The 72,089-nt window shown below is 43.5% G+C and overlaps 1 protein-coding gene across 1 annotated transcript; it reads right to left on the reverse strand.

Annotated features, from left to right (window-relative positions):
- Window positions 1-29,342: 29,342 nt before the first annotated feature.
- Window positions 29,343-58,708, reverse strand: LOC147642261 (E3 ubiquitin-protein ligase APD2-like). The gene is made up of 10 exons (XM_086804506.1): window positions 58,121-58,708; window positions 53,209-53,321; window positions 51,301-51,417; window positions 51,050-51,146; window positions 41,344-41,415; window positions 41,115-41,194; window positions 40,865-41,011; window positions 40,546-40,609; window positions 40,207-40,453; window positions 29,343-29,972 (listed from the first exon to the last, which is right to left on the reverse strand). The coding sequence occupies exons 1-10, from the start codon at window positions 58,329-58,331 to the stop codon at window positions 29,894-29,896; spliced, it is 1,227 nt and encodes a 408-aa protein (XP_086660632.1). The 5' UTR covers window positions 58,332-58,708; the 3' UTR covers window positions 29,343-29,893.
- Window positions 58,709-72,089: the final 13,381 nt, after the last annotated feature.

Below are 72,089 nucleotides of genomic sequence, written 5' to 3' on the forward strand. Positions count from 1 at the left end.
CTAAACATGCCACTAGGTATCTCAATCCCAAACTATATTGAGTGGCAAACCATGTATTTTGAATACATGCTCCATAAATTTCTTGGCAATGTGAGAGGCTCCATATATAGTCTTGGAAACAATGAAATGGGTTGATTTGGTGAGTCTATCCACCACCACAAAGACTCGATCCCATCCATGCTTCGTCTTTGGTAGACCCGTGATGAAGTCTATAGAAATGTGAATCCATTTCCCATCCGGAATAGGCAAAGGATGGAGTAAACCACTTGGCAATTGGTGACTATCCTTATTCCTTTGGCATGACACACATTCCAAAACAAACTTCTTTACATCTCTCCACATGCCTTTCCAATAAAAGCTTTTGCTCACTTTGTCAAATGTCTTGAGTACACCAAGATGACCCAAAAGCGGCAAAGAATGCATCTCGTGAAGCACCTTGGGAATGTAAGATGAGGTAGGAACCAAATACACCTTATTCTTGTGCCATAAGAGACCATTCCGAAGCTTATAATGAGGAAATTCTTCACCCTCTCCTTGCTGTAATTTTTTGTAAATATGGGCAGCATTCTCGTGGGCTACGAAGGTACTCTTCTAGGATCCCCAACATTGGACTCCACATGTTTGAATGTAGGTGCATGTTGCCTTTCATTCATTTGAGAAGAACCCGCTTGAAATGAAGTAGGATTTGTCTCCCTTATCATAGAAGGTCTTCAAGCATCCGCCATGAACCCAAAAGAAACATTCTTGGTTGAATGCTCGTGTGTCAACTTAGGAGAAGCCTCTTGCATCATTGGTTGTTTGCCTTCCCTTCGGCCTTCAAAAGCTATCTCAAAATGTTGCTTGTCTTCATGTTGACCACCACCATGACCATAATTGACTCATTAGTTGAATGACATTATCTTCCAAAGCTTCCATCCTTGTAGCCATAGTGTCAAGTTTGTCATTGACCTCCACCTTTGTAGCCATAGAATCCATCTTTGCATTGATTTCCATTAGCATTTGTAGGAGGGCGTCATTGGAGATGGAATGTGAGGATTGCTTCCTCCCCTTCTACTTCCTCGGAGGACAATGCATTGCGCCTCGGTCGTCCCTTGGGTTTCGGTGCCATAAAATCCCTGTTTTTGGAAAAATGGCAATAGATTGGGGTAGGGTTGTTGGATTGAAGAGATCTATAGTTGATAGAGAGCTAATGAGATACTCTAAACCTCTATGCAAAGATCCAAAAGAATTGAAGTGTGCTACTACTCTCTGTTTTAGGGTTCTCAGGGATATGGGCTGAAATAGTATTTTGGTTATATCTTGAAATAAAAATATCGGAATTCAAAACTTTCTTGCTCAAATCAAATCCCTTGATGAGTTCTACAAGCCTATGTGATTAGATCTATGAGACCATAAACTCCCTGTGACTGAATTATGGTTTATCAATCCTAATAAAACCCTAATTTTTACCCTAAAGGAATATCGGATTTCGAAGGTTAAGGGCTTGTTGGGTAGGTCTAAGGAAGTACTAAGGGCTTGTGTAATCACCTTTAATTTAGTCCTAAAGGATTTTGACTGAATTAGGGTTTTGACAATTCTGTAGAATCTTGCCCCCAAGTTTCTTAGTGATCAATGGCTTCCCGCTTGCCCCAATTCACTTGTTCTAGCATCCAACACTCCATTGAAATCCAAAAGCTCATAGTATGTGCTCACCAATGCCCATAACTCCAACCATGCATAGGATTTTGGAAAAATATCGGCATGGTCTCCTTTGTATTAGGAGCCAAATCTCAATCTCCTAAGCATCAAATTTCAGCATCAACACTCATTGGCCAGCATCTTGCATAAACTGCATAACACCTTGCCCCAATGTTTGCCTCAACCAATATAGGCATCAAATCCATGCATAACCCAAGTGGATCACTGCAATACATGTACCAATGTCTTTGATGAAGCACATCGAAGCTTGCTAATCTCCTAGAGCCAAGCTCTTCCCACCCTCGTACACCTAGTCCGATTCTAGGCACAAGTTGGGGCCATGTCTTTCCCACCAAGTACCTAATCCTCCACCGTACCGCTTTCCCACGGCACTCACGGCACGGTGGATTCAAGCCATGCTCCCCTCGGGCCTCTTCTCCAATGCCCGAGGTACCTCACAACATACTAGATGCTAGGAATGGAAAGTTGTGAGAACAATTGTGATGCGGTAGTGTGCTTTGCTTCAATGTAAAAGCAAGGAAGATTACTTACAATCACATGGCATGACTCATGCCCTTTTTAAAACTCATTCATTACAACCAAAGAGCATGGACTCATGCTTTTCAATCAAATCCCAAGAATCTTCCCTCCATCCAACAAAACAGCCTACATACATGAGTTTGGAGATGTGAGCTTGCAAACATGAACCTGCACAAGTGAGTCAATACACATGAACCTAGAGATGTAAGTCTAGGAAAAAAAAGTTTTCAAAAAAAATAAAAATCTAAAACTTAAAAAAAAACCTTATTTTTGTAGCTTGATCAAAACATACGTGTGAAATTAGTTTTATACCTGCTTCAGGAGCACTAGAGACCTTTGTTGCAAACTCGGTCTAAACTAATTGTTGAAAATGATAATATTATCAAATGTAGCACATCAAACCATACTTCCTCAAACCCACCCAGCCTTTGATCCCAATAAATGACGAGCACTTAATAATCACTCCCCTGTTAGGAAGGTAAAACTCATTCAGATCCACCTTTAAGCAAGGAGCATTGGGACAAAATGGGCCAAGTAAACATAGATATGAGTGGAGGGAACAGTGAAACATTGAAAATAGGTTCTGCCCCATGATCCCTTGAGCCCCAGATTCACCAATTGGCTATGTAAACAACACCATAAACTTCATGAAAAAGGTATTAAATTACTCTATTTTTGGGAAAAGTTCCTAGTTAAGGAGCGAAAATAGGACCAAGAACCTTAAGTTTCGATCCTCAAGAAGTGGTCATCAAACCATGTTAGATGCCATACTATTTTAAACATTTGGGGTTGATCCTAGGCTGCGTTTATCCTAAGCTCAGGGATCAATAGTAGTAGTAGTAAAACAACCACAGTTATGACAATCAAGACATCTCTTTTGTTGTACCATTAAGGACAAGTGTTCCTCAAAAACATACAACAATAAGCACATGTAGTGTAAGAGAACTCCACTCAAGGAGCTCATTATAGAAGCTTCGGATTAAGGTTAAGTTCTTCTTTGTTCAAACGAGTAATATGGAACACGAGGAAGGGTAAAGAGGCAATGTGGTTTGGGACTACCTCTTACCAAAGAGATCTATAATCACATATAGCGTGTCCTCAACCCATGTTTTGAGCCCACCATAGGTTGAAGGCAAGGAGCCTGTAGCCTTAAAGCGAGGCCCATGTAGGATAAATGCCATCACATTGCGTGCCCTTAGTAGCCCATAGGCAAGGAGCCTACATCCTTAAAGCAAGGCCCATGTAGGACAAGTGCCATCGCATTGCGTGCCCTTAGTAGCCCATAGGCAAGGAGCCTACATCCTTAAAGCAAGGCCCATGTAGGACAAGTGCCATCGCATAGTGTGCCCTCAGCAGCCCATAGGCAAGGAGCTTGCAGCCTTAAAGTGAGGCCCATGTAAGACAAAAGTGCCATTACATAGCATGCCCTCAGCAACCCATAGGCAAGGAGTCTACAGCCTAAAAGCTAGGCCAATATAGGATAAGTGCCATTGATGGAAACGCATAGCCCAAATTCTAAACCCTAAAAAATAAAGGGTTTGGTACAACCACGTCCTAGTGAATATACATAAGACATGATGCTTAGGATGGCATTTGAATGGGAAGGGGGGTCGCCACAAACATAGCACCACCTAGAGGCTCAAGAATTGGACAAAACAAAGGCACCAATCCACATCTCAAGGATGATAATCAAATTCCTTATAATCAGCTTTCCAAACCCATTCGGTACTAGTTACCTTTTTGTTTGGTGATCAATCAAGTAGCTCCCAGGTGTTGCCATCTAGGCCATGTTGACAATGAGATTAGGTTCTCTTCTATTCTCCTTGATCTACGTGGTCCATTCGCTAAATATTCTAGCATCTTAGGTACTAGGTTGTGTTCATCAAAGAGCTATCATGCCCACTTTGGAAGTGGATTTCTGTGTGGTGTGCAACATTAGGCTAGTGTGGTGGATGAGAGTCTTCATCCATCCTATAAAAACTCCTCCTCCTTAAGAAAAAATATGGCTGGTGGGTTGGACTCATGGTGGATTATTTCTCGAGCTCAATTAATGATAGAGTGGATGGACTTGTCTCTCTTCTGCTGAGTGTGGCTACTCCACAGACACCACCTCTCAACCTGTGAATATCTTGAACCCAAAAGATGGATAAATTATCTACATCGAGTAGAATTTGCTTATAATGCATCTCATTTTATTAAAGTTTAGGGATGGGTCCATTTAAGGCACTTTACGGACAAGATTGCATAATGCCATTGAATTGGTCCAAAGTGTCAAAGAAAATGTTAGTAAAGAAATGGATTATTAAATGCAAACTATAAAGAAGGATATCAAATCTTCTCAAGATAGAAAAAAGTAGTATAGCGATCTGAAGCGAACTACTAGAGAATTTGAAGATGATAATATGGTCTTTCTTCGTGTGCAACCCAAGAGAAGTTTGCTCTACTTGAGAAAGTGCAAGAAGCTATCACCCACATATTATGGACCGTTATGCGATAATAAGAAAAGTTGAAGATCATGAGCTTTTACTCCTCCATACTTAAAGATACAGAATGTCTTTCATGTGAGTTTATTGAAGAAGTATGTTCCAAATCTGAGTCACGTATTGAATGATGTGCATGTCTTTCATGTGAGTTTATTGAAGAAGTATGTTCCAAATCTGAGTCATGTATTGAATGATGTGCATGTTGCTTTTCTCACTCAAGATCAAGTGAAACTAGAACCTGAAGCAATTTTGTGCATCAAAGAAAAAACCCCTTAGGAATAGGATCTTTAAGGAATATCTAATGGATGCTAATTGTTGGGAGAAAGAGAAAGAGCTAAGGAGAGATTATCCCCAATTTATAACATGAGGACATCTTGAACTTTTAAGTGGGAGAATGTAAGTACTCCTTTCCCTATCTTGGTGTAGCTGAGAAAGAGAAAGCGTTAAGGATAGATTATCCCCACAATTTTTTTTTAATATAGCCATTTTTTGGATCGTCAATCGGAAATCCCAATCGTGATCCCAAGTTTCAGATGGTCATCATTTTTGGATCATCAATCTCAACTTCAAATCACCAGATCTATGATCACCAATCCCGAATTCTGAGTTGTGTGTCCCACTAGAGCCTACCTTTGATCATTAGAGGGAGGAGTTCTATATACTTAAGAAGACTCCGACACACACCAATCCCAAGTTTTATAGATCGTTGCCGTTCTAGATTGTTACCTTTTTTGGATCTCCAATCTCATTTTCAGGTCATTGATCCCAAGTTTTAGATCGTTACCTTTCTAGATCGTTACCTTTTCTGGATCTCCAATCTCATTTTGAGATCATTGATCCCAAGTTTTAGATCATTACCTTTTCTGGATCTCTGATCTCATTTTTCAGATGGCTCTCAACAACCTCAAGTGCACCTCCATGAGATTAGCTTTGGGCTACGATCTACCCAGCTTATCAACATTTGCGACGATCTGCAATCAAAGTTTCAAAGGTATTTATTGACCTAAACAGACTCAATTTGCATCAAAAATTCAGATCGCCCCTCAAGGTAATTACCTACCAAGCCTGGCATTTAAGAATTTATGATTGTTAATTGCACACCTTACATCATTTGTTTGTATAATTTACCCAAGATAGCAGAGTTGCATGCAAGCAAGCTTGATAGCCATGTAGGTAGACATGGCTACAGCATGGGTCCCATGTAGGACCAGAAAAATCAAAAGTTTTAGTCTCCACAGAGCCAAATTTTTTCTTATATTCCATACTAGGTAATGGGCCCACAAGGTGGGTTACTTCCTCAAGGAATTAGAGTATGTGGGGAGATGTATGCTAAAATTTTAAGTGAGGTCCTTGCCTGCCTTCCCTTGGATCCATTAGAACTTTGCATGCACTAGTTACCTCCACTTGGGTCCCAAAATTCCGTTACCAAGCCCAAGGAGGTAATCACATAGCAACAAAACTCTCATGGCACAAATTCAAGGCTTAAATACAATTCATTTCATTCATGGCATAAGAACCCACATGGCACAAAATTCAAGACTTAAATAGCATTGATTTCATTTAATCTCATCATACAAGAGAATATATCAAGTAGGAAAATTTTAAACAACGATGCAAGTGTGCTATATTTTGTACAGCATGCTTAGGCAAGGTTCTTCGAAGAGCTTAGGCATCTTATAACTTGTAAAAAGGAAAGCACCATACTCATTTGGTCCACCTATCCATAGGCCAATACATCAACCATCGTACTCCTCTTTTCTCCTTTTTACTAGCTTGGACTATGACGAGCCAAGGAGCATCATCACCAAGGGTGGTTTGCTTGAGGGCCTCTCACCAACAAGCCTAAACACCCCAAGGTTGCTAATACTGACCTCACCCAAGCCAAACTGAAGGACTCCAATCAAGGCTAGTCAGGCCCTAGACTTGCCATTCTCCATAGTGATGAGTGAGAACTCTCTTGCTACCCTTGCCCACTTTATCTAATGGCTTTGAATCTAATCTTTCTTTAAAGTGAGAATTCTAGCACTTTAGGAATCAACTTGATCCTTTTTACATTCTTTCCATGATAAGTAAATCCTCATAGTAGTTTGCATGCTCTTTTAAATTTCCCTTAACACACCCACAACAATTTACTTTCCAAAGAGTACAATAATTCTTTCAAAAGAGTAATTATGGCACTTAAACAACATTCTTAATTACTATCACTTGTAAATCATCTATAAATAGAAACAACAAGACCTACATTAAGAAAAGACAATCCTTTTTACTCATGGACTTCAATTCTCTTTATCCATAAAGAAATGAAATCTCCCTTTAATCTCCTACGCTCTTTACAAAACCCCTATTTCTTTCATAGTACAAGATAGGGAACCGTATGTTATGCCCAATTTATACACAATTAATTCATCCTCTCTCATTCCCAATTTACAATTACAAATAACCTTTCTCTACTTAAAGAGAGACAAAACCCTAACCCTAATTAATCATACAAATCTCCACACATAGCATTGTAAAACAATAATCATAACAGAAATTCATCTACTCTATTTAAGAGATTAAGGAAGGTAGATTATCTCTAATTTTCTTCAAAATCATAAAAGAGATGCTTAAGCTAATTGAAAATTAAGAGAATATAAAGAGAGGGAAGAACTGCTATGAGTGAAATTCTCATAAACAACCTAACTCTAGTAGGGAATTGATTAAAGTATAGCCTATAATTACACAATTTTACTTCTCTAATTACTCTAATCATTAAGCCTAATTTCTAATCTCAATTAATAGAATTTCCATAACTTAATTTGTGAGAAAGAGCTCTCTAATTATTGAATTAAGAGAAAAAGAGAGAAAGAAGAGCAAAAAACTTCAAGAAAGAGCCTCTTGAGGCACTATACAACATTCGAAAACATACTAGCATCACAATTAATCCCTAAAAGATTAATTGCTAAAAATTCAAAGAAAAATGAGAAATTTACTTACAAAAAACTTGGTTTGACTTTGGGAGAGTGGGAAGTAGCCTTCTAGCTTTAGAAACTACTCCAATATCACCCAAAGAGTGGAGGGAGTAGTGGTAGGAGGCACTAGGCAACAAGAGGGAGGGTTAATTATGACAAAAAGCAACTCACAAATCCCTGGGAAGTAAGCACATTTTTAGCTTAGAGGTAGGGAGAAGAAGTGTATAGACAGCCAAAATACTGCAGCAATATGGTGGGTATGGTCACACAAGAAAAGGGAATGATGGTGAGGGGTAAGGTGAGAAGCATCCAGTCCTTTCCAAAAGGAGGTATGGTGGACACATGACTGGGGAATGGGCAAGTAAGCCCCTTATTAATAAGGTTCAAGTAACTACAGTTACAATAATCTACACACACCAAAGTGTCCGAATGGTCACTTACATTGGACCAAAATTTCATCTTTTATAAAAATCACTAATAATTTTCTAAAATAATTTGATATTGATGTCTTGCTAATGTACCATGCCCATCTTGAAATGAAGATCTATTAACATAACTCCCAATAATGACCAACTTAAGATTATTTTTAAAAATCCTCTACAATTTCGAGAGATTGAAACTTCTCTCACTTTTCAACCTTCTTTGGAGTCTTTATCAACATACTAAACCAATTGATTGGTTGGGGGCCTCTCCAATGACTAAATAATCAAGCAAAACAAGAGGTACAATGTGATTTTATGGTCTTTTTCTTACTCTTCTAAATGTTTTTCACTTCTCAACCTCTCTCAAGCTTGAGAAGTATTCAATTGAATGGCTCTTTAATGCAATTGAAGCTCTCTAATGAATTTTAGTAATTAAACACATAAAGTTTACATTTATGCTTAATTTAAAATGTTTTTTTAAGCAGATCTCTCTCTCCCCCAAAGAATAGTCATTCCTATGACCTATTCTATATTCAAATGATGCTTCTCATGAAAGCAATTCTCAAATCAAAAAGTAAATTCTATGCTTGTCAAATTAGAGGCCAAAGAAGTGGCTTTTTAATGCTTTTATGCTATTTAAATTATGAAAAACTTAGGAATCAAGTCCATAATTGGATATTGATCCAAGTGATAGTTATTCCATCATATTGTATTACTAAAACTTTATGCTTTCAAAATTATTAAAAATTATCAGTAATAGCAGGCGGAGCTATGGCAAAATTTCTGAAAAACTAACACATAAATCAATTTCATGCATAATATGAAAAGAGGACTTCCTACCATATTCTAGGATTAATCATCCTAGGTTAATTGAATAATTCTCATCATAACCATGGAAAATTTGATTTTAATGTTTATGCATAAATAGTTAATTAGAAAAAAGAAAAATTTCTAGTAATTCATTTTTATGATAAAAGAGAAATTCCCATGATAATAGAAATCCATGTATTCCAATTAGGAAAGAGGAAAATTTGGAATACTAAAATAATGGATATTTTATTTAAAAATTAAAGAATAATTTTAGTTAAATTTATTTTTATGCATAGATAAATTTAAATGATAAAAGAGGAATTCCTATGACATTTGGAATTCAATCATTTAGATGAAAAAAGAGAAATTCCTAGCATATTGGAATTAATGGATATTTTATTTAAATTCAAAGATGAATTTTAGATAAATTTATTTTATCTATGAGAAATATTTAAATGATAAAAGAGAAATTCCTATGACATTTGGAATTCAATCATTTAGATGCGAAAAGAGAAATTTCTAGCATATTGAAATTAATGGATATTTTATTTAAATTCAAAGATAAATTTTACATAAATTTATTTTATCTATGAGAAATATTTAAATGATAAAAGAGAAATTTCTATGACATTTGAAATTCAATCATTTAGATGGGAAAAGAGAAATTCCTAGCATATTGGAATTAATGGATATTTTATTTAAATTCAAAGATAAATTTTAGATAAATTTATTTTATCTATGAGAAATATTTAAATGATAAAAGAGGAATTCCTATGACATTTGAAATTCAATCATTTAGATAGGAAAAGAGAAATTCCTAGCATATTGAATTAATGGATATTTTATGAATTTATTTTATGAGAAATATTTGATGATAAAAGAGGAATTTCCATGACATTTAAATGCAAATAATTAAATGCAAAAAGAGGAATTTCCATGGTATTTGAGATCCAAGAAATTAAACGGGAAGAAGAGGAATTTTTAGTATAATTCAATTTATGATTATTCATCGAAAGTGAAAATATGGGTAGAATTGATTTTTGTAAATCCCATATTTAAAAGAGGAATATTGAATGTAATTCAATTGAGGAATTGAGAAGGAATATGGAAATAGTCGTCGAGAAAATGAACCTTTATCTAGGCCAAGCAATTGGTAAAAATTTAGAAAAAGTTCCATAATCGGTATCAAAGTAGTAAAAACTACTAAATGGGAATAGAATGTGGAACGGATGTGATAAGATGTAAATGGGATGTGATAAGATGTAAATGGGATGTGATAGGATGTAAATAGGATGTGATAAGATGTAATGTAATGAAAATGGATGTGGATGTGAATGATGAGATGAGAATGTAATGAAAATGGATGTGGATGTGAATGATGAGATGAGAATGAGATGAGAGGATAGTGCAAGGGTGAGATGGGAAGTACATGGATGTGGATGTGGATGTGTATATGAAACCACAACAATAGCATGTGAGGGTAAGCAAGATCAATAGCTCAATCCACAATCTCATATGCATGCCCACACTCCATGTGACTCTTCATAGCATTGAGATGGCTATAAGTGGCTCAATGGCATCCAATACCCTTTGCAATGCTCAAAGATATGAGAATATATGTCATATCAATGCAAAATTGGTGCCAATAGCTCATTCATGGGTTCCATAACTCTTCCAATACATAGAATCACATCCATTACATTCATGTGCATGCATAATACCATTCATTTGATGAAGATTTCCCTTCTCTAATGACCAATGGCATCCCAATGGAGAATGGTAAGCCATAGATTCATCATAAGGGCATGAATGCTTGCCTTGATCATCAAACTCTTCAAAAAGGCATCCCACATATGGCAAATGAGAGCAAATAGTTTGCTATATACTCCCATTTTTGGGGGTATGTAGACAATACCAATGAGCTAATTAAGCATGTAGGAAACCCTAATTTCTATAATTTAGGGATTTCCACACATGGAATCCCCAAACTTGCCCTTGATTACAATGGAAGCTTTGATTCATGGAAAATGTTGAATAGCCACTTACCAAAGAGTGTTTAGAACCACCATTGATTGATCTTGATGAAGGAAATTGCTTGAATGCCTCTATTCTTGAAGACTTTATTCTCTATTTTTGGAAGTTCACCATAGCCATGAAATCACCAAGAAACCCTTGCAAATGGACTCCAACTTCATCTCTGCCCTTTGTGCCAAGCTTAGAATACTATGGCTATGCTTCTTGCACTTGGTAATCATCAAATGGAGCTGTGAGGATGTTCGCAAACGTGCTACTATCGAGCGCAGCCTAACGGCCAAAAAGAATGTGAAGACACACAAAATAGGCTTCCATAGATGGCATTAGGGTTCCCATTGATGATTAAATGGTGTTACGGAGAGTGAATGGCCAAGAAATCCACTGGTTCTAGGGTTTGAGTGAAGGAGAAGAAGAGGGAAGAAAGGAACTAGAAAATTTCAGAAAATCTCCTCAAAATTGATACTCTACCTCTTCCTCATGAGTTGCACAACAAAAAACCTAAGGATTTGAGCTCAAACGAGGTATGTATAGAGATTAATGGCCCCATGGAAGCTCCAAGAAACAGGGTAATTAGTGAAAAATGTGAGGATTAAGGAAAAGTTAATCAAGATTAGTTAATTTTCCCCTAATTTTGGTCCTGCAATTCAAATTTTTGGTGCGGGCATCCCAAAATTTGGTCCTAGAGCCCAATTTTTGGCCAAAATTGATCAAAATGGGACCTCTAGCACCTAAATCTCTCCTAATCCCTCAAGATAAATAGATTAGAGCATGATTAGGAAGCATTAACCAAGGAAGGACCAAGCAATTCAAGAAAATTTCCAAGAACATCAAGAAAATCAATAAATACCAATCTCATGCACCAAAAACCTTGAAAATGGATCAAAATCAAGGCTATGATATCAAATGGAATGGATCTAGAGTTAAAGATGAAATCAAACACAGAGATCAAAGAGATCTTGGGCCAACAGAAGCAAGGTAAGAATCCCATGATGGTTGTAGTCTATTTCACTATTTTCTAGAATGAGAGATTTCTTGAAAGAGAAGAGATAATTCATGAGAGAGAGAGAGAGAGAGAGAGAGAGAGAGAGAGAGAGAGAGAGAGAGAGCCCCAAACCTGACCTCTCCATTGGCATACTCTCTAGACAACTCCCCCTCACAAATAAGCCTCACAAATAAAATAGACAAAGAGATGTCCCCATTGGCATACCCTCTAGACAACTCCCCCTCATAGATAAACCTCGCAAATAAACTAGACAAAGAGACCAAACCATCAAAAACTCGCAACAAATAAGGTAGTTGACACACATGAGATACTCGACGCGATGCAATCATAACCCCCATGAAGAGTTGGCAATCACAGGATCAACCATGGAGCTATGGAGGATGAAATCTCTCCATGGTTGTGGAGTGAGAAGAAGAGAGAGAGAAGAGAAAGCTTAAGCACACAGGAGAGAGCAAGTTGGGCACAACACAAGGTGAGTGTATGAATGATATGATGTGGTGAACCACCGATTGCAATACCCTTTTATAGGCATAAAACCCTATCTTTTGACTCCAACTAAGAGATTCTTCCCACCTAGAGTGTTCACACCAAGTTGGCTATGGTCCTAATGACCAAATGCACATATCCTCAATGTCACATGGTATTTTGGCGTATTTCTAACACCCTCCCTCAACAAAAGATCCATGGCTAATATGATGTCAATGCTAGCTCTAATTACTATTTACACTACTATTGAAAGATCCCTGCACCCTCCGCGTAACGAATTCGGGGTGCTAGCAGTGGAAGTAGCACTTCTTGCGCGGGGCAGGGTCCCTCACTCAGGGCCTCGCCCACGGATATCCGGACAAGAGACTAATCCCTCGGTTCTTTCAAAATCGAGCCCGAAAAAAATTCCCCCGCCTGGAAAGCATGGGCGATTTCTCCAGGATATTTCTACTCTAACGTAGTCAAGGTCATCACTGACCAAACTGATCCGACCAAACCTGTAAGTCACTTGGTCAGATCAAGGAAGAAACTTGCACTTGGATCATAGAGACCAACGCTTTTTTCCTCATTGAGAGGCACAACCGTTGATTCTTTTCCATAGAACAATTACTATCCGGGATTTACTTCATCTATCGTACCATAACAGAATTGAGTCTCATTTTAGGGATCCATCAGTCCAGCCTAACCCCATCCAGTCTCGTGGGTTAGCCAACCGCCCAACCACTATAGTGATGGGATCCATTTAAGAATTTGGCTAGGTTTTGTCTCGGGTACCAGGGAAAAGAGTTTCCAGGCCTCCTAGCCAGAACTTCATGCAAACTTCAAGCTAGTCATACCACTTACACACCCAATATGAAATTGCATGTTTCACAGATTCAGCTGACTTTAAAACAATCTTTTAATGAAATCATAGAATCACTGATCATAATCCTCCAAAATATCCGGTTGAATTCTCATTTCCAATCATTCCTTCATCGGTGTACCTATGGCATCATTGGCAACTAGAACGCTCACCACCTGTCCACTTAGGGACCTTTTCGATAGTTCCTAGCTCATAGTACCCAGCAGTATATTCATTTATAAAAAATCAAGATGGGATCTCCGTTTGAAGATCAGCAAGATCAACCAACAGATCCATATAAACAGATCAACCAACAGATCCATATAAACAGATCAACCAACAGATCAGCAAGATCAACCAACAGATCCATATAAAAGAGCCATGGACTCATCCGTTGAGGACCAGCAAGCTCAATCAACCAGATCCATGCCCGAATTTAGAAAACAACTCTTACTCCTTGTTCCAATATCTTCCTCGACGCACGTATGGGTATCTTCGGCGACCCAGAGCCCGAGCACCGTATGGTCAGCACCCTTGAGGATCCTTTGTAGGTCACCTAGTGCTTCACTCATAGGCCATTTCCTTGGTCCCTTATCCACTGTACCGGAAGGTCACCATTTAAATCAAACCGAGGCTGGTCAAGACGACCTCGGTCGACCTTGCTATGTGAGACGTCCTCCGTTAACTCTCCGTCAACATTGTAACTTTATCAATTAGGTCTCCACAACCTTATTCACAAGACGGCCAAAATGCTTCCCCAACATTATTGACATAAAATGGTCATTTAAAAACCTGTCATAAATACAGTTTCTGTAACGAACTCTCGTCTTTCCACATTGTTCCACATCAATCCACTTTACTTAATCCACATCCAATTCATATGTATTCCCATTCTCATCTAATCACATCATTTTCCATCTCATCACATCTTTCCTCATTTATCCTCATCACATCTCATCCACTCGCATCTACCCATATCCACAGCTCATCACATCACATTCATTCACATCTCATCCATTCATATCTACCCCGATCCACATCACATCCATTTCACCTCATATCTCATTCATTTATATCTATCCCGATTCACATCCCATCACATCTCATCCATTCACATCACATCTCATTCATTGACATCTATCCCGTTTCACATCACATTCATTCACATCACATATCATCCATTCACATCTATCCCAATTTACATCTCATCTCATCACATCCATTTCACATCACATCCTATGTATTCACATCCCGATTCACATCACATCACATCACATCTCATCCATTCATATCCCATATTATTCGTTCACATCTCGATTCACATGACATGACATCTCATTCATTCACATCACATCACATCTATTCACGTCTATCACATTCATTTACATCACATCCATTTACATCCATCACATCACATTCATTCATATCCATCACATTCGTTCTCATCACTATCCCATCACATCCATTTACATCCATTTACATCCATCACATCACATTCATTCATATCCATCACATTCGTTCCCATCACTATCCCATCACATGCATTCTATCCACATTACATCACATCACATCTATCCACATCATATCTCATTCACCCCATCCACATTACATCACATCCACATCATGTCTCATTCATAAACATCTTATCTCATTCATCCACATCCATCCAATCATTCACATGTACGACTACCCTTCATATCTATCACTTCACATCCACATATATTCATGTCACATCACATCTCTTTACATCACATCACATTCTTTCATATACACATCCACTTTCCTTTACATCACATCACATTCTTTCACATACACATCCATATCCATTCTTTCACATACACATCTGCATCCATTCTTTCACATACACATGCACATCCATTCTTTCACATACACATCCACATATACATTTATGAAATAGGCCTTCCGGTTCATACTTATATGACCCACATTTGTTGCCTCAAGTATGGTTGACTCACGTTTGGTTGACCACATTTATTGACTCATGTTTCCAGATTCAGCTCACAAGTCTAGGTTCACACCCTACATCTCCAAGCTCACAGCTTATATCTCTAGGCTCACGTGTGTTAACTCGTGTGTTTGACTCATGCCTCCAAGCTCATGGCTTATATCCCCAAGCTTATGTGTGTTAACTCACGTGTGTGACTCACATCTTCTTTCACAAGACTGTGGGCTCATGTCTCCCAACCTGAGAGTTGGGTGTGGCCTAGTTTTTGGATTTTTAAAATGTTTTTTGGACTTGATGGGGGGAAGGATTAAGAATCTTAATCCTAGTTAATGGTGGCTATATAAGTAATTAAGTGTTTTAAATTTATTAATCTACTATTTTAAAAAATGCATGAAAAAATATGAAATGCATGAACAAAAATCAACTATCTCACTCTAATCCACTCTTAATGGAGATTAATACTTATGTTTTTATAGTGAGTTTCACTTTTAATCATAATTGCTAAGCTATTTCTTGATTCAATACAATGAAAGATAAGCCCTTTAGGCTCAAAAAACATATACATCAAGAAACTAGAATTTTTCTCTTCCAAGATATGAACATAGAATGATCTAAGGCAAATACACTTCAAAACAAAATAAAAAAGAATAACTATACACATCCCAAAGCTCCAAAACATAGAATGATATAAGGCAAATATAGTTCAAAACAAAATAAAAAACAATAACTATACACATCCCAAAGCTCCAAAACCATATGCTTTTTGGAGGTTAACATTCTAATCAACACTGGGTAATATTGGGTGATCCGATTAGCTTGGAATGAACGAATGGATGGATAGATGAATGTAGCTAAGCCCTAGACTAGTGCCTCAACATCGCCAGTGCCAATTATGTTCAAGTCAAGAGCTTACCTTAGCCTTGCCGAATCATGTAACATTGGGCCTTACCTTAGAGCTGCATTGTAATTCCTCGATGTGGGTGTGCCATCGCATCCTCACTCCGTTGTCACACCATATTGCTCCTTGCTAATAAGGGAGTGAAGAAAGAGATCTCTTTGCTTGAAGATGGAGGCAAATAGAGATTCATCTTTGCGATGGTTCTCTCTCACAAAAGGTAGGGGAAGAAGAAGAAGCTAATGCAAGAGATTAACCTACAAACAATCCTATCTAGTAAGCATGATTAAGCATGCAAGATTCAATAGAGCACATGCGAGAATCCATCAAGCATGCAAGATTGAATAAAAAACAAACAAGAAAGATTAGATAAGAAGGGGAGCTCACACGTATTCTATAGCAAGGGAATGTTTTTATATTGCTTAGTGTAAAAAATGACTTATATATAATTAATTAGTTTTCACACTAGGCCAACTAAACTTAAAAAATGATCCAGTCTCTATTACTGGTCTTAAGCAAGAATGTACATGAAGTCATTAAACTTTTCCTATTTGACATCAAGCTCAAGATATGGCTGCTTTTATAGGTTCTAGTACCGTCCTTACAAAAGATAAGTGCATGTTCAATAAATAAGATGGCAAAGCACCTTACTATTATAGTAAGTCAGGTAGGTGAAACCATGTTAACCTATAGAGTGGTTACACGGAAAAATAATATTGACAAAGTGTCCTTGACCTATGTAAGACTGGGCTTGCTTAAGAACGAAGACAAAGTCAACTTCATGAACACATTTCCTTATGATGCCATCTTGACCCACATCTTCTTAATTAGGCTTCTAGCTCTATCTCTCTTGATGGGAAAACCTATTGAAAATCTACTTGGCAAAAAGTGGGCAATGTCTTCACTCCATTCTAGTACATGGTCAATGTGGACCAATGGAGGGTTGAGAAGATCATCTTTTACAGATGGGGTTCTCCATTTGGATTTCTAGAAAGGTAGTTGGCACATGGACACGCACGGACTCTTTTCACATGGTGATAGTGAAATCAAATTCCAAAAGAACAAGTAACATTTGGTGATTTCCCTATGGTGTAAGGCTTATTCACACCAACTAAAGTAATGCTTGATGGTCTTGATAAAGAAAACAAACTTGGTAGTAGCCTAGAGATAATATCTATACTTATTTATACATCATATACCATGGCTAACCCCTCTCTTTATGTGGTTATGTAATTGTGTTAGCGTCATTAATTTGACAACCAACGAAGATCATAGGGAAGTCTATGTTATGCTTCCCAACTGTGCTAACATGCGCATCTAATAGAAAATGTTGAAGCATTAATATGTATATTAAAAATTAGATCCCATTTGGGGAATCTCAAGATGGGCGCACTTACTAATACCTTCTTTAGTTTTTGGTGTGCCCATTGGCATTTGTCTATCTATTTAAAGATAATCAGGCTTATACAAGGGCATGGAATATATGGCATACAAGAAGGTGAATCTTCTATAATAGCCTACATTCCCGATGAATATTTGCATCCCCTTGTTGTGGGTGGTGGCAATTCCAAGATCACATAGATCTTTTTCTCATATACGTGTGCTCAATTTCATAAATCCTACATCAATGAGCTTGTTTAGATCCTCTTTCACCATTCTTTAAGACTTGAGATTCATGTGATAGGCTCTCTATTTGGATGGTTTTGCAGCTTCATGAGAGGGATGGTGTTTTTTGCCACTTTCAGAGGGATTCCCTTCATGTGTATGAATTTCCATGAAAAATCATCCTAAAATTGTTTGAGTAAGCTATCAGTCTTCCCCTGTTGAGGGAGGTGAAGTCCTTGGCGATAAAGACCAGCTTAGGTTCTTCACCAGGACCATTGAGATTTACTTTTTTTGACCTCGATGAGGTCGTCTCATGAGAGGGACGAGGATCTCTATCGAGGCTTCTTTGAGCTTTCTTGTTGTACACTGCCTCCGATGTTGTATGACTTAAAGTACTTGGGAACTTGCCTCTCAGATCTTCCTCTTGCTCGGCAAGCTCATTGAGTTTTTCTTCCTTCTATGCCTCAACCTTGGCTTTATTGAGCCTGCATTGAGATGTCGGATGGGTCACATTGCTAGAACCCAACACTTCTCGGTCACCTAACCAAAATTCCAAAACAAGAACCTAATCAGCAAGAATGTCTCAATATTCCAATGGGGCTAAATTTGAAGACATCATAGTCCCCAAATTGGTGCCCCCGGCCCATGTGCTCACTTTTCTCACCCAACCAAAAGGGTAGGGATCGACCAACATGGCGTCACTCGCCATCCTAGCCAAGCTACTTTTTAAGCCAATCGGCAAATTGGCCGAAGCCTTTACCAGTGAACTCCAAGGCTCATGTAAGGAATCTGATCGGTAAGGTACACTGCATCCACATGCTTATAAAGAACCTTTGCTATGCTATCGTGGTAAAGAGCTTCCACCCCATGTGCCTCACCCAACCGTTTCCCATCTTATGAAACAACATCTATTTGATAATCCAAAGGCTCAACTCCCCCTTGAAAAGATAAAATTTGGAGAATCTCTGAACCCCTCAGTTTTCTCACCAAGACTAACCATGGAGAAACCTTTAACCACCCATGCACCTCTTGCCCAAGAGAAACCACAACAAGCTACCTCCAGAAGCCACAATTCCCATTCCTCAAACCACTCGAGGAATATCCTCTTGGCTTTGCAAGTGATGTTTGAGCCACATGACTTCTTTGCACAAGACCCACATCAGGAAGAGGTGCTTGGAGCCAAAGAAGCCAAAGATGCCCATCAAGAAAGTCACCAGTAATCCACAAGCAAGCTCCCCCCGACTTCCACAAATCTGTCACCCACTCACACATCATCCCAACCTCTACCACATCCTGCTTCCATCAGCCTTGGGACCATCCCATGCGCACCTTCGTGAAACTCTCAAGGATGCCATCGATTGGTCTCTCATGGACCATCGTATCTAGAGGGCCGGACCCATAAAGACCTTTTAGCTCTCCTAAGCCATCTCAAAATCGACACTCATGGATGAGTCAAGCTTATCAACCATGTGGCCGAGACTTCCAAGCATCACATCCTAACGGCATGAGCTCAAGGGTCAAGATGAGAGTATCCAAGAAGAGTGCTGAAAGCCTAACCACTCCCAACACAACTACTTCAAGCAGCACATGACAAGAATGCCAAACTAGAAGCTGAGCTCAAGAAAGAAAAAAGAGAAGTCCATAGGCTTTACAACAACAAGCTCGTTTTGCTACTACCGAGGCCACCTAAGAGGAGCTACAAACACTCACAAGAAAAGGAGATGGATGCCCCTTAGCTAAAAACCTTAGACTAGGCACATGAAGCCCAAAGGGATCAACTCCTAGTTGAGGTCAAGCAAGCTAAAGCCGAAGAAGCCCAAGTTGTTTGTGTGGCTAACCAGTTTGCAAAAGAGTATGAACAAAACTGAAGAGGCAACCAAAGCTTTCACCACTAATTTTCATGAGAATTTTAACCAAGCCATGGCCAAATGGGAAACTCGAGAAGTGGCCTACCAAGAACAACTCCACCATAAAGAAACCCTCATCACCCAGGCACACCTCGAAATCCATAAGCTGGAAACCATTGCCTCAGATGACACCCCTTTGAAAGGGCGCTACCAAAAGAACCTAGACATGCTTCTCTCATCGGTCGTGGACGTCAACACCTTGCCAACCATGAGTCGATTGTGGGTACCCTTGCCCTCATCAAAAGTACCTTAGCTCTTTACTTACCTCAATTCATATCTTTTTATTGGACCCTATCTCAACCCCCGCCTTCCACACTTAGATAGATTGCATCAACACTGCAAGGTAAAACCAACTCTCGTCGACACTTTTTCCTTCTTTGACCAAGCCATCTCCTTCTTGGACACAACACTTTTGTACTCCATTGAATCTATCTGGTTGTGGGTGCCACCTGTTTCTCAATTTTACACTCTCAATTAAAGAGGAAGATTGCTTCCTCGAACTCACATTGGAAAACCTCAAGTACCCCATCAATGACGATGAGCTTCACACTCAACCATGCTAGCCATGAAGACTCTCTTGTTTGTCGAGGAGTGAAGTGAATTCCACATACAACCAGCAGCAAGGTATCCTTTGACTATATCAAATAGTCTACATGTAGCTCACGCAACCCCTCGCCACCAAAGATACCACCCTACTTCCCCACAGTAGCCTTGGAACACCCTTCGACATGGCCGAAATCTGTCTAGTGAATCAATAAATGGATCACCTATTTGCCCAATGGAAGATTGACAGAGGTTGGCACTTTATTGATCCTAGGGACTACCCGGTCACCAGTCACATAAGATTCCAACCTAAGTGGCGTACGCTCTATCTTCTCAATGACCACCAAATATGGCACGAATACATGGCTGCACCCAGAGAATTTCACATCAATCCCAGGTCCATGCCAATCAAATGTAGGTGGTCTTTGCGTAAGTTCTTATGCATGGAAGGAAAAGGGCTCGTTTACAACTTCCCATGTATCAACAAACCCACACCACCCACCACCATGGAGATGTGACTCCGAATGAAGAAATTTAATGACCTCTACTACTTACACTAAGGTCCCCAACCCTTCTATAGTGGCCACACGTCGGTTCTTCCAGCTCGTCATCTTCATCCTTGAGGAGATACCTAAGAACCAATGGACAAGCAAAGAGCGATTGGTATTTAACCTCAATGAAGGTACCAACTTCCACCATCAGATCTTTACGGCATGGTTAAATGCTTCCATGATCATAGGGTGGTCACTTTCAAAGACATGCATGATATCGAGTTCTGGAAACTCTTTGATATCATGCGCGGCAGTCTGCTTGTTGTTGGCTTCCCCGGCAAGCCCTTCATCATCATGTCTTTCTATGAGACCAATGATATCTTTGAACAAATGCAGGGGTTGGTAAGTCTCACCCCATGCCGAGCTTCGTCTACTACTTTCCAATTATTTATGAGCCCAAAGTCGATACAAAACCCGCAAATATAAGCTATTAATGGTTTAACATGCTACCTTACAAACACAAGAGAGAAGAAGAATAGAGTGCTTGCAAGGGTTGAATCCAGTGATTTGCACTTGGCCAACCTTATGAGGGTTAACTCCCCAATGTGAGGCCGCTAGGGGCTCACTCTACACTCTCTTTGTGTCACCCAAAGAGAGATCCAAGTAAGTTAGGTAGGAGCAAGAGGGAAGGAGCTATGGTGGAGAGCTTAACCTCTACCTCATGTCAATCGTTATGCAAACAAGACAAGGTGGAGAGCAATGTGAAGGGAGAGAAGGAGAGAAGGGAGAGCAACACCATTCCTATTCACATACACCAACAATCACAAGCAAGCAAACTACCATAAGCTCAAGAGAGAGTGAGAGGGAGAGAAGGCAAGACTCAATTGAGACAAATGGGATTGTCCCTTTTCATATTCCATAAAATGTCTTATATACATGAGCTCACTTTTTACAATGGCTGGCCACCTAATTACAAATGGGGGGCCCAAAACTACTCTTCCTAGTTTAACTAGCTCTACATCAATTCCTTATGATCGGCATTACACAAGCCATAAGCTCGGTCATCTCTTGTCTCATTTACAATTGGCGCTTAGTGCGGTTACAAAAAAGATGGATTACAAAGGTAGTGTGGTAGCCGCGCGAAAGGTCATGTTAACCAAAGTGGTGAACATATCCCCCTCTTGAGTGCAAGTCCGTCCTCGGATCTAGTAAAAAACGCTATCTGTATAGTAGTAGATAGAGTATGTGCGGACGAAGTCCCATTGGCGAGGTAGGAGCCGGAGGGGCATGATGGAAGACGCGGTAGCTCGTCTAGAATGTCGTCTCCATCATGTCTTCAAAAGTCTAGAGCCGCCAAGCACGCATCCACATGATGTGTTCATAGTAGCCGAACAACTGCTTGAGTGTGGGCCCTTTGTTAATGTCAAAGGCGAGGCCTTGGGTTCCCTCGAAGTAGTGGTCTCATGTTGGAAAGGACTCTAGCAAAGTGATGATAAGGTGGAAGAAGCGGATGGTGGCAATCATTGCGGTGGGTCCGGGACCTAGTCATAACAGCGAATGAAATCGTTGAAGCGCCTGACCATGGTTTCTTTTGTACAAGGATTCTGCGGTGATGGGGGCGCGAACCAAGGGAAGTTGAATTGTAACTTCGGGCTCTTTTGTTGTTTCTCGTGGAAAGTTTTCCAAGCCCACCGTCTGCGGATGGGGAGGTAATCCGAGCTGATCCTCATAGCGCGGGGCGTGTTGCAATAGACCTCCCAAAAATAAAGGGTCTACTAAAAGGAAGGGTCGTCGCGCCCGGTTGCTCGCCCATGAGATCGAAGGTGATGGGACGAGCAGCAGGTGGGTGGCCGGTGGTAGCCGCCAAGGGTTCGGGGTGGGTGATCACACCTCCATGTCGTGTGCTTGGAATCAAGGTACGGGCGAAGGACATGGAGATTGAGGCAATCGGTGATGCGGGTGATGGGGTGATGTTGGAGTTGTCGACCGAGCAGGATGCCGATGGCCTACTCGAGCTCCGTGCGGTCCAAGGGATCGCGCCAATTCAAAGGGTTTGGCGGAGGGTCGACTTCCTCGTGCTCAGATGGTGGTGCTAGGGCGGGATCTCCCCTTCTTCGAGTGGTGGATTGGTGGATGGAAGAGCGGCACGAGGGTGGAGGGGGTGTCGATGAGATGAAGGTCGGGTGTTGAGACTCATGTCGAGGAAAGGTGGGGGTCTAGTGGAGGTGGAGAGGATATCCTTGAATGTTGTGTGCATTCCTAAGTTAAGGGATAGTGAAGGTGGCGAGGAGGGTGTGGGTGATGGAGGTGGAGTGGGAAAGTGAAGGGGGGGAGAAGAAGTTGGGGCACCAAAAAGTGGAAGCGTGGAGGTGCTTGAGGGGGGTGGTGGGGGTGGGGGTTGTGTGTGAGGAGATGGAGACGAGGGTCCTAACAATGGAGGAGGGGGTGGTGGTGAAGAGGCTTGTGGGTTTGGATGTGGTGGTGAAGAGGCTTGTGGGTTTGGAGGTGGCAAGTTGCCCTACCTATCTGTGCCATCATTGTTGTCGTCGGGGACAGGGCCAGTTGTGTAGCGACAGCTAGAGGACCGTGGGCGTAGAAGAAATTAACTGCAATTGCAGCCTCGGCTTCGCTGAACTGCCATGGAAAAGCGACCTGTGTGTCATCGAACTGGCATATGCCAGTTGCCTCCATGAACTCAATTTGGGTGAAGCAATGGTGGTAGCGAATAAGGAGGCCGGGTGCTCAGTAGGGTGGTAGAGGATAGTTGAGTAGGGAGATGTAGGAGTCATGGACGACATGCCAACCAGCAGTGTGAAGGTATTGCAACGCCTGGCTCGAGAGGAGGGGGAGATAAGGGTACACAATTTGGTAAGGATAATTCAATGCGGTTAGGGCTGAGGAGGCAGGGAAACCATATCGAAAAGCAATAGGCTCCAGGCTGTTAGGGTGGCTTGAAGGGGGTGGAAGGGGAGTTCAAAGAAGTCATGAGGGTGTTGGAAGGTGATCAACCCCTAGAAGAAAAAATGGGGGATGAGGCTTAGGCTATAAAGGGGGATCTTGGAGAGAGCATAAGTAAATTGTTGGCGAGAGAGGGACTCCTCTATATAAATATCGTGTTGGAAGAGGTTGAGGCGGATGGCTCGGAACTGTAGGTTGAGGAGCTGACAAGGGGTTTGAGGGGGGATGCCAAAATGGGGAGCTCTGTTAGGGTGGCTTGAAGAAGGTGGAAGGGGAGTTCAAAGAAGTCATGAGGGTGTTGGAAGGTGATCAAGCCCTAGAAGGAAAAATGGGGGATGAGGCTTAGGCTATAAAGGGGGATCTTGGAGAGAGCATAAGTAAATTGTTGGCAGGAGAGGGACTCTTCTATATAAATATCATGTTGGAGGAGGAGGTTGAGGCGGATGGCTCTGAACTGTAGGTCGAGGAGCTGACAAGGGGTTTGAGGGGGGGATGCCAAAATGGGGAGCTCTATTGCTGTCTCCATAAGTGCATCCACCTTATGATCAATCGAGCTAGATGAAGGGGCTAATGGAGTGGTTGGCAGCTGTTGGAAGAGGTTGAGGCGGATGGCTCGGAACTGTAGGTTGAGGAGCTGACAAGGGGATTGAGGGGGGGATGCCAAAATGGGGAGCTCTGTTAGGGTGGCTTGAAGAAGGTGGAAGGGGAGTTCAAAGAAGTCATGAGGGTGTTGAAAGGTGATCAACCCCTAGAAGAAAAAATGGGGGATGAGGCTTAGGCTATAAAGGGGGATCTTGGAGAGAGCATAAGTAAATTGTTGGCGGGAGAGGGACTCTTCTATATAAATATTGTGTTGGAGGAGGAGGTTGAGGCGGATGGCTCCGAACTATAGGTCGAGGAGCTGACAAGGGGTTTGAGGGGGGGATGCCAAAATGGGGAGCTCTATTGCTGTCTCCATAAGTGCATCCACCTTATGATCAACCGAGCTAGATGAAGGGGCTGATGGAGTGGTTGGCAGCTGGGCGGCCCGAGCCTCTACCTCTCCGAGCTACTCATGTAAGTGATGGAGGGTGGCCTCTATTAAGTTTCGATGCCTTGCAAAATCCGCGAGGTGGCCGTCCGTGCATCCTAGTGGATGTTGCCCATCCATCCCCTAAGGATGATCTCTTGACTCATAGTTCCTACATGCATCACATAAAACATCCCTTCTAGGAGATTATTTCCAATGTGGAACAAAAGTGTGATTGTGCCAATGCAATGAATATGCTGTGAGGCAACCGTGGTGACAACAGCGGTAGGTGTTTCTTTCAATGTGGGTCCTCTAAGGGAGCGCCATGTTTCATAGGACAGTAAATTGTAACTAGCCCCTGTATTTTGGGCAAAGCTGGATGATGTGGTCATTCCTAACCATAACCGAGCCAGCTTCACCTCCTAGTCTTCTTCTTCTAAGTCGGTTACTTGGGCCGTGTTAACCATAATATGCTTTTGCCTCAACTTGGTTTGCCTCGCCTTGGCCTCTTCTTGCGTAGTTTTTTTCATATCCTCATGGTCTTGTTTTCATTGTTCTTTATCATGGATGGCCTTCAAAGTGGCCTCAGTGAGAGGGCCATAGTAGCGTTTAAGTTTGCTACCATTGAAGTATCCTGCCATCTCGACACCATGAAGGGTTTCAATGCACACAACGCCTTGTGGTGTGATTTCAAAGATCAGAAAAGATCCTAATCCACGGAGCTTAAGCTTTTTCTTATGTGTTGTGCTGAATAAGAGAACCATGTCACCCTCATTCATCTATTTGTCCTTGAGTTGGTCGTCGAACCACTGTTTACGCCTTAGCTTTTTGATGACAATCATGCTGTAGACTACAAGGAAGCGGGTTTCATCGAGCTTTTCAAGTTTGAACAAGCGACAACTTAAAGCATTTTCGGGGTGAGTTTTTCATACACTACGACACGTAGGCTTGGGACTAAGAACTCATGGACATGATTGTTTCAATGCTATATAGGTTAAACTGAAGGGGGTAGCGCTAGTTGTTGCCTTATATAAAGTTCTATAAGCCCAAAGTGCAGCTGGAAATTTTTGTTTCCAGTCGTTTTTGGCGGCTGGCCTGTTTTGGTCAGAATGGCACATAGGATTTTGTTTGTACTTTCAGCTTAGCCATTCGCTTGAGGATAGTAAGGGGAGGACTTCCTGTGGGTGACAAGGAACTCTTGTAAAAGGAATTTGATTACTTCGACGAAATGTGTTCCATAAGCTCGAGAGGACACCCAACGCGTGTGATTACAGACTCAAAGAGAAATTTGGCAGCCGTTCGAGCATCAGCTTTGCGGGTTGCGCGAGCTTCTACCCACTTGGTGTAGTAGTCCGTGGCAACAATTATATATCTGGCTTGAGTGTATTTGGTTGTCGGACTGATGGGTCCTACGAAGTCTATACTCCATTTTTCAAATGGTTGTAGGACACAATGGGGTTCAAGGGCATGTGATCCTTGAAACGAGGGATGCTACGCGCTAGCATTCATCACATCATTTGACATACTCAGTAGTGTCAGCCATTAAAGTGGGCCATCATAACCCACCTACAAGAACCTTATGAGGAGCAATGATGTCTACAGCAAAGTGTCTGCCTAACCAACACAAGCAGAGTGAGCCTATTCAAGGAGGAAGACATATTCGTCTTTCCGAACATGCCTTAGGATTTTGTCCTTGCCCTCCTTATAAAGTTGACCCGCAGTTAGGTTGTACGGGGCTGCTTTTTTTATTAAGCGATGGGCGCGATCCTTGTTGAAGAGAGGATCAACTAGTAAGCCAGTGGCTAAAAAGTGAGCCACTTCTTTGCCCCAATCAAGAATTAAGCAAAGTTGGAACAAGGTTGCATCTAGTAAATCATCGTCTACTCCCACTAGCAGTTTGCCATTGGGGATCCTTGACATGTGGTCTGCTAGAACATGTTGAGAGCCTTTTCTCACCGCGTAAATAGTGAAATCAAACTCTAGCAAGATAAGCAGCCACCTGGTGATTCTGCCTGTCATACAAGGCTTATTAACCAGGTACAAGAGGAGTTGATGGTCTACGAAGAAGACGAACTTGGTCGCTCCAAAAGATAATGGCAAAACTTCTTAACCGTGTTGTAAACCATAGCTTATCCTTCTCTCTCAGTTGTGGTATAATTCCTCTCAGCTTCGTTGAGTTGGCAAAACTAATGGGGAAGTCCATCTCCGTCGGGTTGGTGGGCTAGCACGCACCTATAACAAATTCTGAGGCGTCAATATGGACATGGAAGATGAGATCCCATTTGGGGGATCTAAGGATTGGAGCGCTTGCCAAGGCTTTTTTGAGTGTAGTGTAAGCTATGTGGCATTCTTATGTCCACTCGAAAACTATAAGGAGTTTGTAAAGGGGTCTAGCAATATCAGCATACATAAAAATGAATCGCCGATAATAGCCGACATGTCCCATGAAGCACTGGATGCCCTTGAAGTTGATAGGTGATGGCAACTTGAGAATGAGCCGCACTTTGCTGTTGTTAGTCGATATTCCTTGCCTGGAGACGATGTGTCCCAGGATAGTTAAGAGAGCAATGAGCTCTACTTCTTCTTCCTTTGAAAATGCAAATGAACTCGGGTCTTCACCCGGGCCTACCAAGTTTACTTCCTTAACCTTGGCTGGATCGTAATATGAGGTCCCTAGTTGCCCATTATTAGACCTTTGAGCCGAATCATATTGAACAAAGCGGACAGCCATTTGAAAGGTCTTAAAGTGCTTGGGCACTTGCCATGTTTCTTCAGCTTTAGCACTTTCCTCGTCAATTATCCTTTTGGCTTCTTTTCTGTAAGTGCTAACTTTTTGTTGTGTGCATTGCGTATAGAGTGGCAAAGCTTTTCAAGGACTGGTTCTGGTGGTTGAGGGGGTTCAACCGACTGTGGGACAGTAGTGTGGACCAAAAGAGAGTTGTTTGCAGACTCTTTTTGCCATACTTCATTGAAATGCTCATGGGCTTCCACGGCTCTCACATATTTCAACCAATGGGTTTCAGAGTTGTCTTGGAAGATGTACCACTCTAGCCTAGGGGATCCTTCGAGCTTGTGAGTTTTATGGGAGTGTGTACTCCTTGGTGTCTTAGCTCGAACAACTTGATCCAGCTCTTGCATGGCTATATTGGGCAAATATGCTGAGCTAAGCATATATAACGATGTAAGCTCTTGCCCATCCGTCGTGGAAAATCTAGTACCAGCTTTTCTAGGCAATATGTCTAGTGTAAGCGAGGATATGCATCCAATTCTCAGAGTCTTCCGGCTCTAGGAGTGGTGCACAATCCTCACTCTCCTTTTCATCTTCTAGTGTTTTATGGCATGTCCGACATAGATGGACGCTCGAACGGACACTTATCTTTTGTAAGATAACGTAAAACACATAAAGCAACCTTATCTTGAGCTTAATGTCAAATAAGGAAAGTCAACAACTTCATTTACATACTTGCTTAAGACTAGTAATAGTGACTGGACCATTTTTAAGTTTAAGTCAATTTTGACACTAGGCAAGGCATATCACTGTCTCCTCCTGCCATGGTTGGTTCACACTACGAGGAATTTTCTCTCCTCAACACACCCCACTTTTGTATATACACAACTAGAGAAGAAGATGCTCACTTGCTATGAGTTACTACTTACTTGCTCCCTCGTGTTGCAATAAAATACTTGTAAGCTCTTCTCTTGTCTACTCTTACTTGCATGCATACTATTGGATTCTTGCATGTTAGAAAGTTTGCATACTTAAAGAGGATTTCTTGTAAGTTGCTCCCTCTCATTAGCTTCTTCTTTCCTCGCCTTTGTAACGAAAAATATTCTCTTTTTGCCTTCATCTAGACATAGAGAACACTACCTTCATCCCCTTAGCAAAAGAACATTCCAATATGACAATAGAGTTGAGACACGACAAACAAGCTAGCACACACCCACATCTGGGAGTTGCATTGTAACTCGAAACCAAACCCAATGACACATGGTTCGATAAGGCTAAGTTAAGCCCTTGACTTGAACACACCTAATGAATAGGTGGATATTATGCAAAAGTAAGATATTACGCATAATTCTGTCTTATTACATGAAGTGCAAAAGTAAGTGGTATTATTGTTTTGGGTTGTAATATTTTGTCGGCTATAAATGTAGTTTTGGAAGGATTTATAATATGAGAGACTCGTTTCTTAGCATGGCTAAATAAGGAATTTGTAGAAGAAAAGAACTCAATTTTTATTTAAATAATAGCAAGGGTAATTTTAAAAATTGTGCACCGAGTACCAAGTTATTGACTTGTGATGAACTACTATATTTTTGTTGTTGCAACATAGCTCCTTGCCTAGGTCTCTCTCACAACTTTTTGCAAGATCTATTGTGGCTACTCTAAGTAGATTTTGCAAAGGAGAATCCAGGTGCATAAATCAAACTTTACATTGAAATTCAACATACAATTAGAATCCAATCACACAAATCAAACTCTCAAATCTATAATATTGTGTTTAGAAGAACAAAAGTATTCTTCAAAGGACAGGCATGTTCCTTGGTTCTTTAAGTTTTGAAGAGTAAGTGTGCCAAACCCCAATCCACATGAAAGTGTGTTATATTGCATACCTATTTATATATATTTATATAAATAGGTATGCAATATAAAAAGAAAGTTTTTACACACTTTTATTACCCATTCATGATTCCACATCAAAGCTTTGAAATCAATTTGTTGAAACCAAACACTCGTCAATTATAAAATCTAAGATTACACACCATTGAACTCAATTTGTTGGCTGTGCATTTCTTATTTTGTTAGATGTCCACTCATCAAACAAGAAGCAACACAAAGCAGAAGTTGATGGCAACAAGCCAACTGGAAAAAAAAGTACTAGTTTTATCAGATATCCACTCATTGGGTGGCCTTCCTGTTGCCAATTGTTCTTTCCTTTTGAAAATCATTCTAGTTACCCAAAGAACCCTCTCAACACCCTAAAGCCATTCATAAAATCACATTCACATTCGGTGAAAGTGCTAAAGAGTTGCTTCTTGAAGTAGTGATCAACACAATGTAGCAAAATTTCATCTAAAATAGGGGTCTCATATGGAAGCCTATCATTGTAGGAGAATCCATGCATTCTCACATTAATGTAGGGGGAAGGCAAATAACACATGCTTTGCTTTATGTTGTAAAATAAAGAGCACTCCCAGAACCTAAAGAGCATTACCTCATTTGCTTTCTTCTTTGTAAAGTCTCAATTCTGCATTCATGGAGCTTATAGAATCACACATGAAACATCTGGTTGACTGTTTCTATTGGCTCTTTGCAGATAGGGCAAGCTTGTGCCTCTTCATTTTTTAACCTGCATGACCAATGATTTAAGAAACTCACCAACTTGAAACAAAAAATACATCTGTGACACCTAATCAATAAACTGTCTTTCCTGCTATAGAAAGGAAGAATGATGCCTGAGAGATCATAGAATGGCAAAGCTTCCTAGCGTCCAGAAGTTCCAAGAATTTTAACGTAGGGTTTGAAATATCAAATGTTAAGAACTTTTGATACTAGGTCTTGGCACTCGACTAAACAAAAAGAAAAAATATATTTTGAAATTTTGATGACAAATGACCAAAAGAGGACAATTTTGTAGAACATGCCACAATGCTGCCTGTGTAACAAGCAGAAGAGTCCTTCCTCCCATTGCTGAGTTCGCCCTTCCTCCCTCTGCTGAGTTCCATCGGCCCAATTCCCCTCCCCGGCTCCCGCCCCCGCCCTCCAACCACCTCCTCCCCACCCCAACTAGTTCATCAGTTCTCTGATCCAGTGAAGACGAAGATTGCAGCTTCCCCAGTAGCTTCCAAGCCTCTAGAGTCCCCTGGGGGCCAGCCCCTTGTCATGGCAACGCTAGTGGACTGCAGCTTCTTCAGGTGCCTGCCAATGGACGCAAGTTCGTTCTTGGAGGTGGCAGCCCCTTTCAGAGTATGAATGATTTTCCATCACTCGTGTATTGCCACCCCAGACAATGGTTAGTGATCTTCTCCTCCCCCCTAAGCTTCGCCCTCACCAGGGAGTGGGACTGCGAGGCAGTGTCTACCACTATTCTCACAAGCAGTTTCTCTCTCTCACCATATTCGAGACAAGCATCTCATTGACATTGTCTCCCATTGCTGGCCTTGGCTCGCATGGAGCTAGGAGGGTCAGCTTCCGAGGAAGAGGCTTGTAGCTTTTTGCATTAACCATCATAGAAATCCATTAGGGCTGGATCCCCTTTCGTGCAGTATGGTATTGTCAACTTTGTATCATTGACCATCATGATGACACTATCACTAGCAAAGCACAGTGGTGCTTGGACAGCAATTGTCCATTTATGCCCCAAGATCACATATGCTTCCAACACATACTCAACCACAAAAAACTTACATGTAAGGGGATTAGTTTCAATATACATTGTATGTTCAAAGAACCCCAAACATGGCATGTTTATGTTTTGTGTGAATGGAATTTTCTCAGCACCGAAACACGAGGACAGATCTCTTGCCTCTTTGAGCCTAGAGGTGGTGGTCCTCTTTGTTTTTCTGCATGTGTCAGTGGCAGTGCCTCTTACGCCGGCATGCCATTACCTTCCAGTGTATGCATATAAGCAAGGCGAGAGCGGAGTGGGCCTTCATGGAAGGCAGGATCAGGACCCTCCTTGCTCAGCTTCGGTCCCATAACAAACATCACCTATTCCCCCTCCAAACCGTCTCCGAAAACCCTCCGTGCACAGGATGTGTCGAGCAGGACTCACTCCGCCCATTCTTAGCCATGCAGATAGTCTCCTTGAGCATTCATGGGATGGGTGGGCCTCACTCAGAGTCATGGTCGGAGGCTCAGTGGGACATTCTTTTCCTTCAGGAACAACACCTGTCAGCAGGATGGACCCGTAGATGCAGGAAAATCATGCCTGGACAGACTCTGGTCATCCGCTTTTGTCCAGAGGGGAACCAGGGGGGGTGTCTGCATATCATTCAATGAGCAGTTACTCCCCTCGGTTTTGGATTCAGACACCGTTTTCCAAGGTAGAGCCCAATGAGTTGTCATCAGGAGTGGGGAAGACCGCATGAGTTTCCTCAACATCTATGTTCCCAACAGGGTGGCAGGGCAGACGGAGTTTAGGATACAGGTGTGGCAGGAGCTCCCACAGGCAGATTTCTGGTGCTTGGGATGAGACTTTAACATGTTACGAGGATCCAGATGACATACATGGAGGAGGGATGGATACTATTTCAGCGGCCTAGTCGTAAGTACTTCGCCTGGGAGGAATTGGTTCTCACCAGAAGGATCCCTTGCACCTCCCAGAGTTCCATTGCACCCATGGGAGCCTCCATTTCTCTAGATCCAACAGGAGGATGCACAGACCGAACCTTTCTAGCTCAGGCCCCCACCATCGCAGTGTGCAGGCTTAGGAATATAGCTGGTACCATTGAGTCAGACCTCCCCAAGTTCAGGCAGATTTCTATAGAGGAATTCTCTTGGTTGATCCCCTCGCCCCCCAGATTGAGGCAACAAGAGAGAGAGTCTGGCAACACACATGGGAGGTGGTCCCCCCAGGCTTACAGAGTTTCTTGTGTTCTCCATTCTTGCTTGACGAGCTGAGTGAGGATCTTCAGGCCTTGCCTCGTGGCAAATGCCCGGGCAAGGATGGCCTCCCAGTTTCCCTCTTGGTTCTTCATTGGGATCTCATGGAAGGTGGTTTTCGGGCCGCCTTCAATGAGATCATGGTCTCTGTCCACATGCCGGAGTAGCTCTCAGAAGGGCTTATCCATTTGATTCCCAAGGAGGGAGGTGATTGTTTGGAGGTATGGCAGTGGTGCCCCATCACCCTCCTTGGAAGCGTGTACAAAATCCTAGCCAAAGCCATCAGCCTCAACTTCTAGATTTGATCCAAGGCTTCCAAACCGGTTTCATCTAGGATAGGAGCATCCAGGATAACATCCAGGTCCCTTTCCTACTCTTCACAGAGGCGATGAGCAGCTTTCTGTCAACGCAAGGATAGGACTCCATGGCCTGTCTCCCCATCATGTCCTAGGAGGAGCTTCTTGATTCTGAGTTCGCCGATGATGCAGCCGCCTACCTTTCTGGAGAGGAAGGAAACCTTTAGAGATTTGTGCTTGCCATCAAGGACTTATGAGCGCTCAAATCAATTAGCACAAGTCGTGTCGTTTTTGGGTTGGATCTTCACCCACCCACCTTGGCGCCCAGTTGGGTCACTTCACAAGATTCCCAGTGGCACCCGGTTAGATATTTGGGTTGTCTAGAGGAGGGAGAGCAGTTTTATCCCCTCCATGCAAACATCATTGAGTTCTCACGCTTAGGCGAAGTTCTCCTTTTAGGGGACTTCAACGCCAAGACTCGGAGCGAGCAGGCATCTGTATATGACCAGGAGGAGCCGACCATGCATGAGATAGACTCGGAGGAGATTGGCATTCAGCGGGCATCACAGGACACAGGATATTACAATTTACAGCATCAGGGAGAGAGTCCCTCGTGCTGGGGACCACACATGGCTTAGCTGTCCTCAACAGGCTGTCCCGTTGGCCTTCTTCTGGAGCTCTCACATGCTTCCCACATGGCGGAGGCTCAAGTATGGTGGATTACCTGATGGGATCTCCAGCTTTAGCCACATCCATACATGCCTTCACCATCCCCACCCGGCCCCTTGGAGCCGACCATGCCTACCTCTCCTTCAGCCTCAGCTTTTCCCAACCATCCTCACCATCACCACCCATCTCCCACTACACCCAGATTCACTTCCACCATGATGGGGACTAGACTTACTCTGACAATCTCTATCGACATCTAGCACCCCAATCTCCCACTAGCCAACTTCACCTCTTAGCTCACCACAATCTTACACACCTCTGCCATAGCCGCATTTGGATCCACCCTCCAGACCCCCTTCCGCACCATTCCCCAGAACGATTGGTATGATGAGGAATGCCGCGCAACACGTGAACGTCTCCTATGCAAGGTTGCAACTGGCCAAATCCAAGAGCGAGATGCTCAAAGGATTAACCAATACACAACCAGATATAAGAAACAAGCACATGTTAAGGGCCAATACAAGGACTTATACCAATCTCTCAAAGGTGTGAACTGTAATAAGGGCTGGAAGAAAATCCAGGAGAAACTCCCACCCATCTCCATCCATATGGCACACATATGCATGATCCTTGTACGAAGTACCAGATCAGCCCCCCATCACATCCACCTTCTTCACACCCGCCATGGTAGCCTAAGCCATCCGGGGACTCAAACAGTAGATCACAGGACCACAAGGGCCTCTTGGTAGAGCACATCTCCCATGCGGGGGAGAATGTGACACCCCCCTGGTCCATATGTTCAACCAAGGCTTCCCGCCCACCTGGACAGCCCATATCATCACACCCATCCATAAAGTTGGAGATCCCATGGACCCCAACAATTACAGAACTATTATGATTGGCCACACATTGGCCAAACTTTATGGGTTAGTACTTGAGATGGAGCTCAGCACACTAGCAGAGAGACATGGGCACTGAGCATCAGGGCAAGCAGGCTTCTGCAGGTCATTCTCTACTTTGGATCACATCTTCACCCTCTAAGCCATCATAGAAGATGGCCAGAGCACGACACCAATGGGTTTATTGTTGCTTTGTGGATTTCTGCAAAGAATTTGATATGGTGCCTCAATGCCAGACTACTGCAGAGACTCCAGGATTTGGGGGTACCATCAGCTGGGGGATCGTGGCATTATATGAGTCAGTCATAAGGCGGGTGAGACGCCCAAGAGGATTATCAGAGGAGATCTCCAGTACCATCGGAGTGAAGCAAGGATGCCCACTGTCTCCCACTCCCCTTGGCCTCTACATCGGCGAGATTTCAGCCTTCATTGATAGAGAAGGGGGAGGAGGCGTATCACTAGCAAGCATCCTTGTTTCCATACTACTTTATGCTGATGACATTGTGCTTATTGCAAATTCTCCCGAGGCACCTTGACACATTACAGGATTTTTGTGCACAGCGAGATCTCACAATAAACCTCCGGAAAACCAAGGTTATGGTCTTCAACACATCCCCTCTTTTCATATCTCGACTGAGTTTCACCTACATGGGCAGCCCAGTGGAGATTGCACACTCGTGTGTACTTGGGAGTCACTTTTACTGGACCGGTCTTTTCGATGTGCCATGCTGCAGAGGCTAGACTCATGTGCAGGTAAGCTTCTCTCTTTCATAAAGAGACAATGCTTGCAGGACCCGAGGACCAAGATGTGGATATTTGACACGTGGTCACTCCAGCATTGATGTATGGAGCACCCTTTTGGGCACCTGATCTTACAACGGCCAAATGGCGAAGATAGAGAGGCCTCGGGTCATGATGCTCTCCCGTATGATACGCAGCAAACCATCAGTCCCACGTTATATTATCCTACCTGAGTTTGTTGCAGCACCCATGGTAGTGGAGACACTCCTCCAGACAAACATTCACAGGATCAGTTCCATGGCCCCCTGGAGGCTCCTGAGGCTCGCCCTACAATCCTCCCAGCAACTAGCAGCAGATGGACACGAGTCATGGTATAGCCAAGTATGCACCTCGTTCACGAGGCAAGGACTCAACATGGATCACCTCCCCCCACTCCAGTGTGACCCGGACTCCCTATTCATCAGGCTCTCTTAGGATGACAAGAACCGGGTGATCAGAAATGATTTATTGGGACTATACATATAGGATACCTGGATCACAACACATGAACCACTCTCACACAAATGGCAGTACTACATGGATACTTTCATGAGGCTTACAGAGGATGGTTTCATACTGAGGGCCAAATATCTTGACATATACATGTCACATGCCATGCGGATTGGGGGTGGACTTTCTGCTCCGTATCTTGTTGCAACCCTGGACCAATGGTTGAACCATCAACCAGAAGCCACTCCCACCCTTACTTCATCACACATCGGGCCCGCTCCCGTCTTCCCTGTGTCCTTGAGCCTAACTCAAGAAAGGCAAGAAGAATCCCAAGCCAAAAATGACCAGATCGAGCAGGTAGGACGGATTGCAAGGGGAATTGAAAAAAGTGCTCGACAAGATTGATGCTCAGGTCAATGCAAGTACAAAATCAAATGGACACAGTGTGCTTACCAGAGACTGCCTATGACTGCGAAAGAAATTCTGACTATCCAGGACGATCACCGCAAACGGGAGATGGCAGAAATACAAAAGGAGATGGCTAAGATGAAGGAACACCATTGGAGAAAGAGACTGCCAGGCTGAATGGAGAAATACAAGACTGCAAGAAGGAAGAAGGAGAAGTCAGTCCATCCATCCTCTATGAAGTTGCAGACCTCAAGGTGAAGCTTTAGGAGGACATTGTGGAGACCAAAAGGAGATTGAACGAGGGTGGCATGTAATAGTGAAGAAAGAAGTTGAGGAGTGGACAGAGGTCACCAAGAGACGTAGGACATCACACACGCCCACTATTACTCATGACACGATTGAGGAGAATAAAAGAAGTGAGATTCAGGCATTACATGTGCATGTGGTTGAGCTGCAAGAAGGGGAGTCTGCCAAGTTAGACGCCACCATACTATGTCAGAAAATGGGCATAGAAGGCACACCATATATGGATGCGTGGCGAGCAGGTAAGGACACCACACATGCCCAACCACTACTACTCAAATTCAAGGACACCACCAGCCGGCAAGCATTCTTGGATCATAGAGCAGCCTCAAAGGTGAGAAAATTTATCTTGGTGATGACCTCACTCCCACACACGTGGAGCCAAGGAAATGAGCATGCCACAGGTGCTTGAAGCTCGTAAAGTGGGAAAGTGGGCAGTTTATAGAGATGGCAAGGTCATCATCACAGATAGACGCCCCAAATATGGACACAGGCTTTGTGGACCACACATCTGAGGATGGCAGTCTGGAACAGCAACAGGACTTTGTGGCCAGACATTGGGGGATTCAGGGAGACTTTCACTGGACGGAACATCATCTTCTACACAGAGAGTCGAGACGCACCACAGCAGGAGAGGGGACTACCACATGTATTGGGATACCAATGGGAGTCAGCTTATTAGGGGGAGACCCGAATAGTAGGAGTGAGGGGAGACATTGGGGGATTCAGGGAGACTTTCACAGGACGGGACATCATCTTCTACACAGAGACGCACCACAGCCAGGACTACCACATGTATCGGGATACCAATGGGAGTCAGCTTATCGGGGGGAGACCCGAACAGCAGGAGGAGTGACGGGATCAGCAGGATTAGCAGTTTTATCTAGAACACACAGCCAGCCCATCGTTAGCATAGTCAAGGGGGATAACAAGGCCTGCTACATGTGGGTTCGGTTACAGATTACAGCCTCGAGATGCATTTATGTGGCAATATGCTATTTTGTCTCGGATTCTTCACGCTATGCCCCACAGGAGCGGAGGGAGTCTCCATACACAGCTCTATCCGAGGATATCATTGGCTTCTAGGGTCTAGGCGAGGTCCTCTTACCCACCCCCATCACAAGTCCACACATCTAGCACTCATATGCACAAGCATTATACCACATACCCCACCAACCCCTCCTCCCACATGCACCTCATGCATGTCCAACCACATCCACCTTCTTCATAGGAGACATGGTGGTGAAGGCCATACACAAGCTTCAGAACAGCCGATCACACGATCACAAGGGGCTTATCGCTGAGCACCTCTCTTATGCACGCAACACCCTGGCACCCCTCAATAGGGCGCTCCCAAAGGGCCTTCCCCCCACCTGGTCATCACACATTATTGCGCCTATCCGTAAGGTGGGACACTCGGGCGACCCCATGGATCCTTATAACTACAGAACCATCAGGATCGGCCATATCTTGGCAAAGCTCTATAGATCTATACCTGAGTCTGAGCTCAACACCCTAACAAAGAGAGAGAGGAATACAAGGCACCACGGCAGGCAGGATTCAGGAGGACCTTCTCCATGCACGATCACATATTCACACTTAGGGCTTTCATCAAGCAGGCGAAGGCAAATGGTCGTCGACTATACTGTTGCTTTAAGGACTTCCGCAAAGCTTTTGATACAGTGCCTCGGGCTCATCTCCTACAGCGGTTTCCTCATCTCAGGGTCCTGTTTGACATGATGGTCTCTAGCACCATCGGAGTGAAACAAGGATGCCCACTATCTCCAACCCTCTTTTGATTTTACATAGACAAGATCTCAGACTTCATTGACAAAACCAGAGGTGGAGGAGCTTTTCTAGGAGGTATTCTTGTTTCCATCCTTTTATATGCTGATGATATTGTACTCATTGTAGATTCTCGGGAGGGGCTACACAAGCACATGGATACTTTACGGGATTTTCGCACATAGAGGGGGCTCTCGGTCAACCTTGGGAAAACCAAGGTTATGGTATTCCACACTTCCTACCTAGTTGCAAGCCGTACAGAGATCACTTACATGGGTAGCAGGGTTGAGGTGGTGCACTGAGCTACCTTCACTAGTCCATGCTTTTGAATGAGATAGGCAGCAAAGGATAGACTCACTAGAGGATATGCAGCTCCGGCCTTATTGGAGAGGAGTGTTTCCAGGTGCATTTTCAGGAGCCGAGGACGAAGGGTTGGCTTTTTGACACCCTAGTCACCCCAGCACATATGTATGCACCTCCCTTCTGGGCACCTAATTTATCCACAGCATAGAGCATCCTCAAATCATGATGCCATCACGGATGATACGCAGAAAGCCATATGTTCCCCACCAGATCATCATCCAGGCAAAGTTTGTTGCGGCTCCTATGTTGATGGAGGCCCTGTTCCAGATAGCCACTTATGTACACAGGGTGAGGGATATATATATATACCATCATAAGGCCAGATGAATCTGAACTTACAAATAATCTTAAAAGAAAGAAGAGAATCACTAAAAACAAACAAAATCGAAAATAGGAAAGCTTAATAGAGACACCTTAGAAGAAATAATAATAACTTGCAAAAAATAGACAAATACATAACTAAATCACACACGCCCACATACACACAAATTCTTTATTGAACCACAACAAAAGAATTTCTAACAAACAAGCAAAACAAATTTTTAATGACTAATTCACTAAAACAAAACAAGCAAAGACAAGAATACAAAAAGTGTGAACTTTACCTCAAAGATTGTCCAATCATGAAGTATAAGATCATCAATTTCATCATGCATAGCATGGACTAGGTGAGGGAGATGGATCCACTTCGACTCCCCCGACTTGCACTACAGTCATCACAGCAAATAGCGGCCAGAGGAGAGCATTCATGTTGGTATGGCACAATATTCACCTGGTTTCAGGCACATGGATTACAAATGGACTGGCTCCCTCCATTTCAGTATGATCCAAATTCCCCATACATTAGGCTTACACATGAGGACAAGAACCAGGTGATCCAATACAATCTATTGGGGCTATACACACGTAACAAATGGATTACACCAGTACACCCATTGCCTACCAAGATGCAGTACTACAGAGATCGTTACCTGAGATTCACAGCAGATGGTTTCATACAGAAACCAAGTTATCTCGATGCCTTCATGTCCCATGCTATGGGAATAGCCATTGGCCAGCTTAGGGTATCATCCCATAGACTGAGGATAGAGACTAGCAGAGCTGAGCGGATATCCAGAGAGGACAGGACATGTAGACTTTGTCAGACAGGGTTTGAGTCGGAGGAGCACTATGTTTGCCAGTGCCCAGTCTACTATGAGATCAAAGGAAGATTGCATTGTCTATTCAGAGAGGGAATCAGACCCATATCCCGGATCATGGAGTACCCAGATCAGAAGTGCCTTGAACTCTCCCTACTAGAGCTCAGCCGACACAGAAAGTCGCTACTGAGAAATCCTCGCCCCCAACAGCCCTCCTCTCAGCTTACCATCACCAGCTTTTTTCCAGCCTAGAGGGGTGATAGGAAGGCACCAGAGCCCATCGCAGTGGATATGGAAGCCTATACCACAATGCCCCCTTGCAGCAGGCCCATGGGAGTCGCATCAGATCGGGCACGCACACTCCAGCGAGCTAGAAGCCCTTGTCCCCTCGGACCCCCGTCACCCCCAGCTCATTAGCCCCGGATTAAGGAGATCCTAGCCCGCCATCGAGCAGCCTCATCCTCACAGCAGACTATCGACATCTCTATCTTCTTGTATCACCCATGATGGACATCCTGGATGGGCCGTTGCCCAGCATTCAGGGTTGATTGACTGTTTTTATTCAGCTCTCCCATATCCCATCACTTACTGTACCCTATACCTAGCATAGTAGGATCTAGATTTTTCATCTTGTATATTCTCAAAGTCTAAGATCTTAGCTTTCAGTTTTCAGTTTTAGTTTACTGCTGCTTTTTCTTATTTCATCCATGATGAAATTTCATGGACACTATGTACATATCATTTTGGTCTCATAGACCATTTAAGTCTTTTGAAGGCGTTAATAAAACTCTCTCTCTCTCTCTCTCTCTCTCTCTCTCTCTCTTAGCTTAAAAGAAGCTATATAGAATCATTCCAAAAAAATCACAAAACATCAGAAATTTGCTTACCTCAGTCCACAAGGAAAGCAAGCTGCCGAGTGCCCACATGGAATGAAAAAGCTGTTTTTACAAGCATCCAGGCAGACAACACAGAAAGCACTATCAGAAGAATCATCAGCTTCATTGATCTCATCATAATCTCCTCGATCACCTTCCTCATCTTGTCCCCTATCCTGCTCTCCTCGGCCCTGGGAGTTTCTAGAATGCAGCTGACTTGCTAACTTAAATGTTGCCGAGGCTATGAAAAAAACACAGCCTGCTTATGAAAAACAAAGAAAATCAGTATCTCTGCCAATGAGATGTCCTCACCCCCTGTTATTAGATGACAATGTCCAACCTTTGTAATACCTAGAGCAGAAGCTAATGCAAACCATCGAACCTTGTAGGACAGCTTTGCTTTCCAAAAATTGCTCTGCAATCAAGTATAAAAACTTAACACAGCATTGTCTTTACCATCATTCAATACATCCATACATGCATGCATGCATATATTACATACATGCCATACATGTATACTATACATATACACACTACCATATAATAGCATACATACGAGCATACCATATAGCGTACATGCATACATACATATATACACACATGAACGTGCATGCATGTGTGCACACATATTTAACATTTGCTAACACAAGTATGGCACAAACTATACAACCTGATGGTATTCTGGAGTGCTCAGCACGGCAGCTCTGTTGCCAAAGAGAGATATTTGTAATTGGCATGGTTTAGGGAATGGAATGCATAGATAAACAGCGGTATCCGTGTTGTATAAAGTTGCAAGGACTTGAAGGCCAAGAAGAATCTGTTAAATATCAACCATAAAATCATCTCATCAAAGGCTAAGCCACCCAACTGCACTGTGTAAAACAAACATAAGATAAGTCAATTAAGGCACTACACCTAACCTCCGTGCTTTGCGTATCAAGGTTGTCTACAACAAGTGAATAATTTCCATCTCTTGGCACTCTGTATTGCAATGTCCCATCTGAAGGTGCATACCAGGCATTACTTTATGGTGTTGCAAAAGAAGGTGGTTTGAAGTCTTTTAGAGCAGCATAATCACATACCAAATTTGAATTTTAAAAATAAGATTAATGAAAAAGCGTCATTATCAAGGAACCATAAGAGGGGTACCAATTGCTTGATTACACTGCAACTGAGATTTCTGCTTGAAGTCTTGAATCCAATCTCTTGTCGACTTATGCTCTGCCAGGAAAAAATCAACCATCTCTCTCTCTCTCTCTCTCTCTCTCTCTCTCTCTCTCTCTCACACACACACACACACACACAGGTGTACATGGGAGATGATCTCACCCCAGCACAGGTGGCACACCAGCATGAGGCGATGGCGACAGTTCATGAGGCCCGTAGAGCAGGCAAGTGGGCTATCTACAGAGATGGTAGGGTCATTATCAGTGAGTGCCGTCCCAAATAGAGACACGTGTCACGGGGTCTATGAGACCAAACACATGAGGTTGGCAGTATGGAACTGCAATGGCATGCTATGGTCGAATCCAGGAGGCTTGAGTGAGACTCTCACAGGCAGGGATGTCATTTTTTATACAGAGACCCATCAGAGCCCTGAGAGGGGCTTACCATACATAGCCGGGTATGAGTGGGAGTCAGCTTTCCGAGGCGAGACCCGCACATCAGGAGGAGTACATGGCTCTGGAGGGGTAGCTGTCCTTTTTAGATCCCATCTTCGACAGATTCTCAGCATCGTCCGGAAGGACGAGAATGCACAGTATCTTTGGGTGCGGCTATAGCTTAGGAGTGACAGAGTCATCCACATTGCTGTGTGCTATTTTGCACCACGCCACTCCCCTTACGCCGCACAGCATGGCCAGTCACCGTCACCGTAGTACGTACTACCATTATATGGGGATATTATGGAGTTCTCACAGCTGGGGGAAGTCCTCCTGCTCCGGGATTGCAATGATAGGACGGGAAGTCAGCAGGTCCCACTACTCGATCTGGACGACCCTATCAAACTACAACACCTGAACATCACTGACACAGGGCTACAGAGATCATCACAGGACCGTGAGGAGGTCGTAGTGTATGGGAGATATTTCTTAGAGCTGGGAGCTGCACATGGTCTCTCACCACCATACTCCACACATCCGCCACCACTTCTTTCATCTACACACAGCGGTTCCACCTTACTCCAACCACATCTACCGACAACTCCAGGATGTGGAACCTACTGTCCCCCTATCTACCCTCACATCATAGCTCACCACCATACTCCACACATCCGCCACCATTCTTTCATCTACACACAGCGGTTTACCACCAAGCCACCTTGCGGTTCCATGCCCCAGAACTGTTGGTATGATGACGAATGTCAGGCCACACGCTCCCATCTTAAGCATGAGGTACAGATTTTTTTGCCCGGCAAATCACGAAGCGCCAAGTGCAATGGATTTCTCAACGTCTCACCCAATGCAAGAAACGGGAGTTCTACCCTCGGAAAGAGGATAAGTTATACCGACTTTTCTTAGGGCCAAATTGCAAAGAGGCCTGGAGGAAACTCCGAGAACATCGCCCTCCCACACCTATCGCCTGCCCGGACACATGGCACTCCTATGCACGCTCCCTCCATCATATCCCCCGTTAGCCACCCCTACCCCCACCACTAGATCCCCGCCGTCCATCCTACCACCTCCACCTTCTTCACAAAGGGCATGGTCCTCAAGGCCATTTGTAGACTACGCAATGAGCAAGCCCAGGATCATGAGGGACTCACTGCCGAGTACATCTCGCATGCCAATGATTCCCTGGCGCCCCTACTAGCCTACATGTTCAATAGAGCCCTTTGTGAAGGATTTCCACCCTCTTGGTCCACCAACACCATACCCCCATCCTCAAAGCTGGAGATCCACTTGATCCTAATAGTTACAAGGCGATCATGATTGGCCACACATTGGCTAAACTTTATCGATCAGTGCTAGAGGCTGAGTTCAGTTCATTTGCAGAGAACCAAGAATGCAGAGCCTCAGGACAGGCTGGCTCCTCATGACACGTTGGCTTTCGGAGGAGATACTCTACCCTTGACCACATCTTCACCCTCCGTTCCATCATCGAGGAGGGTAGAGCACGACATCAAAGGATTTACTGCTGCTTTGTAGATTTCCACAAAGCTTTTGAGACTGTACCCCGACCCCGCCTCCTACACCGTCTACAAGAGATCGGAGTCCCATCTGACATGGTTTGGAGCATCATCGCCCTCTATGAGTCCGTCATCGGACGAGTGAGAGCCCCAGGAGGTACATCACAGGAGATTTCCAGCACTATTGGGGTGAAACAGGGCTGCCCTCTATCACCCACAATTTTCGGCCTCTACATTGATGAGATCTCGAGCTTCATTGACCGATTAGGCAGGGTTCATCCCACATTGGCAGGCATATTGATCCTCATACAACTTTATGCAGATGACATCATCCTCCGCTCAGACTCAGCCGATGGGCTTCAGAGACATTTGGATGCCTTACAGGACTTTTACACTAAGCGGGACCTCTCTGTTAACCTTCGTAAAACCAAAGTAGTGGTCTTCAATACCTCTCACCCCTTCACATCCAGATTGAGCTTTACATATAGAGGGGATCCTGTAGAGATTGTCTCATCCTATGTCTACCTTGGTGTCATTGATACCTGATGTGCGGGGTTTCACGATTTCTAGTCGGCCCATTGGCATAGCAACCGATCATGCATACCTGAGTTTCACACTAGTAGGTAGATCCCCGAGAGATGGGCCAGCCACTCATCTACCTAGGTACCCGAGATATTAGTTTACACGTGAGACAGTTGGGGTTTACCGAGATGCAGTATCTGATGGCTTGTTTGCTTTAGACCCGCATAGCTCTCTGGACAAGATCACGAGAGGATTGGCAGGTGTACTACATGCATCTGCCTCATATGTGTTTCCCTACACTATGATCCCTTCCACCCCCGCCCCCCCCCCCCCACAGCACTGCCCCACAGAAGTTGGTATGATGATGAGTGTCATGAGACACTACCACTCTTTAAGAGTGGGGACCCCATGCTACCAGGCAATTACAGGACGATCATGATTGGTCATTACTTGACCAAACTATATGGCTCTATATTGGAGTCGGAGCTGAGCCACTAGAACAAAGGCATGGTCATCAAGCACATGGACAGGCCGGCTTCAGGAGAGGATTTACTACCTTGGATCACATACTGACACTTCGGGCACTTACTAAAGAGGGCAGGGCACAGAAGAGAAGGATATACTACTGCTTTGTGGACTTCCGCAAAGCCTTCGATATCGTACCACCTCCCAGGCTTATGCACAGATTGCATGACATTGAGGTACCCGAGGATATGCAATGGGGGATATATGCTTTGTATGAGTCTGTGACAGGCAGAGTCCGAGCTCCAGGCAGACTATCCCCGATATGGTGACCAGCACGATAGGGGTGAAGTAGGGAGGCCCGCTATCGCCCACCCTCTTTGGACTGTACATTGATGTGGTCTCCGATTATGTAGACAGATTGGGAGGCCCATGGGGCATGCTTGGCAGGGGTGTTGATACCCATCTTGTTATATGCTGATGATATTGTTCTAATCTCAGACTCTCCGAAAGGATTACAGAGACACCTGGATGCATTACAAGCTTTCTATGCGGATAGAGATCTGACAGTGAACCTTGGGAAAACCAAGGTTATGGAGTTTAACACCACACAAGCATGGGTGACGAGATCAGAGCCTCAGTTCACTTTCTGAGGGGAGCCGGTTGAGTACATCAGGTCATACGTCTACTTGGGAGTTACTTTCACAGGACCACGTTTCTTCCTAAAGAAGGCAGCAACAGCTAGATTAGCTCGAGTGCATGCAGCCTTGGGGGCAGTGTGCACACATACAGTTTCAGGCGCACCAAATTGTGGCTATTTGATACGCTTGTCACACCGACCCTCCTGTACGGAGCTCCAATTTGGGGGCCCAGCATACATCACAGATCTCAAAGAGGGACGGATGAGGGATGGAGGCAAATGGAGAGACCACTGATTATGATGATTGCCCGCATGATTCGGAGCAAATCATCAGTACCACATGAGATTGTTCGGGCTGAGCTGGGTGCCGCAACAGTAGTGACCGAGGCCCTATTCCAGGCAATTACCTTTTTACAACGGCTATGGGAGCTCCCTCAGCAGTGGTACTCCCGATTGGCATTGACCTCATCCATGCAGTTGGCAGAGGATGGAGATACTCATTGCTGGTACGCTCAGATGAGATCATGGTTTGACCTACATGGTTTGCGGATAGAGGCACTACCACCCTTTCAGTACAGTCCGGATTGTCCATTTTTGGATCTCACCCGCTCAGAGCAAAACTACGTGATCAGGATGGAATCATCAGAGTGGACACAGAGAGGACATGGACTAGTCCCCTTGAGCCCTTAGGCACGAAAATGGCTCATTACAAGAGCCATTTTCTACACCTCTCACCAGATGATTTTATCACTAGCCGCCGTACATGGATGTACACCTATCACATGGGATACGTTGTGCCATTGGACAGATCCGGACATCAGCACACCAGCTGCAGATTGAGATAGGGCGATATGTGCATCACATCTTGGATGACCGCATTTGTCAGCTATGCTACGAGGAGGCAGAGACAGAGGAGCACTACATTTGCCGATGTACAGTCTATTATGAGATCCGAGGGAGATATCACTGCCTCTTCCGAGAGGGTTTTGGGCCGTTACGCAGGGTCATGGAGTTTGAGGATCAGAGATGCCTGGGATTGTTCCTACTTGAGCTCAGGAGACAGAGAGAGACCCTCTTGGCAGACAGGAGACCGAGCCATGATGTACCTAGACAGAGGACCCTAACAAATTTCTTCGGCACAGCACCAACAACCCAACCCACACACCTCCTAATACCTCCTCCATTGGGCCATCAAGGCACCGACCACGCTCCTAGGGAGTCACCACTGATAGAGCAGTCATCTTATGTCGTGCTCGTCGGCCACGCCCACCAGGATCCCGACCACGGCATCCTCACCATCGCCAGATCAGAGCCATTATTGCTCAGCATCGGAGGCGCCTACCTCGCTTCTATGACCTCTCCATTCTAGACAGCCCCATGGCGGAGATATTTGATCTAAGGAGAGGGCAACACTTCAACTGATCAGCATACATGGATCTACCTGATATACATTTTCCAGTATTTTCTACTCAGTTTCATCTCGGAGTCTTACAATTCTGTTCTTATAACTGTAAGACAATCAGTTTATTGTACTTTTTAGTCTCATTTAGTTGTTCTATTTGATGAGACACCAACTTCAAATGTACTCTCAGTTTTGGTCTCATAGGCCATTATGGCCTCTTAGAGACGTTAATATATCATCTCTCTCTCTCTCTCTCTCTCTCTCTCTCTCTCTGTGGATCTACCGAGTATGCCACACAGGTTGAGACAAAGGAGCATTACATATGCCACTATGAGATCCACGGCACGTTTCATTGTCTGTTCGTGAGGGATTTGGTCCACTCTTCAGGATCATTGACTTCCTATTCCTAGACTAGCATAGCCTAGGGCTCTTCCTGCTTAAGCTCTGCAGGCACAAGACACTTTCTTAAGAGAGCTTTGGCCCCAGCCACCCCAACCCCTCCCTCAGCAACCAACCATCACCAACTTCTTCCGGACCCAAGAGGTGGAGGACACCCATACAATGGAACTTGTGGACCCGCCTTGGGCTGCTCTAGACCCACCTCACCCCAGAGGAGTTACCTCAAACTGGGCCTCCGCATTGTAGCGTGCCTGACACCCCCAGCCCCCTGGACATCAGCTCCGGATCCGCTATCGAGCTACCTTTCCATGTGACGTAGCTGAGAGAGACCTCTTGGCCATACTTATTAGCCGGTATACCATCTATTGGGGGCTGATGCTCCTCTCATGTTCCATGTTCCTGGTATTCCATGATGAGATTCCATGGACAGTTTTGTATCACCTCGGTGAAATAGTTATATTTTGTTTCTATTTTATTTTCCATTCCATGATGAGATATGCCATGGACATTATTGTGTCACTTTGGTCTCATAGGCCCATTGGGTCTTTAGTAGACGTTATGTATATATTTCTTTCTTTCTTTCTCTCTCCAAAGAGCTAGCTTTTAGACACCCTCACCCTTCAAGATCCACGCCCTTTTCCCGACAACTCCAAATTTAGGATACTTTAGCGCCATAATCAGCTCTGCCCCAGGTGGTGGACATTTATATTGTAGTAGAGGAGGATGACACATGATGAGCACACCACTATTCTCATTACTCATTGTACATCTTTCTTTCACCCTCAACTGCACACATCCCGCTCCACACCACCCCCACCCATCACACATTACACTCAGATCCACATCCATTATGACTGTGATGGCATCTACTCCAGCCACATCTACCACCACCTAGCAGATATGGACCCCTCAGCACCCCCTAGCAACCCTGACTTCTCAATTTACAAACATCATACACACATCTGCCATAGCCGCCTTCCCACATACCGTACGATCCACCACCAAACCCCCCACAGGCACCATGCCTCAGAATTTCTGGTATGATGACGAATGTCACACCACACATGACCGTCTCAAATGTGAGCAAGTTACTGGTCAAATCCAAGAGCGAGACGCTCAACAGATTTATCAATACGCAAGAAAGGAGCACATTGTAGACAACGTTGGGATAAATTATCATGAGCGAGAACTGTAAGGAAGCTTGGAGGATACTCAAGGAGCACCGCCTACCCACCCCCATCACTTGCCCTCAAACATGGCACTCCTATGCACAATTCCTCTACCAGGTACCTAATCAGCCTCCCCTCCCACATCCTCCACACTCACACCCCACCACATCCACCTTCTTCACCTTCCAATATGGTGACCAAAGCCATCCGCAAGCTCAAAAATGGCAGATCTCAGGATCACGAGGGACTCATGGCTGAACACATCTCTCATGCGAGAGACACTCTAGCACCCCTCCTGGCTCATATGTTTAACCAAGCTCTTTCAGCGGAAGGCTTTCCACCCACCTGATCATCCCACATTATCGCTGCCATCCATAAAGCCGTCACACATTGGCCAACCTCTATGGGTCATTACTTGAATTTGAGAGAGGGCCACAGAGCATCTGGACAGGCAGGATTTTGGATGACCTTCTCCACCCTACTCCACATCTTTGCCCTCTCTGCCATCATTGAGGAGGCCAGAGCCCGCAAACGCCGGATTTATTGCTGCTTTGTGGATTTTCACAAAGCCTTTGATATGGTGCCTCATGCTTGTCTTCTCCAACACCTCCACAATCTAGGGGTCTCATCTGACATGCTTTGGGGTATGATCGCCTTAAATTGTTGCCTAATGAAGGATTAGATTAGGGATTAGCATGGCATGATGTGTGCAAGTGACATCCCCCCCTACTAAACTTGATGACAGGAATCCAATTTTCACTGTCTTTTGACTTTGGATGACTGTCATCATTCTTTGACTGCGCTAGGACTCCAACTTGTCATACATCATTCTTGGCAACTTAACTGAAATCATACAATACCTCTAAATATGCTCCATGAGCATTGAAAATGTGCATCTTGTTCCAATGTTGTCCCCTTTGCTTGCATACCCCTATCCCTTAATGCACTGATGACTTTTGACTGAGGATGAAGGCAACTAACTAAGGTTGCACCTCCTGTTCCCGAGAAGCCACTGAGGTACTCCTTTGAGGACCTAACTTCCATGAGCTAAATGCTAAGGATTCACCTAATGCATACCGGACCTTCCTGAGGCTTCTTTTCTACTTGCGTTTACCTTGCTTGGACTTGTACACCCCTTTATGACAGTGCCCTTGAGAACTGTGACAATGCCCTTGTGCTGCAAGTATGATGCCCAAGGGGTGGAGTGTCATATGTGGACGCTCTGGGAGTCTTCTTTCAGCCCTAAATACCTTTCCTGGAACATGCGTGATGCAAAATGCAAGCAGAAGATGGAGTGAAGAGAGAGAGAGAGAGCTGAGTTTTCAGTATATTCATAGTATACAAAAAGGATACAATACTGGCAATCCATAGGCTGCCCTTCAAAAGGTAGCAATACCTAATCTAATACCTAGTCTATGACCTAACACCCAAAATGGTGAGAGATGCCAACAATGAGCCAAGAGCTTGCTATATATAGGCCTTGGAAGGGCAAATGGACTAACCGACCTGCTGTCGGCTAGGTCCCTATAATCCTTTGCTCCAACTGACATCAAAATGCCTCTTTTATGTACTGGCCGATAGCCACCTGGTCCACCCAAATGTCTTCCCTGCCAATACTAGCTGTTGTAGCTCCATATTCAAGTCCTAAACCTAGTCTTTATATGTTGCCCTTCAGAGATTAGCATGTCCATGTGCATGCACATGACATCCCCTTCTGCTAAACTTGACGACGGGATTCCAACTTCTGACCCTGGATGACTATCATCATCCCTTTGTCTCCTCATGGACTCCCAAACTTGTCATCCTTCCCTTCTTGGCAACCTTTTCACTGAAACCCCAGCCCTGTTCTCCAATTCTACTCCAAATCTAATGAAGGTCTATGCATTTGTTCCACTTTGTCCCCTTGCCTTCTTGCCCTGTCCCTGAACACTTTCTTTGGTCTTCTTTTCTTGAGTATTGAGTCTGGCACTCTCAGTCAACCCCTTGGAGGATCCTCCTCCCTTGGAACCGTGTTACTCTCGTTGGACTGTGCACCTTCCTCTCGGACACCGTCGGTGTTTAGCCTTGCTAAGCCTAATGCTCTGACACCAATGTCACATGCTCTAGGAGTCTTCTTTCAGCCCTAAACACCTTTCCTGGAACATGCTTGATGCAAAACACAAGCAGAAGATGGGGAGAAGAGAGAGAGATAGCTGAGCATGGGGAACCTAAGGGGCAAAGAGGCAAAAGGGCTGGAGAAGAAGGGGCAAGCCTAAGGCGAGGAGGGGCGAGAAAGGAAACAAAGAGGAGAAAAAGATAAGGGCGGGGGGGGGGGCGGTGTGTGGGGTGGGATGTGCCTATCGCTAGGCAAAGACCAGAAGGCAAAGGAGGGGGCGGCGGTCAGAAGGCACAGGGTGGGAGGAGCTCGCGAAGAAGGGGAGGCACTAGGAGAGAGAAGTGATGGAGAAGGGGGGGGCGGGGGGGGGGTGTGGGGGGCGTTGTTGTTGGCTTAGGTGACCTGCGAGGGAGCTCCAGCTCATCTAGTACTGGCCTTTTTTATTTTTTGTTCAGTCTTTCCCTATGAAGAGCTGCCTACACAAGTGGTATTGATGTGTACACCTTTCTGTGCATTGGTACAAGACATCCTTACAAAAGGTAAGTCTGCAACCATCAGATGTTCTGTGCAAGCTTACATGAGTGGCACCAATGCTGTACTTCCCAGCCACGGCACTCTAATGCAGTCAAGCTTGACTTAATATGGCTAAGCATGCTTGGCCCAATTCATTCAGGTTTTAGGTTTAAACATCAGATCAAGCTTCAGTTTTCTGTGTGATTGGAGAATGAGTGTTTTGGCCTTCAGTATGTGTTGGACTAACTTGACACATCAATAGTCTGACCGTCCGTCCACAGAATGTACACATTCTTTCTTTCTCTCTCATGATCAGAACGGCACGTGATTCCCTCTATTGATTGGATACACTACAATAATTTATACATGTTACACTATAATCATTTGTACACTTTGTGCCCACGTACCAAATGAGCCTTTTTGCTTAGGCTGTTTTTTTTTTCCTTTTCTATTTCCATGTCTCAACTTTTAGTCTATTCATCTACAGATGTATACATCTATACATCTACAGATGTATAAGTCTGACCTTGGAGTATTCTCACTACAACATTGCCAACTCCAGGCTTTTTGATTGAGCAGGTCACATTCAAAAGCGACCCCTTATTCAGCCACAAAGCAAAAGCCTGTAAAATAAAAGGTTGAACATGAGAATACAACATGAGCAAGCATAATAATGTTCTCTCGAGCACTAAATTTTGAGCCATAAAATAAAGAAGTATAAAAACCAGCACGAAAGATGCTGAGAATTCCTTTTTTTTTAGAGAAGAATATTCCCACCTCAAACTGGTCCGGTGCCACAATCATGTCATGCGATTCACTCCAAGATGCTTCCGATCCAAGATGTGGAGATGCAATAAATCCATAAAGTGCTGGGCCAGCTTTCTCGTCAACCACCTGAACCAGTCATCCTACTGAGCATGATGACCAAAAATTCAAATGTCTTTTCCTTTTTTGGGATAAAAGTATTTTTCCAGTAAGTTCAGACATAGAACCCTTCAACCAAAATCAAAAAGGGATTATGACTTCAATCGTCAAAATATGCACAGCAGAGCCACATTGATGCAGTGGCATAAGATGTAGTAATTCAAGTGTCCCAAGTGTCCCTGCATCCTTGTAAAGAATGCAAACTCCTTCCCTAATCTCGATAACCTCTATGCTGAACTCAATTGATCATAAAATATTTGACCTCAGCACAATGCAAAGTTTCTAAGTAAACTCTACAACAGATTGATGATGTGAGCTCTGCCCACCCACCTTTCTGCTACTGGATGTTGGAGTGCAAATTGCGCTGGTTTGGAGGCTGCCATGTATCCCCCGTAGGGTGTCCTGATGATCCCACATGCGAGGGAGGTTGCTGGCGGGGGGCACTTTATAGGGTAGGATGGCATTGGGTCTTCTCACATCTACCCGGGCCCGTCTTTTGGGGAGGATGGCGGGGCAGGAGACGAGAACCTGACCGGCGGGGGTCGCGCTCTCCTCGTGAGGATGCTGCAGTGGTTTGCGCTGGCTGCCGCTGGCTTGTGGTCCGACTGATCCTGAGCCGCTGCCTCTCCTCGTTGGCATGGTGCGATTTGAGGGCGTGTTGGAATGCAGACCACGCTGGAGGTTGCCATGTGTCACCCTTGGGGTGTCCTAATGATCCCACATGCGAGGGAGCTTGCTGGTGGGGGGCACAATATAGGGTAGGATGGCGTTGGTCCTGTCACATCTCCACGGGCCCGTCTTTTGGGGAGGGTGGAGACAGGAGCCTGCCCGCCGTCATGCTCTCATAGTGGGGCTGCTGCAGTGGTTTGCGCTCCTGGTGCTGGCTGGTGCTGTTGTGCGCTGCCGGCTGCTGTAGGCTTCTTACACTGGATGGTTGGTGGCAAATCACAATCAAGGCAAAAAGTCGCATTTGTAGGCCCCTACCTTTTGCTCACTGCCCAAGAAACTATTTATCCCACAACCTCCACATTGCTGGTCAGCCTGCATTTTGAAGCTTCACAATTTGGGGGTCCCCTTGAACCATTTAGGCCCCTGGGCAGCCTGTTTTGGCCCTGCTGCACTGTGCTATCACATTCCTTGTCCAACAAAGAATGTGAGTGAAAGCACCCAGTTGCTATTGTTTACTTGAGATTTGTGCGGCCCTTTCCTTGTGGAAGCTACCCACCTTCATCTTACTCTACTACAACCTGGCAGGCAAATCTACACTGATGTTTCTTGTATTCCTGCCCGATCTAAAAATAAGGCCCCATTTATGAGAAGCCAAATTGAGCAGCCAGGAAAATACGGACATCACTGAACACATGGTAGACAAGACCACTTGGTTGGGTCTAGCATTAGCACCATTCTGATGTGCATGCACAGGAACCCAGTGTGTAACATGGAGGATACTGCAATGCAGTACTCACACTGGAGCTGAGCAGCATAGGCACACAAAGGACCTGTGAGCAGCCTTTGGGCTATCCTGGACCACTCTTGTGGGTGCCAGAGACAGCAGCCAAATAGGCACCATGGGGGTCAGCTGAAGAATTATCGAAACTACAAGACTCTTAGTAAGTCCCTTAAAAAAAAAAATCTCCTGATAACAAGAAAATCCGTTCACAAATTCTGTCAATGGACTCAAAACACAAATCTTATCAATTGTCATTAGGTTTTGCAAAGATAGCCTAAGTTTGACAATTAGGTTTTTAAACAGTGGCACACCTGAATTTCGACTGCATTGACCAAGAACGGGCTAGGCTCCAAAAGAAGTGATGAATTGGTAGACAGTACAAATGTCTCGGTAGCATACCAGTCCATAGTTAGTGCATATACAGCTGTTCACCCACCAGCAAAGTACTTTAGCACATAGTAATACACATATTTTCTGTTACATTCAGAAACGTCCATTAAATACATATAGCTTTGACAGTATCAGAACATGTGTATGTTGATAATTACATTTAATTTTTTAAAAAATCCTGTCAAGGTTTCTTTATTAGTTTAAAACCCGCGTTGTCTCACAATGCATTCTTCTGGACCTTCATAGCATAGCATGCACTTAAGACCAGCCCATACAAGACGTCGCCTAGAGATCCATCAAGTGATTTCTTCACAGCACAAGCATCCACATCAGCCACCTATGGCGACACCACCGCATCGACATCAGCTCATACCAGCGGTACTGTGGGTCCATATTCGTCCCAGGGGAGTCCTAAGTGGGCAGGCCTACTCCATCCTATGTGCTAGGCGCCCCCGACCCAGAGCATTGAGGACCTCCACCACACAGAGACACTCAAGGCCATCCGTAGACTACGTAATAGGCAGGCCATGATCAGGAGGGACTCACTGTCAAGTACATATCACATGCCGATGATACCCTGGCGCCCCTACTAGCCTACATGTTCAATAGGTGAAGGATTTCCACCCACTTGGTCCACTAACACCATCATCCCCATCCTCAAAGCCAGAGATCCACTTGATCCTATTAATTTGAGGATGATCATGATTGACCACACATTGGCCAAACTCTATGGATCAATGCTAGAGGCAAAGCTCACTTCATTTGCAGAGAGACAGGGATGTAGAGCCTTAGGACAGGCAAGCTTTCGGAGGAGCTGCTCTACCCTTGACCACATCTTCACCCTCCACGCCATCATCAAGGATGGCAGAGCACGACATCGGAGGATTTACTACTGCTTTGTGGATTTCCTCAAAGATTTTGATACTGTACCCCGTGTCTGCCTCCTACGGCATCTACAGGAGATAGGAGTCCCATTTGACATGGTTTGGAGCATCATCGCCCTTTATGAGTCCGTCACCGGCCAAGAGAGTCTCAGAAGGTACATCGCAGGAGATTTCCAGCATTATTGGGGTGAAACAGGGCTGCCCTCTATCACCCACTCTTTTTAGCCTCTACATTGATGAGATATCGGGCTTCACTGACAGATTAGACGGGGCTGGTCCCACACTGGCAAGCATATCGATCCCCCTACTACTTTATGCAGATGACATCGTCGTCCTTTCAGATTCAGCCGAGAGGCTTCAAAGACATTTGGATGCCTTACAAGATTTTTGCACTGAGCGAGACCTCGCTGTTAACCTTGGTAAAACCAAGGTAACGGTCGTCAATACCTCCCGCCCCTTCACATCCAGATTGAGCTTCACAAAGGGGAGCCTCTAGAAACTGTCTCATCCTATGTCTACCTTGGTGTCAATTTCACTAGCCCACGTTTCACCAATCCCGCAACACATGCCGGAGTGACACGGGGATATGCAGCCTTGAGCTTACTTGAGTGGCAGTGCTTCCAGACACATTTCTAGGAGCCCAGGAGGGAGGGTTGTCTTTCTCACACCCTCATCACACCAACCTTGATGTGTGGAGCAGCCTTCTGGGGCCAGATTTATCCGATGAGGATTGGCAACAAGTTGAGAGGTCCCAAGTCATGATGTTCTCCCGTATGATCCGCAGAAAACCATCAGTCCCACACCAGATTATCCAAGCAAAGTTTGCTACAGACCCAATGGTAGTGGATGCACTCTTCCAAACAATCACATACCTCCATCGCATCAGTCACATGGATACCCATAGGAACCCGAGGCTTAACCTTAAGTCCTCGAGACAACTAGCACTTGAGAGCTACCCCGGAGTATGGTATCCACTCGGTTTGTCAGAATGCACAGCGGAAATGAAGACAACTGCTGTAGAGAGCAAAACACAGATGAGAGAGGGAGAGAGAAGTTGTATAAACTCTGTATATACACAGTAGAAAAACCCTGGAATGGTACAATGACAAGTGTAGGGGCAAGGGCCATTTTATATAACCCCATGCTGCTAGTCGGTCAACCCAAAACAGGCCGACAACACCCAGATGTCCACGACCAGCAAAAAAACACAGTCAGCCAGTATTGGATCAGGTCGGGTAGCAACTCCACCAGTCGGCCAGCAGAAGATGACAGCCAATAGCCCTCCCACGCCTAGAAAAAATGGAAAAAATACATGGAAAGTGAGGAAAAATGAGGAACACCATAATTGGGCAGGCACACCCACAATAGAGGCCCCGGTGTAATGTACAGACAGGAGATGACTACTAACACCCCCTCTTAACTCCTGGTTGTGGAACCAACCCCAGTGAGCTGGAGTGCTACCAGAGCATAGCCTAAGGTAGAGACTTCGTGAAGAGGTCCGCCGCATTCCTCTGTCGAACAATAAACAAGCAAGATGTCACCAGCCAAAATCTTCTCACACGAACAAAGCGATATTGTATCTCTATGTCTATGTGCTTGGTCCAGGCATGGAAGACCACGTTCCGAGTAATAGTGATACAGCTCTGGTTATCGCACTAGATGATCATGGGCTCCGTCTGTGGAAACCCAATCTCGCCAAGCAACCTCCGCAGCCACACGACCTCGCAAGCAGCACCACAAGTAGCCCGGTACTCTGCCTCTATAGATGACAAGGCAATAGTTGGCTGCCTCTTGCTGCTCCATGATATAGCTCCTGAGCTGAGGGTAAATCCGTAGCCTGATGTAGATCTCCTCGTGTCTGGATCTCCTCCCCAATCTGAGTCACTCCATCCTTGGAGTCGGACTCGGTCCTTTGTTTCCCCTCCAGTGTCGTAGAAGAGTCCAAGACCCTTCGTACCTTGCAATTACCACAAGATCCGCAATCCTGCGTCCCAATGAGACTTCAAAGGCGTCTGCATGAAGAAAGCTCAAGTCCAATCTGGTATTCAGCAACCACATCAATGAACCAACTAGCTTCCGATCCAGAGAGGCATCAACAGGCTCACAAGGATCATTCACTGTAAGCTTCGTGTTCGGGTCCATCGGTGACGTGATAGGCTTGCAGTTCTCCATCCCAAAGGCCTCAAGCAACTCATGAACATACCGCTGCTGAGAGACAAAGAACCCCCTTTGGGTGTGCTAGATCTCCAATCCCAAGAAGAAGTGGTGTAAGCCTAAGTCGGTCATCTCAAACTCCTTTGACAAGGCAGCCTTCGTCATTGCAATGTGCTCCACATGACCACCAATGAGAATGAGGTCATCCACATAAAGGATGATCGACGTGACCAAACCGCGTTCCTGAAAGAGATACAAGTTAGGATCTACGACTGATCTCTGAAATCCGGTCCGTAGAAAGAAGGAATCAATCTTCTGATTCCAAGCCCTGGGAGCCTGCTTAAGACCATACAAGGCCTTCCGCAACCTATAAACCATCCCCTTTGATCCTAGAACCTCAAAGCCCGGAGGCTGCTCAACATACACCTCCTCCTGCAAGTCACCATTAAGGAACGCAGATTTGACATCCATTTGGTATACGGGCCACCACTGAGAAGAGGCAAGGGTAAGAACGGTCCGAATTGTAGTCATCCTCATTGTCGGTGCAAAGGTATCCTCATAGTCGATGCCAAGCCACTGAGCATAACCCTTAGCCACAAGTCTAGCTTTGTGTTTGTCCACCGACCCATCTGACGTATACTTGGTCTTAAAGACCCACTTGACACCAATGACTGACCGTTTTGACGGCCTTGGAACCAACTCCCAAGTTTTATTTTTCTCTATGGCATCCGGTTCCACTTGCATGGCTTTTCTCCAAGTATCCTGAGAAAGGGCTTCCTTTGAGGAAGTGCGCTCTTTGTCCCGCATGATACGAGACATTAAAGCATAGTTTACCTGCTGTAAGAGCTCCGCTGAATGACTTTTGTCACAAACTCTGCGATCTTCGAGGTCCGTCCTCTGTGGTCCACTCAAACGGAAGCTCCGTAACACCTGACTCTCGAAGGGTGTCTAACAACCACCTAGGTACTCGAACAGAACGCAGAGCCTCATGCTGCTGTGGGGGCTCATCTCCAGCCGCGGGCTCAACCTCTACAACTCACTAAGGCTATCCAGCTAGAACAATAGACTAGGAATCATCATCAGACTCATCTGGGTCTCCAAGAAGTGGCGGCTCATCAACAGTGGAAGCAAGAACATGCTCATCAAAAACAACATCTCTGCTGACAACAACCTCATTACACTCCGGGTCATACAACCTCTATCCTTTGGAAAGAGAGTTATTTCCCACAAATACAAGCTTCTGGGGGACTTTGAGTCAAGCTTCCCTCTTTGCTTCTTTGGAATGTGAACTCCCAACACTGGACAGCAAGCTCAGCACCCAAAAGAGGTCATACATGAGATTATTCAGTGGGCATGAGCACGGGACACTATCAAAATGTTGAAAAGATGAAAATCTCATGCCCTTGTGTAACTTTACCAGCCTGTCACATTGTCAGATAAACATATCATGACAAATAGCACTACATCAATGCATTCTGACCAAGAGTCACTATAGTGTTGTATACATACCATCTAGGTGGACTCAGGGCTTGATAGATGTATAGACAAACAATCTTGCTTCAAGTTTTCCAGTAGCCTTCAAGAAGATGCTTAAGGCATTTCACACTAGTTAACTACTTTGCATGTCAAAAGCTGTTCTGGACGTCTACAGTTGTTAAAGTTCACCCCAATACGTAAAATGTGGTTTCTGCCTTGCCCCACTGCTCTCTCTCTCTCTCTCTCTCGCTCTCTCTCTCACACACACACACCACGCGAGCGCACACACACACTCAGAGCACCTGTTGCTGCTGCTTACCACACATACACAAAGCCGGCATGATGAAGCAAACAAAGTATTCTTCTATCATGGACATAATCCTTCGCATCCAGTGGTGCCTACTGATGTGCAAGGACCCAGCAGGTACAAGCAGGACCTCCTCAGAAGTCCCTCCCTCGTCCTCCTCGTCCGAAGAAGGCAGCATCCAGATGCCCCTGGCCTCAGGAGGCTGTGCAGATGCTGGCTCCATACCATCAAGCCCAGCTCAACGTTTCCTACTAGGCCCTCCTTGTGAACCCAATTGCATCTGCCCACATGCGTTAGGTCCAAAGTGAGATGGGTATGGTTGGAGCCCAATTTCTTGAACTGTGTGCATAAAAAGGATCTTTGCTTGCCGGAAGAAGTCCCCCCTTGTGGCAATCGAGCTTCAAATTGTGGTGGGTAAACGCGGGATTGCTGAAAGTGCCTTTCAATATGCCCAATTTTCTTTTGCTCTGAAAGTCAGGAATCAGAAGCCGTGGCTTTTGTTGGAGACCAGAAGCTCCTCAGCAAATCACGAGATCGTCTTGAATGCAGTGTGTGGTTTCTCGTGGTGGGGAGGTTTCAATGAGCAAACTTCAAAATTTTGAAAAAAAAAATAAAAAACAATGCCTTCGAAAATCAATAATTTTGGAAAATTCCCTTTTGATATAATACATTCCTTGAGATGTTTTTTTAGATAAGTTAAGGTTAAATTTCAGTTCAGAATTTGGAAATTTAGTAAACAATCTTTTCCAAAATTTGAGATGTTTGACATGAAATAATTTTTTTCAAATTAATCCTTTTGCATGTTAGTCTATGTATCTAGGTAATGAATCCTATGGGCCATGGCATGTGTGGAGGTAAGTACCAATTTCTTATAGTGTTTTTTTTTTGGGTAAGGGGGGGATTCCAACCTAATTTGGCGGGTTTGGAGAGAAGTCTTCAATTACCTAGTTTGTAAGGACCTTTGTCATCGCAGGGGAGATTGATTGAAGGCTTCACGAGAGGCCAGCCTACAAAATTGGGTATCAAAGAAGGCCATTTAAACTAAATTTCTTTTAAAAATGTTTGAATGAAGTCAAAGGTTATTTCTAGGTCTTCAAGTTTAGGTCTAGGGAAGCCTTCAAATTTGGGTCATTATTTTTATGGAGATTAAACATCATAAGAAATTTTGTATTAAAAAACATCTCAGTCATGGTATTGCTTTTTTATGAGTATCTATGTTGTAATTATATTTGGTTGAAAATATCAACTTGAGTATCATGACTTTCACGCAAGATGGACCCCACAAAAATTTCTAAAGGTTAAAATTATACTAAAACAATATCACGTCAATTAAAGGGAAGGACCCCACAAAAATTTCTAAAGGTAAAAATTATACGAAATCAATATCACATCAATTAAAGGGAAGCAATATTAAATAAAGTAATAAAGTCCTCACCACCAATAACACATGCTTGCACAAATCTCTCTCTCTCTCTCTCTCTCTCTCTCTCTCTCTCTCTCTCTCTCTCTCACACACACACACACACACACCCTACTACTACCATCTACGTTTGGTCACTTGGATTCTTATATTGACTACTAATAACACCAATTTGCTTGTTTCAAATGACAACACCATTGATGCACATAAACACCTAACAAAATTAGGGCATATTCATTACTCCAATTCTAACGATTCTTATTAAGTATTACCAATTCTGTGATACAGTCGGGTATTATAAATTTTGTTATGCATCTTTAGGAGATGTGGAAGCTCTTTCTTCTTGACCTTTTTCTCATATTTTGGGTTTTTATAACTATTATTTCCTAGTCCAAAGGTACACTCGGACTGGGATAAGCATACCTTAGAGAAAGGTTATATCAAATTCTCATGCTTATCATGGTCCAAGGTGTGCTTATCCTTTCTTTAAGGTATGCTTATCATAGTCCAAGGCATGCTTATCTTCGTCCAAGGTATGCTTATCATGGTCCAAGGTATGATTATCTTTTCTTAAAGTTATCCTTATCTTGGTCCAAGGTAGGCTTATCTTAGTCCAAGATACAATTATCTTTTCTTCAAGGTATTCTTATCTTGGTCCAAGGTATGCTTATCCTTTCTCAGTATTAGCATACCTTTGACCAAGGTAAGCATAGCTTGGAGAAAGGATAAGCATAATAAGCATACCACCTTGGACCAAGGTAAGCATACATTGGAGAAAGGTATTATCAAATTCTTTGTAACTTTTGGTTTTAAGGATTGGACTAGCATATTAGCAAAATATTTATAAGCTACAAGCAAAGCTAAAGTGCATCCCTAATGCCTTGGTTAGCTCATCTAACCTTGTTGACCTACCAAGGATAACCCTTATCTTTCCTTTATATATCTAGAGAATGGTAGACACTACTCTTTCTAAGAGAGTTTCTACGATCACTCCTTACAGTAGTTGTAGTGTCCCCACCATGGGATTGGGTGGGTACACACACACGCGCGCACTAATGCACACACACCCCCGCCGCATATCACCCATGATCTCACCAACCATGCCAGTGGTGTAAGTGTGGGGCCTATCCCTCAGGCGGGTCATCATTGTCCACCGCCTCACTAGATGAGCTCGATATCTCAACACCCTTTCCCTTTTTCTCCTTTATCGGCCTGCATAACTAAGGTATCTACTTTGCTACCCTCCACTAAGCCCTCTTCTTTCTTCCCTTCTTCATTCACTTCCAGACCAGAATCCCTAGCAATATGCCCAAAATTCCCACATCTGAAACATGCACCCGGAAAGCTCCCAAACTTTAGCTTTAGTTCCATTTTCCCAAGTTCTCCTAGATCCATTTCAAGAGATGTTGGCGTTTCGACAAGCGTATTCCAAGAAATGCAAACCTTGTTTAGCTAACGGGGCTGTTATCTTCATCATAGGCACAAATAGCACCTGGCCTAAGGCACTTGCCGATTCCTTCAAAGCCGGCCTCAACCAAGGTGTGGGAGGCCAATTATGTCAACCCATATCAGGCATGACTCCCTGAGACTCTGATTCACATCAAATGTCGAATCAAACGGCATGGTATGAATCATCTTTGAACCCATGAATAGTGGGGCTTTTGCAAAGAGATCGGTCACACTATTTGACCTTTGATAAATAGGACATTGAATAATCCTTTCCCTAACTAGAAGATTTAAGAAACAATTCTTTCATGAAACACTTCTTCTTGTAGCCATCTACCTATCTCCACCTTACGAGGCGGCTTCCCTAGACAAAATAAAATCACACTTGCACATTGAAAAAAAACCAACTTGCCTTGTGACTAACTCCGATAAAATGTTAATACATACCTTCCTTGAGCGTAGATTTTCCTGGCATTGTTGAGCGTTTAGACGAGAGTAAATCCAATCCTGTTGGCATCTCTTTGTAACCCCTTCATCTCCTTGTTCTTCCCTTCCTCTCTTGATCTCGTCATCAGTCTCCCAATCACCCCATCCACCCTCCCCACGTTCTTCCAGCTGGCCCCAATCGACAGCCATCCCACTACTTGCATAATGCGCCATCCACGTGCCGGCAACTTACCATAGCACAATTTCATGCGCTACCACGTGCAATTAGTAACACTACTTTTACTCCCCACATGACTTTGTCTTATTCTATCATGCAGTAATCTCTCATTTTTAACAATGTGTCAAACTATACTGATGGTATCCGTGCTGCTACATGGGTCTCCATCACACCAACTCCACCATTTCAAAGTAATCAATGGCAAAGCAAAGATGAAGCCATGTTTTCCAAGGCACATTAAACTGACAAGGTCTCTCAAATTTAGTCAAGGTCCCAAAATTTGATGACGTTGAGCACGTGAAGGTCCAAGTCACATCAAAATCTGGGTTTGTATGCATCTATACACGTGATGCCTACGTGGCTTGTAGATCCAAAATTTTTACACTTTACTCCGTCTGCCTACCTTAAATCCCATCTCAAAATAGGTGATGACACCCTTGTCTTATTTTTTCTCTAGTCATCACAACTTGGGTGTTTCTCTGTTCTTACACCATATTCTAATTTTAAGTCCATTCTAAGATTAAAACTCTTCTAACTCCAAAGCTTGCTTTTCTTCACCCTGTTTTTACTTATATCCCTTCATGGAGTCCTTGTATATAATTGAGTTACAGTTGAGCACTTCACAGAAGACATATGTGCATGCACTGACCTAAAACTTAAGGACATAATACCCACACAAGGAACACAGGTATACCAAAGATGTTAGAATAAAATCAACCAAAATGCTTCAAACAATGACTCACAATTCTCCGTGATTAGTTTGCCAAGAGAGTGTTAGGCCAACCAAAGAATACGGCCACTCAATAGATGCCAAAGTGCTACAGAGTTTGAAGGCACTATACTCTTGCTATTGACATTGACATGCATCTAGGTACATCTCTAGATGGGGGTATTATAGTGGGTGTAAGCCTGGTCTATGGTACGACCCTCACCATCATTAATATACATCTAGGTACATCTCTAGATGGGGGGACCATGGTGGGTGCAAGCCTACACTAAGGGCTTTGCCCTTTCTAGGAACATCTTACATGAATGGGCACTCATAATGACTAGCACATACACAAGTCTCATCATCCATGACCATCCAGGTACATCTCTGGATAGGGGGGGGCAAGGTTGGTGCGCAAGACTCCTCCTCCATGGTATGACCTATTGCTTGGAAAACCCTCAAATATGTAGGACCCTCTAAGACCTTTAAAGAATGTAGCTCCTTGCTCTCTCCATTGGCCTCCTCTTTGGCTATGATAATCACAACAGCAACCTCACAAAACCAAAGATGCATGAGGAAATGAAGAAGCCCAATCTCTAGTACCACCATGAGAGATGTGGAAACCATACCCTACTGCACACCAAAAGAAATCTTGACTACCATCTCTACATATGCAAATCACATGCAGATGTAGTCCTAGTGCAAGAACCCATAAAGAAACAAAATGATCCCTTTCTATCAATGAGGCCTCGTATCAAGAATTTCTACGCCAACACTACACTACACCACATGGAGCCTCAATATGCTTTCTCCTCAAGATTATCTCTAATAGGCTCTGAAGCAGATGGAATGACTAAACCTCGCAAGACAACTTCATTATATACCTCTTCATCCACACATCTTCGGGCTGGTAGCATCTTCACCACTTGAGCTTGACTAATTTCATAAGAAAATGGGCAACATCGGGATATGTGTTAAAACCCCATAGATCTCTCTAGCTAATCACTATGCATAAACACATATAATCCATGCATATACTCATCCACCCGACCACCCTTGAGCCCAAGGGTGCACACATCAAAGTAATGAAGAACCACATACCTAACCTTAGTGTCCCATACCACCAAGAGGTATGTCTTCAATCCAGCAGCACGTAGCTCTAGTATGAAATGGCAAGAGAGTAGATACTATGCTTTACACAAGAGAACATCCCTTGAGAGTGCCCCATGATCCTATTATATAGGAGAACTCTCAAGTGACTCTTGACTCTCAATTTCCATGTGTGACCCTTGGTTGCCTGACCCTAACCCCAACCCAAGGTTAGGTCTAACCCTTGTCCCACTAGAGCATGTTCCCATGATCCCATGCTCATATGCCTAGTGTAGGTTAGCCTCCTAGTATATGCACATAATATGATGTGCACATAACATACTTCCCCTCTCTCAAAACATTGCTCTCTTGCAAAATGAAAATAAGGAAACCTACGCTGAATGTTCTCAACTGACTCCCAAGTTGAATGCTGGATTTCCATGTTTCCACTTAATTTTAACCTCAGGGATTAAGCGATTACGAAGTTTCCTTTCCCTGAATTCAAGTACCTTTTCAGGCTCATGTGGAGCATAGGATAAATCCTCGACCTCAACGAGTTTGTGAGGAGTAATTGTGTTATCCTCACCTCCCAGCTTCTCTTTCAGTCTGCTAACATGAAAGATTGGATGAACTCTGACATGTGGAGGTAGTTTTAGCTTATATGCAATCATGCCAATCCGATGTGCCAATCCGACGTATAACTCGAAATGGACCATAATATTTAGGAGATAATTTTGAGAACTTTCCTGTTGATAAAGTTTGAGAATCTTTAGGAACTTTAAAATAAACCAATGCTCCTGGCTAAAAAGACCGAGGTGAGCGTCCCATATCAGCATAAAACCGTGCTCTATTCTGAGCACTCCTAATAGAATCCTGAGCTTGGGTCAAAGTTTCTGTTAATCCAATTCTAGGATTAACAAGAGCTACCGCCATTATCTTACATCAAGGAGTCAGATACACCAAAGGGTCATACATTCAAGATATGAAGCAATAGAGTCCAAAGCTACAACTTGGACATGCGCCCGTAAATGATGTGATGGAGTATTTATGGGGATTCCTGCTTCAAGAGCATGTGGTAGCAAGTTAGGATGAAGTTCTAAGTGATGTACTTCATGGATATATTATGAGAGTGGTCATTGCAATAGCATTAGGCCTCTTATGAGCCTAAAGTGCCCGGTCGGCCATAGTTTAAGTGAGTGTAAACACTTATGGCCATGTATATAAGTGAATTTCTCTCATAATACAACATACTCTCCCATTGTGCAATTGAGTCTTGCTTTTGCTAATCCTCTTGCTAATCTCTCTCCCTAATGCATGCTAGTGAGTGTGTGTGAGTGAAGTGAGTGTGTGAGGTGAAGTGAGTGTGTGTGAGTGAAGTGAGGTGAGAGGAGGGACGAGTACCCGTAGTGCAACGCGGCGGTGTGACAATGCTCGCGGGAGATATGGTGGAATTGCTTCTCAAGGAGTTGTAGAGCTTGGAGACCTCAAGGGTTACGAGCTTAGCCATTGGAAAGATCCTCACGACAGTTTACGGTTCACCAGGTAATCTCTTTTTGGATGTGTTTCAAGAAGGGTTAGGGTGAGCCATAACATTTTTGGCACCGTTGTTGGGGAGCCATCCCTTGGTTTTTTCCATCGTTTTGTCTCTAATCTACACATAACCCATTGCCCATTATCTTGATTAGTGGTTTTCCATGAAAAAGATGTGGATTTGATGGTGTAGCATTGCTATAGTGCCTCATCCTCTACCTTCTTTCCAATGGCTGCCAGTTGTTGCTTAATGCTTTTGTATTTGTTCAAGTGTGTGGTTAGCTTAATTTTACCTTAAAGAGGAGACTATAATTAAGAGTCTAATTAATCTCCTAATTTAGATTAATTTACACAATTGTTGATGCACAAAGATTAGTTTTTCCTTGCTCTATCCAATGGTGTGCTCAATTGTGTGAATTAATTAGGGATTAGTGGTTAATTAGAGTCCTTGAACAGTGTAAAAGAGAGAAAGATTAGTGAAAGGATTAATCCTTAATCACTTTTTTACATAACTCATTTAAGACTAATAAGCATTCAATGAGAAGATGCTCATGAGTTGTCAATTTGTCCATTTTGGGGGTCATTTATGAAGAGTGTGAGGGGTGTCATTAAAAGGTTGACTTTTTTGATTCCACTTACCTTTTTTGGGAAAATGCCCATATCCTTTTCATTTTAAATTCAAAAAATATCCCTCCCCAAAAGGGAAATTCGTAATTCCCACTAGATTTCAATAAAAATAAAAATAAAATCAAATAAAATCAAAATTTAATTTCCACATGAAGTTCGGTTCACGCGTGAAAACCATTTCACAGCGTGAAACACTAGTTCACTCTGGAAAACACCCTTGTTTGGAGGCTCGTATCTCCTAAATCGTATACCCGATGAAGGCGCTCTAGGGATCATAAAAAATCTGACATCGAGCTCTTCGACTTTGGACGTGGTCGTCCGAAGTCAAAATCGATCATTTCTGCCTCTGACAATTAGCCTCAAAATTCAACCCAAAAATTGAGGTTAAAACAGCCCAAAAACCACGAAAAATCGTAAAAACAGCACGAAAACAACGATGAGCCATATTTGGGCTACTTTTAGAGGGTCTAGACGACAAAATCACGGATGACTTAAGGAAACAAAGTTGTCTCCAAAAAAATTACAACTCTCTCATACAGAGTTTTTCAAAATTCCTTTTGGAACACCCTCAAAACGTGCTGCGAGAGAGGGAATTTTTTTTCGTCTTGAGACTGATGGAAAATAGGTTTTAGGACGTCCTCTTCCATCTGGGAAGTTCCTAGCATACGCTTTTTTCGAAAAAATATCTCTAAGAGGTCATTCACGTGCGTATAGCACCCGTTTGATCCAACGAAGAGTACGCCAAGCCTCTTGAGGCTGTAAGGGAAAGTATAAAAAGCAAAAAAAAACTGTGAGTAAGGAGCATTTAGGCACTCTGACATGGCCACGATAGAGGGATTGCCAGGGGATCACACAAGGACTCAACCCAATGGTGGCTGACATCTTTGAGCCATTGAGATCTATGCCACCTATTCACCTCCCCATGCCATTGGCCATACCTGTAACAAGTGTGTCATCGGGTTTTACACCCCTTGTGACTTCGATCCCACCGGGCTTTGGTACCTTGCCTAACATTCCCGCAAATCCTATAAGTACCAACCCTTTCCTGGATGCCCACACCTTGGACATACTGACTAGTCTAGAAAGGGGGGTGGTCCAAGGACTCACTGAGTCTCTTCCAACAAGAGCACTCATGTATACAGCCTGAATGATTCATATAGAAATACGACCGTATAAATTTCTAAAATTATGGGTAAATATGACGGAACAACCGACCCTGTTCAATTCATTCAAATGTTTGAATAGAGATGTGAAGCCTTTGGAAATCCCAACTACCCCACTAAGGTACAACTGCCCCACTTATGCTTAGAGAGAAAAGATAGTCGATGGTTCATCGCATTGATGCCATCGATCAAGACCAACTTCAAAACCTTGAAATCAGCCTTTATACATGGCTTTTCCAAACAAGGTGATCGATGGAGTGTAGTAACAGAACTCTATTGAATTGAGTGTCAACCAAATGAATTCATTAGAGATTTTATCCTTCGGATAAAACTCTTGGACTCACGTTGTGAGTCATGGGAAAAATTAAACGATGTTCAATTGAGGAGATGTTTCATGATGGGCTTAAAGAATAACAGCTTACACAACTTGATCATTATATCCAATCCGAAAACATTCGATCAATGTTGTAAAGAAGCAATATGTTTAGATGACAACATGCTAGAAGATGATCATGCTACGAGGTGTTCCTCATCTAAACAAAGTGAAGCAATGGCAAAAGAAAGATCGATCTCGGAATTGACATTCCCAGAATTTTATGCAGCCTTGCTTAAAACATTACAGAGCAGACATCTATAAGACAGGATGAAACCTTCAAAACCAGACATCCTTAATGCCTCTAATAGTGAGGAGTGAAATGCCTTGTGTTGAATGCAATTAATACGATCATCCCAATCCTCATTGTGCATACAAGGCACCTATCCTTCTATACTGCATATATTGTAAAACCTTTGACCATGATACTAAAAAGTGTCTAGCTTCATCCACAATGGACACAAAACCTCCATCTCCTGTTTACCAAATAGAAACAATCCAAAGGGTAGAAACTGCTCAGAAAGCAGTTAATCGGACACTTCAGTGTTTCTATTGTCGTGAACCTCACAAGGTGGTAGATTGTACAATTTGGAATACTTCCATGCCCATAGTCACTGACACCTTACGCCCAATGTGTGAACGATGTGGCATTGATCACATGTTCCAAGATTTAAGACGAGTTGCTTCAATGCAACTTGTCTCACAAAATACAACTCTTAACATCTTAAGTGTACAAAACGGACAATTGTCCACAGTGCCCTTGAATATGCTTACACGCTTACAAGCTAAGGCATGACAAATAGTCAAAAAGAATGTAAAAGACAATACCTCAACATGGGTAGAAGAACATGCTTCAAAATAGAACCCAAAAGAGAGAAAAAACCCTTCTAAAACCAAGAAGAACAAAGGACAACAAATAATCGAAACCAAGGTCGAATTAAAAGACAGGGAAAAGGAGTCTGTAGAGGGCATAAACCCAAAAGGGGACATAAACACAAAAGAACCAAAAGCTATACAGGATGCTGAAGCATCCACATCAAAGACCACCACACAAACCTCAACACCCATATGTACGACACAAGATACAAAAACCCAAAAGAAAATAGATAAGGCTTTTGACTACGTTAGAGAAAAGTTATCCTGGAGGAGTTGCCCGTGCTTTCCGGGCAAGGGAAGTTTTTATGGGTTTGGTTTTGGATGAATCGATGGATTAGTCTCTTGTCCGGATATCCGTGTGGGCGAGGCTCCGAGTGTGGGACCCGGCCCCGCACAAGAAGTGCTACTTTCGCTACTAGCACCCGTGAATTCGTTGCACGGTGGAGACAAGGATCTCACATGGAGGCCATTTACAATGCTCCAACAATTTTCGCCCCTTTGTTGAACGGACTCAAACTGTTAATGAAAAGCATTGGCAAGGAAGATTGGCAAGAAATTGTCCATCTGGTCAATGTTTTATTGGGTTTGGGTCAGTGAAGTATCTGCATTATGGTTAACCACCTCTCTGTGTCTCTGAATGTCAATGCAGATTGATTATTTGTTACCTAACTTGTAAGGATGAGATGAAGGTCAATAGATGTGTAATCCATAATGGGTATCATATGTATGTTGGGGAAGGGAGATCTAGAGTTGCATTAAAGACTGAATGAAATTATGCAAAGAGATGGTGGTAGACCCAAGGCATTACAAAAGACACTAGAATTAGAAATTATCCTTGACTTTGTTATCAAAGATAAGCCAAAGCCTATGAGACTGATGTGGAGTTGCAGACAGTATTGGAGAGTATTGTACCCACCTTGGGCACAAGAAGGTAAACATTGTTTTTTATCAATCCCATGCTATCGAAGAAAAATGATATAATATTTCCTTGTTGCTTGTCTAGGTTGGCATGTTAGAAGAAGGAGGCAGAAATAGAAACAGGTTCCCTTGCACAAGGATTTGATGCTATATTACAACTTAAGAGAAAGTGTACTTATTATGACATCTTTCAGAGCATGGTTTTCCTGGGACAATTCACCTTCTCTTCTTTTGATCGATGTCATGTATTCAAGATGTCCACCAAGGGGCTAGGGAGTGGAGTTGACCTAGTGAACAAGATGAGACCAAGAGGTGAGCTTAGTAGCTCCTGGGTGTGTTTTGACTTTGTGAAAAGAATGAAACATTGGTCAACCATGGGCATTCATCTCTTCCTTCAACTAGCCCCCACAGATTTTTCCTCATGAGCAAATACATGGTTTTTGTCTGCCATGTGTAAAACTGCTCCCCATTAAATTTGGTTATCTCTTGTGCCGTATTCATGATGATGTGAAGAAGGCCTTACCTCTTGATCCAATTTCAAGATTCAAGGGTAGTGTCTACCCTTTTACAACTCAATCTGGTGTTTAGGTGATTAATACAACAGATTTATCAGCATAAATTTACCAGAAATTACATTAAACCGAGGGTAAAAAATCTGTAAGGGATGGTTGGAGTATCAAACCATCTCTAAATTGCAATCTGTGGAGGCCATTTACAATGCTCCAACAATTTTCGCCCCTCATCAATCTGGTGTTTAGGTGATGATTACAACAGATTTAGCATAAATTCACCAGAAATTATCAGCATAAATTTGCCAGAAATTACATTAAATTCGCCAAAAATTACATTAAACCAAGGGTAACAAATCTGTACGGGATAGTTGGAGTATCAAACCATCTCCGAATTGCAATATGAAGTTATAGGGATCTATATCAAATACCCAATGGTTAGTTTGAACCCTCAATTGCACCAAAAAAATAGTGATTAGTACTGATTAATCTCACTGATTAGCAAATTAATCCTCTATTTTTTGTGCCAAAAACAGAGTATGCGGGGAGTCCAGATCTGGGGCCTTAGAGTTCGAATGAGCTCAAATCCTTTCAAGGCCATCAATAGCAATTAGTCTAGTAGAGGATTAAGCTAAGAAACACAAGATTTGACCAAACATTGAATGCTTAATCTCTGTTTTACCAAAGTCACCTGCAGATTTGATGAAGAGCTTGGATCTCACTGTAGACTTGATCAAATCAAAAACTGTCTTTCAATCACCAGCTTGTAGAGAATCTTGAAAACCCCTAGGGCCAAGAGGAATTAGAGCCATTGTACTTGGTGTAGACAAGATCTCAATTTTCTTCAGAAAAATAGTCGCTGGAAAAAACACGATTTTTTGCTGCTTGCGCCGGCGGTTTGTTGGTTTGTCTTGATGGGCTGAAGCACAAGGCTTATGGCTATGTGTGGGTTAAAGTGGTTTGGGCCAATTTTATGTATGAAGGGAGAGAGAGCTCCTCCACCAGCTGGGGGTCCAGAGGCTAATTGAAAAAGAGGTTAAAAAACTTAATTATCTACTAATCTTGATTAGCTAGGTGATTAGCAAGATAATGGGCTCACAAATTTGATGGATTCTAGGCTAGGCTCTAATACCATGTTAAATTTGTAGCAATGTGATGAGCTATGGTGGATCAAATGCTAGAATCAACATCATTATAGAAAAGAGATTAGACAATAATTAAGATGTGATTAGTGAGCAATTAACTGATAGCTTAATGTAGGCATGGATAATCAAAAACCAGCAAATTCTCATTAGGCCAATGCCTCAATTTATAGAGTTTACATCCAAGCATCTAATCCCACTGATTTCTCCTTGATTCACTCCACCTCTTTTGTTGCTTGATTCTCTCCACCTCTTTTGTTGCTTGATTCTCTCCACCTCTTCCCAGAATATCTCCACACCTCCTAAATCTCCTCATGCTACTCTTTATTCTCTCCCAGTAGATACTTCTCACCTTTTCACAGCTTCTCTCACATTTATAGATTCTCTTTTACAGTCTCTTGCTAAGGGCTTGTTCCTGCACATACCCTATTCACTTGTATATTTCAACACTTCCGCCGTCCGAACCTTGGAGGGGGGGATCTCACAACGCTCGTGGGGAGACGTGGTGGAATTGTTTCTCAAGGAGTTGTAGAGCTTGGAGACCTCAAGGGTTATGAGCTCAGCCATTGGAAAGATCCTCACACGACAGTTCAGTTCACCAGGTAATCTCTTTTTTGGATGTGTTTCAAGGAGGGTTAGGGTGAGCCATAGCACTTTCTTGCATATTACGCAAGAAATCCCTCGATGCATCAAGCTCAATGTCCTTAAGACCAACATCAATAGGTGCCCTAGGTTGATAGCCATACATAAGCATGAATAGATTATAACTAGTATAGCTCTATGATTAGAACTGTTTATAAGCAAATTCCATCATTGGAAGATACTTTTCCCAACTCGATGGTTTTCCAAAGATATATGCATGAAGCATATCCTCTAAAATCTGATTCACACGTTTTGTTTTCCCATTTGATTGCGGGTGATCAGAGGAACTCATACTCAAAGTAGTTTCCAATTTCTTGAAAACTTCTTGTGCCAAAAATGAGATGTGAACTTAGAGTCCTGATCACTCACAATATCAAAAAGTAGACCATACAGTCTAAATAGCTGCTCGAGAAATTGGTAAGCCAATTTCGATGCTTTGACTATTGTCTTTTTGGGCAACAACCTAGCCATCTTTGTCGATCTATCCATGACTATCCAAATGGCATCGTGACCCCTACTGGTACGTGGAAGTCTCGTAATGAAATCCATGGAAATACTTTCCCACTTTCCAAATATAATAACCCAGTAGATTTAAGGCATTCAGCCTTATTTATCTGACATTGATGACATCTGACCACATAACTTTGAATAATATCTTTTATTTTTGGCTAGTAAAATGTCCTTTTACCAAAGCCAAGGTTTGCTGTATGCAAGGATGTCTTATCGCGATGGTGCATGGCACTCAAAGAGGATCCTAAGTCTAATTTTCTGACACATTCGGCACGCAAACTTTATCATTTCGGAATAAGAGACCATTCCGACTAAAAAATTGGTTGGCTTTTCCTTGATTCACCAGGTTTCGATCTACCTCAG

The sequence above is a fragment of the Cibotium barometz genome, chromosome 1 (assembly GCF_041138505.1).
Source record: "Cibotium barometz isolate CiBa-2024 chromosome 1, ASM4113850v1, whole genome shotgun sequence".
In the NCBI taxonomy this organism is placed as follows: Eukaryota; Viridiplantae; Streptophyta; class Polypodiopsida; order Cyatheales; family Cibotiaceae; genus Cibotium; species Cibotium barometz.

Bases quoted from the DNA above. Each gene is read 5' to 3' on its own strand.
- LOC147642261 (XM_086804506.1), bottom strand. From the start codon at position 58,331: ATGGAGCCAGCATCTGCACAGCCTCCTGAGGCCAGGGGCATCTGGATG. The intron at 41,416-51,049 runs GTCAGACTTATA...TTTTCCTGGCAG, and splicing joins TGTAGTGAGAATACTCCAAG to AGCATAAGTCGACAAGAGAT. The intron at 41,012-41,114 runs GTTAGGTGTAGT...GATATTTAACAG, and splicing joins TTGATACGCAAAGCACGGAG to ATTCTTCTTGGCCTTCAAGT.